Source organism: Eretmochelys imbricata, chromosome 20 (genome assembly GCF_965152235.1).
Source record: "Eretmochelys imbricata isolate rEreImb1 chromosome 20, rEreImb1.hap1, whole genome shotgun sequence".
Taxonomy (NCBI): Eukaryota; Metazoa; Chordata; order Testudines; family Cheloniidae; genus Eretmochelys; species Eretmochelys imbricata.
Window position 1 is genome coordinate 5,614,817 of NC_135591.1, and position 63,226 is coordinate 5,678,042.

Consider the following 63,226-nt stretch of genomic DNA (forward strand, 5'->3'; position numbering starts at 1 on the left):
GAGCGGTTTGGTTTGGTTTTTAAATGTCTGGTCAGAGCAGCAAACCTGGCACTGGGAGGGGGCTGGTCCTTTGATCCCGGGAGTCATTGCACCATCTGGACCCAGGCCCCACGGGAGCTCCTTCTCCCTCCCTCCCTTCCCGCTTGCTGGCTGAGTTCTCCCTTGCTGCTCCGATCCGACAAGGAGCTGGGTCTCTCACTCCCCTCAGCCCGTTTCCCAAATTCCAGGCTCGGCTCGGCCCGGTAGGCGCAAAGATGGGCCTGGAGGCAGCTTGCCCAGAGCAGTGAGCTGGGCTACACAGCGGGGCAGACGCCTGGCGCCAGCTGGGAGGCACTGGGGGGGGGGGGGGGCGTATTTTCCCCCGGCAGGTTGTTCTAGGGCAGTTACAAGTGGGATCCGAGAGCTTCCGTCGAAATTTGTACAAAGGAGAAAAAAAGACGCGGCTGGCTAAGGCCCCACGTTCCACTCCCCCCAGTAGACGGCAGAGAGACGCCTCTGCCTGGAGGTCATATAAATTCTTTATTAGATAAAAATAGATCTCTTCTCTTAATTAAATCGCCCCCCCCCCACGGAGCGAGGCCTTCGGCAGCGGCCGGCTGCAGCCCTTCCTCCGCACTGGAGACAGATGACGAAGCAGCAGCTGTGGGGCGTTGGCTGGGCCCCAGCTGCCTCTCCCCCCAAGGCGCTGGTGCTCTCGGGCAGCAGGGCCAGAGTCGGCCCTGCCTGCGCTGGTGGGGTCTCGGCTGTGGGAGCAGCCCGCCCCTGTAGGCAGCTGGCCCGCCGCGAAACAACCGCCCCCTCGCATTGGGGCTGACGTTGCACTTGCTAAGGACCCCGCCCAGCAGCGGGAGAGTTGGGGCTAGAACCCAGGAGTCCTAGCACCCAGCCCCGCCCCCGCTCTAGGTCCCACACCCCTCCATGAGCTGGGAATAGAACCCAGGAGTCCTAGCACCCAGCCCTCTCTGCTCTAGCATGCTAGATCCCACACCTGGCCATGAGCAGGGACTAGAACCCAGGAGTCCTGAGCGCCAGCCCCCTCCTCCTTTAACCCCCTAGACCACGCTGGCTCTGCTCTTGAATCCTGTCAAAGCCAAGTGCCCGCACCGATCAGGCCGGGAGCATGAACTTGTCCCTCCCACTCCCTCGGCGCCCGGCAACCCCAGGCAGGGCTGGGCACCCTGGGGTGGGCCCTGGCCTTGCTAAACGCTGCACGCTCCTGTCCCCTGCTCCTTCAGCACTTACAGCTTCTCAGACACTTCCCCCTCCAGGATCCCTCGTCCCCTTGACAACGGCCCAGCCCCTGGCTGCCCACCTCTTCCATGCCCCCCACTGTCTCCAGTGACCCTGCACCCCCCGAGGCCACCCCCTTCCACAGCCCTGAGCATTAACCCCTGCTATGCCACCACAGGGTGTGAGACCGAACCGGGCCCCCCCGTTAGGAAGGTGCCTTTGGTTTTTGGTGGCTCTGAGAGGGTTAAAGCTTTGAGCTGGGGGGGGGGGGAGGGCTAGATGAGAAACCCCCCCTCCCCATCCCGACTGACGGGAGAGAGGGATCAGGCCTGTGTGAGGGTCAGCAGATGGGTGGGCCGCACCCGCAGGCCAGCCCCTGCCCCCGCTGGGAGCCGCTGCCCCCTGCGTGGCTGGGTGCTGGCCGGGGAGGGCGGGGGGGGGGGGAAGGGGCAGGGCTGGCATCTCTCTGCGGGCTGTGGGCGAAGGCCAGCGCCCACGTCTCTCTCCCCCGGCCTCGCTCATTTCCGGTGCGTCCCCAGCATGACCTTGGTGATGAAGTTGACGATGGCCAAGGCCGGCTGCTCAGGGTCGAGCTCGGCGAAGAGGTGGCAGACGTTCTCGCAGGGGCTGCCCTGCTTCTTAGCCACAAAGCCGAAGAGCCTGCGAGGGAGGAGACGAAACTGGAGCGAGCCGGCCGGCAAGCCAGCTTCCCCGGCGCTGACCTGGCCCCCCGCACGGCGCTGACCTGACCCCGTGGCGCTGACCTTGCCCCACTGGGTCAAACCTGACCCCATGGTGCCACTCCAGCCCCACTGCAGCCACCCCAGCCCTGCTGTGCCCACCCTGGCCCCACTGATCCCAGCCCCATTGCACCCACCGTGGCCCTGCTGACCCCAGCCCTGCTGCGCCCACCCCAGACCTGCGATGTCCACCCTGGGGGAAACAGGGTGAAATCATAAGGATGCTACAAGCAAGCGCATCCATGGGACAAACAGAAGGGCCAGCCCCAGAGCAGAGCCCTGCAGGTTACTGGACAGGGTGGAGGAGTTCTCTGGGGAAGGGTTTTTAATCTCAGCTGTGCTGGGGTCCCTGTGGGAGGGTCTGTCTGTCCTGGCCGTGCAGGGGTCCCTGGGGGAGGGTCTGTCAGCCCCGGCCGTGCAGGGGTCCCTGGGGGAAGGCTCTGTCCTGGCCATGCAGGGGTCCCTGGGGGAGGGTCTATCTGTCCTGGCCATGCAGGGGTCCCTGGGGGAGGGTCTATCTGTCCCGGCAGTGCAGGGGTCCCTGGGGGAGGCTCTGTAGGTCCCGGCCGTGCAGGGGTCCCTGGGGGAGGGTCTGTCCTGGCCATGCAGGGGTCCCTGGGGGAGGGTCTATCTGTCCCGGCCGTGCAGGGGTCCCTGGGGGAGGCTCTGTAGGTCCCGGCCGTGCAGGGGTCCCTGGGGGAGGGTCTATCTGTCCCGGCCGTGCAGGGGTCCCTGGGGGAGGGTCTGTCTGTCCCGGCCGTGCAGGGGTCCCTGGGGGAGGGTCTGTCTGTCCTGGCCGTGCAGGGGTCCCTGGGGGAGGGTCTGTCTGTCCTGGCCGTGCAGGGGTCCCTGGGGGAGGGCTGTGCAGGTCACAGGGTCTCTGATTCTACACCAGGGCAGCCCCGTGGCTGGGCCAGGTGCGCGAGTGGGCTTTGGCTGCAGCGCTGGCCCAGCCCCTCCCTGCACTCACTTGGACGTGGTGCCGTCCGGATTCGTCCACCTGCAGTTAAACAAACAAACAGCCCTTGTCGCTCAGCAGGGAAAATGATATTTGCTCCAAGTGACACCGATGCTAGGGAGAGCACCCGTTGACGCCAGACTCCCAGCATGGGGCTCTGTGGGGAGCGGGGCAGGAGGGCTGGCCATGGGGGGGGAACTCCTGGCTACTGTAGTCCCAGTGACCCCCAGCAGGGGGTGCTGTGGGGAGCGGGGCAGGAGCGCAGGCCATTGGAGGAGCACCCGGCTACTCCAGTCCCGGCCTCTCCGCAGGGGACGCTGTGGGGAGCGGGGCAGGAGCGCAGGCTGTAAGGGAGCGCCCGGCTACTCCAGTCCCAGCCTCTCCCAGCAGGAGCGCAGGCTGTGGGGGAGCGCCCGGCTACTCCAGTCCCGGCCTCTCCTAGCAGGGGGTGCTGTGGGGAGCGGGGCAGGAGGGCTGGCCGTGGGAGGGAATTCCCGGCTACTCCAGTCCCGGCCTCTCCCAGCAGGGGGCGCTGTGGGGAGCGGGGCAGGAGGGCTGACCATGGGGGGGGAACTCCTGGCTACTGTAGTCCCAGTGACCCCCAGCAGGGGGTGCTGTGGGGAGCGGGGCAGGAGCGCAGGCCATCGGGGGAGCACCCGGCTACTCCAGTCCCGGCCTCTCCGCAGGGGACGCTGTGGGGAGCGGGGCAGGAGTGCAGGCTGTAAGGGAGTGCCCGGCTACTCCAGTTCCGGCCTCTCCCAGCAGGGGGTGCTGTGGGGAGCGGGGCAGGAGTGCAGGCCATTGGGGGAGCGCCTGGCTACTCCAGTTCCGGCCTCTCCCAGCAGAGGGCGCTGTGGGGAGCGGGGCAGGAGTGCAGGCCATCGGGGGAGCGCCTGGCTACTCCAGTTCCGGCCTCTCCCAGCAGGGGGCGCTGTGGGGCGCGGGGCAGGAGCGCAGGCCATCGGGGGAGCGCCTGGCTACTCCAGTCCTGGCCTCTCCCAGCAGGGGGCGCTGTGGGGAGCGGGGCAGGAGCGCAGGCTGTGGGGGAGCTCCTGGCACCCACTGTTTGGGTGTGGACGTGTCCGTTACCTCCTGTCCTGTGGGTCCGTGCTGCAGAAGGTGATGCTGGTCACAGGGTAATGGCGCCGGAAGAACAGCCTGTTGGATCAAGCCAATGGCTGGGTGTCAGTGCAGGGTGCTGGGCAGGTGGCCCGGGGCAGGGTCAGCCCCCCAGCATGAGGACGGGAGAAGGGGCAGCGAGGGGATGGGGAGGGGTATTTGCAGCACAGGGCGGAGCCTGGACAGGTGATGCCCGCCGTAGGTGGGGGGTGGGGCCTGGGATGCTCCACGGTAGGCAGAGGGTGGAAGGGATGCCCCAGAGAGGGCAGGGTTGGGGCCTGGGCAGAGCCTGGGGGTCTCCCCTTACAGATCAGGGCAGGAGGGGGACAGCGTGTGCCTGCCCAATGGGACTGCCCCCTAGGAGGGGGGCACGGTGCCTGCCCACGTGGCAGGGGAGACACTTACTTCCTCTGATTGTCTGTCAGGGTGATGCCCTGGGTCGAGACCTTGAAGTGCACGAGGCAGGCGGGCGGGCGGGGGCTGCAACTCAGGGTGCTGGCGGCCGCCTTGGCCACGGCCTGGGGGCCCGTCAGCGACTCCGTCTCCACCGAGCTGAGGTAGAGCACGCTGCAGGCTGGACAAGGGACGAGCCGTCAGCACTGGGGGGCAGCCCCCAGGGGCCTCGTTCCCCCCAACCCCTGGCCTCAGCACCATGCCCCAGCCGGGGGGAGCCGGGCTGGGGCCCCCCACAGGTCTGACTGGGGAGTCAGCTGGCCCCAAACCCCACCCCCAACTCTCTGTGACCCACCAGACCCCCCTCTGCAGACCCCAACGGAGAGACCCTCCCACCCCAGTCCAGGTCTCCCGGCCAGGCCGCCCTGCGCTGCGAGGGAGGGTGGCCATGAAGCTGGGCCTGGCCTGGGCTGGCTCTGTGCTGAGTGGCCAGTGGGCGTGGGTGGGCATCTCCCAAGACCCCCCAACTTTACCCATGTGATCCCTACTGCCCCCATGCCACCGCAGCCGGCTCCCAGCCCCAAGGGGGTGCTGGGACCGCCCACCCTGCTCGGCCCGCCTGACCTACCCGCACCCTGCTTCAACAAATCAGCCGCCGTGCTCACGTTGGTGGGAATGGCCAAGTCCGGGGTCTCCTCCATGGGATCTGAGCGAGAGAGGGATGCAGAGGCAGTGCGGGCTAGTGGCTGCAGCAAGCAACCAGGACTCCTGGGTTCCATTCCCAGCTCTGGGAGGGGCATGGGGGGGCTAGTGGTTAGAGCAGGAGGCGGGGCTAGTGCTGGGAGTCAGGACTCCTGGATTCCATTCCCAGCTCTGCCAGGGGCCACGCCCTGGGGACAAGGACTCCTGGGTTCACCTGTCTGTGCGGCCTGAGTTCGTGTCAGTGTGGGTGGTGGGGATCTGGCCTGCTAACAGCAAAGCAAGCCCTTGTTTCGGGGGGGATCTGGGTGCTGCCCTCATGGAGCAGAGGGGCCCTGGGCTTGTGGCCTTGTCCAAGCAGCCAGGAACTGCCTCGGCCAGGGCTGAGGGTTGCAGGCGGGATTCAAACCTGTGGGTAGCGCCCCCTTGTGGGAGAACGCAGTCAGGGCAGGGCCTCCCTCTCTGCTGACAGAGGGGTGCAGGGCGGGAGGTGCGGGGTAGGGTGCTGCCCCCTCCCTGGGTGCCCGAGTGGGTGTGTGCAGAGCATGTTCTGCAGCAGTGTCAGATGGGACCATCGCCACGGGCCCCTGGGGCTGAGAGGTCTCCAGAGCCGGGGCTGGGGGTGCCCCCTCCCTGGGTACCCACCTCTGCTGGGGATCCGGAGCTTGCAGGGCAGAGAGATGGGGGTGATGGAGTGCTGCGAGACCAGGGCGGGCAGGCTTCCTGAAGGGCACACGCACAATCAGCTTCCCCTGCCCCAGCCCCTTCCCCGGGCCCACAATCAGCGGCTCCTCTGGCACCTGCCCCCACCCAGCCCTCTTCCCCATGCACCCACCCTGGCCCCCTTCCTCGATGCCCTTTGCTACCCAACGCCCGAGCTCTGATGTCCTTCTGCTTTCACCCCCTCCAAGACCCCGAAGCAGGTCCAGCCTGCTGCCCCTCCCCTCTCCCCGCCACTGCACCCCAGACTCCCCCCTGCAGGCAGCGAAGGGGTGGGGGGCAGAAGCCCCAAGCGGCGGCTGGGGTGAGGGACAAGCTGGCGTCTTTGCAGGAGACCCAAGGCCAAGCTCCGTGCCTGGAATGGGCTGGGGTGGCAAGATGCCCCCTGCTGCGGGTGCCGATCGCTCAGTGGTCGACATGCCAAGGGCTGGCAGCCAAGGGCCGGGGAGTTGAAGGACATGAGTGGGGGTCCCCCACCCGCATCACTCACCGAAATAGGGTTCATTCTGGCAGCCCTTGATCTTCACCCCCTTGGGGCCTGTCTCAATCAGGAAGTGACGCACCAGCTGCTCCATGGGGGTCACCTGGGCAGGGACCCAGCCAGGTGAGAGACCCTCGCTGCAGACCCGCCGCCCCTCCCCAAGCCCCACGCCCTGCCTCCTCCTTGGTGCCGGTGGGGCTGGGAGTACCCTGGCAATGGGGTGGGCACCAGCTCCCAAAGGGCAATGGAAGGGCTAGTAGGGTAGGGGAGGGGGTTGGCAGTCAGGACTCCAGGGTTCTGTTCCTGGCTCTGGGAAGGGAACGGGCTCTAGTAGTTTGAGCAGGAACGAGCCCAGGAGCCAGGACTCCTGGGTTCTCTTCCCAGCTTCCTGCCCCAGAGTCTGTGCCTCAGTTTCCCCACCTACAACCTGGGGGTAATGGTCATCGGTTCCTGCTGTGGGGCTCAGCCGGGGGTGTCTGTGCCTTACCTTTGGAAGGGAGGGTGAGGCAGTTGGCCGGGGGCGTCGCCACTTTCAGAGCCAGCCCGTAGGCACCTTGGAAGGAGTTGCTGTCGCGGATGAGGAAGCAGCCGGGCTCCTTGTCCTTCAGCAGGGCGATGGCTGCTCGAGGGGGATGACAAGGGGAAGAGCCTGTTTGAGCTTCCTGTGTCAGCCGTCACCCTGCCCGCTCCTCTGCCAGCTGTCGCCTTGCCTACATTGCCCACGAGGGAGGATCTGTGGAGAGAACCACGGCTCCCTCCCACGAGTCCCCTAGCCCTGTAGCAGCCAAGCCCCGTGGTGCAGGTGGGGTGCCATTCAGGGGGGAAGCTGCCTCCTGCCCCACAGGGGTTCATGCCCAGACGGTGCCCGCTGCATGGCCCTGGCCGGGATGGAATTCGGGCTGCATGTCCCAGCCTGCCCCTCCATACAGACTGACTGGGGTGACCGGACAGCCGAGCTCTGAGGATGCCCCTGGTGTCCTGGATGGTTCTATATGGGAGGGGTGTGCGGCCTTCTAGTTAGGTTTGGGGGGCGGGAGGGGCGAGGCTGAGAGCCAGGACTACTGGGTTCTATCCCCAACTGTAGGGTTCTGATGGGAGTGGGGTCTAGTAGTTAGAGCAGGGTGGCAGCTGTCAGGACGCCTGGGTTCTGATGGGAGTGGGGTCTAGTGGTTAGAGCAGGTGGGATTTGGCCCTCTGGGTTCTAGTCCCAGCTCTGGAAGCTGAGTGCAGCCTGGAGCAGGAGTGCAGGTCTAGGGAAAGATTTTTCCTACTTAAAAATATATCACATGGCTGCTGCTAAATTCTAACCAACCCGTGTGTGAACTGAATCAAGGTAAGCCCCGCTCCCCCCGCCCCCCCACCAGCACACTGTACCTTGGTCCCGGGACAGGTTGGGTTTATACCAAAACTTGGACGTATCCTGGACAAATTTGACGTTGCTGTGGCTCTCCGGCTGCATGTCTGAAAGGGAACAGCAGCCCCCGGTGAGCCGGATGGGGATGCCGGTGAAAGAAACCCTTGCTCACGTTTCAAGGGGGAACCTACTAAACTGGGGGGGGGGGAGTATCTCACCTTCCGTCATTGCTTCCAGCTCAGCCTCTCCCAGCGGGGAGCGCTGTAGGGAGTGGGGCAGGAGCGCTGGCCGTGGTGGGAGTTCCCAGCTACTCTGCCTGGCCTCTCCCAGCAGGGGCTTTGTAGGGATCGGGGCAGGACCACTGGCCATAGCAGGAGTTCCCAGATACACTGCCCGGCCTCTCCCAGCAGGGGGCGCTGTAGGGATCGGGGCAGGAGTGCTGGCCGTAGCGGGAGTTCCCAGATATTCTGCCCGGCCGCTCCCAGCAGGGGGCGCTGTAGGGATCGGGGCAGGAATGCTGGCCGTAGCGGGAGTTCCCAGATACTCTGCCCGGCCTCTCCCAGCAGGGGCTTTGTAGGGATCGGGGCAGGAGTGCTGGCCATAGCAGGAGTTCCCAGATACACTGCCCGGCCTCTCCCAGCAGGGGGCGCTGTAGGGAGCGGGGCAGGAATGCTGGCCGTAGCGGGAGTTCCCAGATACTCTGCCTGGCTGCTCCCAGCAGGGGGCGCTGTAGGGATCGGGGCAGAAATGCTGGCTGTGGGGCAGCTCAGACCCTCACTGCCTGGGCTGGCGGATTATGAAAGGACCCTGGTGCCGTCCTCCCATCCCCGCAGCGGAGCCTGTCTCCCACCTGGGTCTGGCCTGGCGGTGTCGGGCGCGAAGGTGACGTGGTGGCCTGTCCCGGTGCCCCGTCCTGGGGGCGAGCTCCTCTCCCAGCTGCCAGCCGCTGGTGTGTGGCGCTTCTCGGGCAACGGCGGCTGCTGCAGTGAATCACAGGCGTGGCCCTGGCTGGGGGAGCCCGGGGGCAGCGGGCTCCTCTCCCCGCCCGAGTAGTAGGCTGTGGTGATGGGGAAGGCAGGGGTCGGGGAGCACTGCAGGTCGGAGGGGCAGTAGGGGGCTGGGACCTGCACGCTGATGGGGCTCGGGAGGGGGCTGCCGTTGGGGCAGCGGGCCAGGGTGCCCGGGGCCAGCTCGGCTCTGTCACTATGCAGGTGCCCGTTGTAGGGGGCTGGGTTCCTGAGCGTAGCTGTCGCTCTGCAGCTGGCACAGGCCGGGCTGTGGATGGGCGCGGTCGGGGGGCTGCGTTGGTCCAGCCTGTCCATGCCAGGAGGCAGCGGATGCGCTGGGGTCCCATTGCTGGGGGATGAATCAGAGGAGACAGCTGGGTAGCTGGGGCCATTCAGGTGACGCGGGCTGTCTCCCGGGTTCACCCTGGATAGGCCGGTGCCCTGGGGCGGGCTGGCGGGACTGTGGGCTCGGAGACAGGGCTGCCTTGGGGCCGGCCCATTGGACTGGGCCCTGGAGGTGGCTCCGTGGGCACAGGCCTGTGTTGGAGAAGGGGGCTGTGTGGGGCTGGGCGTGGCCCCTGGCAGGACTAAGCTCATCTCTGGGGTTCTCTTGTCGCTGGGTGGGGCTGTGTCCTCGGGGCTGGAGCATGCCGAGCTCTCCTGCAGGCTGGCAGCCGGGGTGCTGCCTTTGAGCATCGCCGGGCTGTGGAATCACAGAGGGGGCACACTCAGTATCACCCTAGGCACTAGCCAGCACATGAGGGGCAGGGCACAGTACAACCCGCAACACTGGGGCCAAGGGCCCACAAAGGGCAGACAGAAGCTTGTGCCAGGGCAGCAGGGCACAAGCTGGTGCTTCCCCGGGGGACCCCAAGAGGCTGTTCCTAGTGGGGACGACTGTCCCCTGGCCAGGGGCAGGGAGCTTCGACCCTGGGACAGCTGGTGCAGGGGGAGCAGTGCCCTGGCACCGGGGGCATCAACCTATCACTCCCAAGGGGTGTTGGGGGCCTGGCAACTGACAGGGGAGCTGGTCTCCTTTGAGTGTGTGTGTGTGGGGAGACTGCTTCTGGCCCTAGGACCCCTCTGCCACTGGGCCTCGCTGCGCCCACCCTGGGATCTCTGGGTCTCTGCCGCATGGGTGACTCCATAACCACCCCCCGCCCTGTGCAGTGGGTGACACGCACCTGTCTTTGCTCTGCACCGGGCTGCTGGTGTGCAGAGGAGTTGGCGGGCCTGACAGCTCGGGGGGCACGGGGCAGGCGGCGTGAGCCTCCCACGGGGGCTGGCGCAGGGAGCCAGGGGCGTCTCGCCAGGGTGCCTCGTCCCCAGGGCCCTGCATCTCTGGGGGGAGAGCAGCCAGCATGAAAGGCAGGCCATGCCCCCCACCCTCCTGGCTGTCAGCCAGATTTCCCCCCTCCCCATCAGCCACATACCAGCCCGCTCCCCCCACAGCTATAAGCCACCCACCACCCCCTTTTAGCCACCATCAGTCCTCTCCCCTGCGTGGCTGTTGGCAAGATTACCCATCCCTCCATTAGTCACACACCAGCCCTCTCGCCCCAGGGCCACTAGCCGGTCCCCAGGCCTGGTAGCCAGTGCCATGCCATATTAGGGACTCACCGGCAGGCGTCCGGTCCTGGTGCCCCGGGCGTGGATAGCCCTGGCCTGTCTCCAGGGACTGGGGCTCGTAGCTTTGCTTCCTGGAGGCCGGGTAGGCTGAGCTGACAGGGGACGCCGAGCTGGATGGGGGCGAGTGGTAGCCCGGCGTGTCCGGGGGGGAGGCGCAGGGCCTGGCTGGGGACCGGCCGTAGAAGGGTGGCTGGGGGCAATGGGTGGGGGGGCCACAGGCGTAGGCGCCGTGGGGCAGCAGGGCGGGGTAGGGTGGGCCATAGCGATAGTGGAAGGGCTCCAGGCTCTGCTCCATGCCCTTGTGGCCCTTCTGATGGGCGCCGGGCATGGGCTGTGCCGGGTAGCTGTGGCCGAAGTGCGCCGGCATCTTGGCATGGGCGGGCTCGAACTCAAAGACCTCGTGATGCCCCCGGGTACGCTGGCTGTAGGCGGCCGGCATCAGCAGGGGCAGGGACTGGCCGGGGTGCCCTGACCGGGACAGGGGGGACTTGGCACGCTCATGGGCCCACTCCTCGGGCTCGCGGCTGCCCAGGTGCAGGCCGTAGAAGGCGGTGGTGGGGGGCAGGCCGGCTTCCTCGTGAACCTTCTCCTGGCAGTCCTGGCACGGGCACAGCTCCAAGCCGCACGCGGGCTCCTCCTCCAGGATCAGCACCTCCCGGTAGCTGGGCGGCTTGTAGGCCAGGTCCTCCCGCTTACCGGGGCTGTGGGGCAGCTCGTAGGCGTAGGGGTGGGCGAGGGGCTGCAGGCCCTCGGAGAGGGAGCGATACACCCGCCGTTTCTCCCCCGGCCCGGTCTCCTGCGGCAGGCAGGGGTAGCCCTCGGCGGGGTGCAAGTGGACCCCGTTGGTGCTGTAGACCAGGCGCCGGCGCTCCAAGGTGCCCTCTGGCCTGTAGTAGGCGCCATTGGGCAGCCTCTCGGGGCTGTGGGCGCCCGGGCAGCTCTGCGAGCGGTAGCCCAGGCGGCAGGAGCAGTGGCGGGTCAGGCCGGGGCGCCGGCTGGGGTACGCCAGAGGCCCGAAGGGGCTCATTTCCACCAGCTCGTCTTCCAAGATGGCCGTCTCCCTGTCCCTGGCCCCGTTGCTGGGCGGGCATCCCCCCAGCTCCCGGTGCGGGGATGCCCCGCTCTGTTGTTTGGGGGTCTCCGGCCTGGCCTTGACCCCGAAGCCCCCGAGCAGCCTGTCCAGCTCCTCCCTCTCGGCCGGCGTGGGCAGCGGCTTGGCGGGAGGGGAGGGTTCGGCCAGCATGGAGGAGTGGCCCGAGTCGCTGCTGACGGAGAGGAAGCGGCTGCCCTGCTGGGTGGAGTCGGCACTGGCCGGGCTCCCGCTGCCGCCGCCGGAGAAGCCGCTCAGGTTCCGCTTCTTCTTGATCTTGGCGTAGAGGCTGCCGTCGATGGGGCCGCGGGTGTGGGACATGTCTGTGGGGGAGCAGACAGCAGGGCCCAGTCGGGGCTGTCCTCGGGCACCGACCGCACAGGGATGCCAGGACGTGTGATCGGCCAGCAGGGTGGGGTTCGTCCCTGCCAGCAGGGGGCAGCACACACGCACACGTACACGGGAGGGCTCATCCTCGCCAGCAGGGGGCAGCAGAGACACACTCACACACACAGAGCAGGTCTCATCCCCTCCAGCAGGGGGCAGCAGAGACACACTCACACACACAGAGCAGGTCTCATCCTCGCCAGCAGGGGGCAGCAGAGACACACTCACACACACAGAGCAGGTCTCATCCCCGCCAGCAGGGGGCAGCAGAGACACACTCACACACACAGAGCAGGTCTCATCCCCGCCAGCAGGGGGCAGCAGAGACACACTCACACACACAGAGCAGGTCTCATCCTCGCCAGCAGGGGGCAGCAGAGACACACTCACACACACAGAGCAGGTCTCATCCCCGCCAGCAGAGGGCAGCAGGGACCCACACACACACTATGCAGGGCTCATCTCCGCTGACAGGGGCAGCAGGGACACACTCACACACACAGAGCAGGTCTCATCCCCTCCAGCAGGGGGCAGCAGAGACACACTCACACACACAGAGCAGGTCTCATCCTCGCCAGCAGGGGGCAGCAGAGACACACTCACACACACAGAGCAGGTCTCATCCCCTCCAGCAGAGGGCAGCAGGGACCCACACACACACTATGCAGGGCTCATCTCCGCTGACAGGGGCAGCAGGGACACACACACACACACACACACACACACCCTAACTTCCATTCATACCTTTGAAAATCTCACTGACAACCACAAAACGAAACCCACAACAACTTCATGAACACAGAGACCCTCCCCCACAAAAAAGTTACACACGCGTAAAGTTACACACACACACACACACATACAGAGACGCAACCCGAAGAGGCACATACAGACATGAACACACACGTGTCCTCACAGACACACATGCACGACTTCAGAAATTCACTTAGACTCGTTCCACCAGGGGGTGCTAGACCCCAGGAACAACCCTTCCTGCCAATGACCAAATATCCCGGAACCATTACTTTCCCACAAATCCCCTGGTGGTTTAAGACATTCATTTTCTGCCCCCGCCCCAGCCCCCCAAGCCCTCCCCCAATCAGAGAAGCCATCACAGATCCTCATGTCAATCCCTTTGTCAATTCACTCCCCTTGGTTTGGAATCTCTCTCTACAAAACTGTAGGTCCTACACAAACACTGGCTCTTGCTTCAGGGGTGGGTTTTGCTGCTGCCCCTTCTCTCCCTGAGGTAGGCGCTGTACATATGTCACAAGCAGCTGGCCCCAAAGCGATCACCATTAGAGCCAGTCGTGCATTTACTGACAAACCGGCGTGGGGGGGGGGAAATTCGTGAAGACAAATGCTGATTTAGCAGAAATGGTTTGTGAAGCCAGGGCAGGGGCGGCAAGTCCCCCAGTTCGAGCTGTGTCTGGAAAAAAGTTTTGACAATTTCAAAAGAAAACGTTCCAGTTTCCCAGTTCGTAATGACTTTTTGTGCTGCAATTTTGGCTCATTAGAGTGAAAAAACATTGCGGGGGGGGGGGAGAGGAAGAAAGGTCAAAATTGAACCAAAACGGTTCCAAGTGATCAAAACAAAACATTGACCCAGTGACCCAAACTGACATATTTTCCCCAGTTTTTTGGGTCACATTTTTGGAGGTTTTGACTTTTCGTCCTGATTTGGGAGAGGAACATTTTTGAAACTCTGGAAAATATTCGTGGGACAGGAAAACCATCTCCCTCCTCACAGTCTGAAGAGACAAAGGGCAGGAGGGGAAACTGAGGCAGAGAGAGGGGCAGCAGCTTGGCCAAGGCCCCAGGGCAGCGGCTGAGCTGAGAAGAGAAGCCAGGTGTCCTGACTTCCAACCAGCCCCGTAGTCACATTGTTCTCTATGGGTGGCCCCACTGCCCTGGCCAGTCACCCCTGTGGCATACGGGAGCGGGTGGCTGGGGGTGGCTGTGCCCAGGCCCTGCCGGTGCCCGGACGTACCTTCCAGGCTGTCCTCGTGGTGCAGGTTGAAGTTCTCGTAGGAGTCCCAGCGCACCATGGGATCAGAGATGTTATAATCCACTGTGATGGATGGGCTGTTCCGTAAGGTCTCCAGGCCTGAGGGGAGAGAACTGGTGAGGGCCACGGGCTGGGGCAGCCCTCCGGCTGGGAAATGGGCCCTTTGTGGGCTGCTCCCTCAGTGAGGGACTGGGCTGAGAGCAGCCTAGCTGGGGGGGTGGGGGGGTCTCCTGGCTGTTGGGGGGCTCCCACCAGCTGGGGGGGATCTCCTGGCTCGGGGGGTCCTCCCAGCCTGGCTCAGGGCAATGGGACTTCTGGCTTGGAGGTGTCAATCCTGGCTCGCTGTGGGGGTGGGGGGTGTCCTACTGGCTTGGCCCAGGGGGCAGGGGATTCCTGGGCGAGCTTGGCTCAGCGCAGCAGGGTGGGGGAGGCTTAGGGGGTGCTACCACTGTGCGGGGGAACTTTCCCCCCTCCCTGCCAGCCAGCCCCTCACCTTTCATCTTCTCAGGGCCGGAAGAGAAGACGAACTCCACGCTGGCTTCAAAGGGGAAGCGCTCGTCTGGGGAGAAGAAAGGAGAGCGTAGCACACGGTGAACAGAGGAGCTTTCGGCTGAGGGTACAGCAAGAGGGGGTGGGAGGTCCCAGGCATGAGGGGGCAGGGGGAGCAGAGGGGTCCCAGGCACGAGGGGGCAAAAGGGAGCCAGGGGTCCTGGGTATGAGGGGGCAGGGGAAGAAGAGGGGTCCTAGGTACAAGGGGGCAGGGGGGATCCCGGGGTCCCAGGTACGAGGGGGCAGGGGAAGCACAGGGGTCCCAGGTACGAGGGGGCCAAGGAGAGCAGAGGTTCCTGGGTATGAGGGGGCCAGGGGGAGCAAAGGGGTCCCAGGTATTGGGGCAGGGCAGGTCACTGCCACGAGGTGCGTACAGGGTTCTGAGCTGCATGCTGGTGCCCTGTTGGGAGCCTGCCCATGGTACCGCCCCCTGCCCTGCTCACCTTGCCAGGCCTCGTCCAGCTCATCCTTCCCGAACCAGAGCTGGGTGCCGTGGACGGTGCACGTGTGGAATTGGATGCGGAAAACCACGTCCCGGTCAGAGCTGCAAGTCTGCTTGTGGTAGCACTTCACCTGGGGGGGGTGAAGGTGGAATCAGCCCTGCCGTGGGGGGCCCCCCCCCGGGCACATGCAAACCCACGGACACGCCCACAGCCCCCCATGCACACCCACGTCTGTGCACACACACACACGTGGATCGCCCCATCTGCAAACAGAGGCACACTCATACACACCCATCGTGCACGCGGACACCCCCACGCTCGCACACACACACACGGGCACACTCACCCCCCATTTGTGCACACTGGCACCCCCCCATCCTGGGTGTGCACAGCCCCATGCTCACACCTGTTGCCTGCCTTGCAGAGCTGTCTGGCAGGCAACCGAGCCTCAGCCCCCCAGTTCCTCCTGCTCTGTTGCTAGCAGCCCGCTGAGCCCGGGCTCAGAGCTGGTGCTGGTGGGCTCTGGACTTTGTGCCCACTCCTTACCCGGCAGAGCCTCCCCCCTTCCTGGAGCTGGCCGTACTCACCATCACGTCCCCTTTCAGCAGCAGGGCTGGCTCCAGGGTGACACACAGCTTCTGGGGGCCGTGGCCCGGGACGCTGCTGCAAGGGAGGGCAGAGAAACACGGGGCTGGGGTCAGAGTGTTGGGGGACGGGCCCAGCAGCTCCCAAGCAGCAGGTGCCTCATACTCACTAGATCCCCGAGGTGTAGACAAGCTGCATGGACTGGTAGATCTTCAGGAAGGGCTGGTAGCCTAGGGCAGGATGGGGAGAGGGGGCAGAGGGTAAGGGGGCAGGCTGCTTCAGCCAAGGGCTGAGCCAGTCTGGCAGGGAGCCCTCGTAACTGGCTCAGGACACAGGGGCATGAGCTCCCTGGCGAGGGTGCAATGCCACACCCATGCGTGCAGGCCCGAACAGCTGGTTCACACGCGTCTGTGCCCCGGGACTCCTGGGAGTGCACGACGCAACGCGGGCCCACTTTGCACACGCCTGCAGGTTTGGGCATGTGAGCGTGCCCGTTTTGCACACCCCAGCACCTGTGCACCCGCGTGAGCGTGCCCATCGTGCACATGCCGATGGGCGAGTGTGTGTGCACGTGTGCCCATTTTGCACACATCAGCAAGTTGACGAGTGCTCATTTGCACGCACCCGTTGGGTTGGCGTGCAGGCAGGCATACACGCTGTGCACGGGTCTGCAGGTTCACACGTGCGTACTCACTTGTGCGTGCGAGTGTGAGTGTGCACATTCTGCACACGATGGCAGGCTCACCCACGTGGGTGCGCTTGCTTTGCGCACGGTGGCTGGTTCCACCTGCTTGGGTGCCCACCTGTTGCACGCACCCGGGGCCGGAGTCTGCGTGTGCCCCGTGGCACTCACCTCCGCTGGCCTCGAAGCTGGGGATGGCGGGAATGAGGACGTGGTGCAGGAACAGGGTGTTGCTATTCATCTTGATGGTGCCCGACAGCAGCCCGCTGAAGTACTTGATGTACCTGGGGGGTTCAGGGGGGACAGCTCAGCCCCAGGGTCCTGGCCCTCCCCGCACTGGAGCGGGCGGGGGGGGAGGGGCCAGCCAGTGGGGACCCTCCCCTGTCCCTTAATGGTCACCACTTCCCCCTCCTCCGCCTCTCGCCCCCACCTCACCTTTTCTGGGATGGCTGCAGGGACGCGGCCACTTTGTCCTCGCAGAATTTCCGCATGGTCAGAGTGCCAAGGGCCTGGTCCGCGCTGCGGGGGAGAGCACAGGGCTCAGCGCGGGAGCCCCCGGCCGCCAGAGCGACCCCTGGGCTCGGGGCCTGACTCTGCTCCAGGGGAGGGGAGAGAGGGGAGCAGAGGAGTGTGAGGGAAGGAAGAAAGGTGTGGGGAACTGCCCTGGGGGGTGGGGGGAACAGCCAGGGCCGGGGGGGGGGGTATTGGTGGAGGGGGTGGGAGTGGGGAGGGGAAGAGCCCTGGGGGGTGGGGGGAACAGCCAGGCTTGGGGGGAGGCTGGGTGGGAGTGGCGGGGGGGTGCGGGGAAGAGCCAGGGTGGGGAGGCGGGGGAGGCTGGGTGGAGGGGGTGGGAGTGGGGAGAGGAAGAGCCCTGGGGGGTGGGGGGAACAGTCAGGGCAGGGGGGGAAGGCTGGGGGGAGTGGGGAGTGGGGAGGGGAACAGCTCTGGGGGTTGGGGGGAACAGTTGGGGGTGGGAGGTAACTGCCCTGGGGCAGTGGGGCTGGGCCAAGGGGAAGCAGCCAGGGCGGGGCCGGAAATAGGGGAAGGGGACGAGCACACGCCAAGGGATGGGGGGTCAGCTGGGAGGGAAGCTCACCACCCCCCCACTCCATACCTAGCAGAAATCTTGCTGTAGTGCATATAGGCGGCCACGATGACGCCCGTCTTGCCCTTGTTCCCCTGCAGCGGAGCGAGAGCGTCAGGGCCGGCGTCCCCCCCAACCCCCCCAGCACTGCCAGGGCCCTGCAGGGTGGGGTCCCTGCTGCAGCCCAACCCCCAAGGCAGCATGACCCCGCCACGGGTCAGGGGCACTGCCCGCCCCAACCTCCCCCCATTCCTCGCTGTGCCCCTCCCCAGCCCCCCGCCTGCCCCCCAGCTCCACCCTGCCCCCTCACCTTGCAATGCAGCACCACGACGTGCTGGGGGTCCGAGTTCAGCCAGGTCTCCATGGCTTTGCAGATGGAGCAGATCTTGTCCAGGGGGGGCGCGTGCATGTCCGGCCAGCCGAAATCCTGAACCTGCGCCACGTTGGGGTGCAAGCAGTTAGATTCCTCCTCCCACCCCCAACACAGCCAGCTGGGAAGGGCCAGCTCAGAGCTAGAGAGTGGGGTCCCGCTGCCCCCTCCCTGGAAATGGTGCCCTTCCCTGGGAGAACCCAGGGATCTCCCGGAGGACGTGGGGTGCCCCTCCCCTCTCACCTTGGGGTTCAGCCTGCTGATATCATGGCGCTTCTCGGACAGGTTGAAAAGCTGCAAGGCAGAGAGCGAGCTCATTGGCTGCCGGACCGCGACTGTAGCCCAGGGGCCCCCGGCCGGCCCTGCCCCGTCCCGCGGCCCCAAACCCTCCAGCCCCGACGGGCCTTGGTGTGAGACCCACGCCCAGGGCTGAGTCTCCAACACACAGCCCCTCAGATACAAATGCCCAAATCCCTCCCCTGGCTGTAGCACTCCAGCCCTGCCGCCCAGCTGGGAGGGCCCCGGGGCCTGGCTGGAGTACAGACCTGACGTGAACACCGAGGAAACCTCGCAGCCTCGCCAGGGGCAGGGCGATTGACATGGTTATCCCTGTGTGGCCATGCGGGGGGGAAACTGAGGCACATATAGGGGCTTGAGACTCACTCAAGGTCACAGGACAAGTCCGTGGCAGAAACCTGACTCCCAGTCCCCCACGTGCTAACCGCTAGACTCCCCTCCCCAGAGCTGGGGATAGAACCCAGGAGTCCTGGCTCCCATCCTCCCCTGCTCTAACCACTAGAGCCCACTCCCCGTCCAGAACTGGGATAGAACCCAGGAGTCCTGGCTCCCATCCTCCCCTGCTCTAACCACTAGAGCCCACTCCCCGCCCAGAGCTGGGATAGAACCCAGGAATCCTGGCTCCCAACCCCCTCGCTCTAACCACTAGAGCCCACTCCCCGTCCAGAACTGGGATAGAACCCAGGAGTCCTGGCTCCCATCCTCCCCTGCTCTAACCACTAGAGCCCACTCCCCGCCCAGAGCTGGGATAGAACCCAGGAATCCTGGCTCCCAACCCCCTCGCTCTAACCACTAGCCCCAGCTGCCTTTCCCTGTCCCCTACCGTGTACTTATCCTCGTGCTTGGACTTGAGCATCTGCGCCACCTCGCGCAGGTTGCCGCGGTAGCGCTGCTCCTCCAGGGCAGGGGGGAAGAAGACGGAGATGATGCGCTCAGTGATGTAGGTCAGGTCGAAGTCATACTTGCGCTCCATCACGTGGTCCAGGCTGAAGCTCCTGGGGTGGGGGGTGAGTGAGGGGTGTACCAGCTCCTGGGGGTATCCCACCCCTGCAGGGCGGGCAGCTCCCTGGGGTATCGCACCCAACTAGCAGGGTGCCTGGCTTTACCCCACCTCGTGCAGCCCATTGATGTACCCCCGGATCAGCAGTGGATCCCCCCACTCGGTGTCTGAGCCAACCCCCCCCCCCCATGGCAGGGGCAGCGGGCAAGGAGCAGGCTACGAGCCGTACCCTCCCTGGCCTCACCCACTCACCTGGGCAGCGTGCTCCGTTGCTTCGAGGTGTGGAGGGATTTGGTGGAGCCCTGGGGGACGAGAGGGGAGGGGGAATGCCGGTCAGCGTGGGGAAATCTGGGGTCCCCGTGGCCCCGTGTTAACTCCTTGGCACCGAACCACAGCCCCGGGCCCAGGCTGCTGGGGGGTCGGGGACGGGAAGCAGGGTGGGAACGGCCCGGGAGAGCGGGGAGGGCCTGCGACAGGTCCCGCCCGGGCCCAGCCTGCAACTCGCGATCCCCCGGGGGGATGTCAGAGGCCAGGATCCAAGCTGCCCTCGCTCTGTTCCCAGAGTCCCGCTGACCTAATGGAATTGGCTGTGGGCGGGGGCCCCGGCTCCCAGCCCAGAGGACGGGCGGAGTTCTCCACTCGCCTCCCCCCACTTGTAAGATCTGCACCGGCAGGCTAACTCCTCGCCCCCCGGCTGCACCTCTTCTGCCACAGGCTGCACAGCGACACCTGCTGGGGGCAGCCAGGGTGCAAACAGAGCAGGGGGAGGGGGCGGGGCGGGGCATGTGGGGGGGCACTGGGCCTCAGAGGGCGTGGATGAGACAGGTCAGCACACTGGGCTCCCACCAGCCGGCACAATGGGGCTTTGGCCCAACCCCGTGTGTCCTACGGCAACACCCCACAGGGCCTAATGAATGGGCAGGGCCGGAGATGGGCAAACAACCCCCTCCCCACCATCACCCCATCCACCCCCCTCCCCGTATCTCATGGCCCAGTTCCCTTCCACACCTGGCCGGTGTGGGAATAACCATGCAGGGTCCTGGAAGGGAAATCCAGATCCCTTCGCAAGCTCCCCGCATCAGGCGTCGGGGACGTCTCAAGGGGAGGGTTTCGGAGGCTGGCCCCCGATCACACAGAATGCCCCCTGCAGCGTCACTCCTCTGCCATCACAGGCCAGCCTGCCCCCAGCCCTGCACTGAAATGGACGGGGCAGAGTCCACGGGGCAATGCACCCCTGCAGGAAGAGGGCTCCCCCGGGCTGAATTCCCCAGGTGCTATGGGTCAGCAACCCCCCTGGCTGCTTCCCAGATCTGCCTTCTCCCCAAGGAAAGGGTCATTTCTGTAGCCCACCCAATAAAAAATCCCAGCATCCAGCTGTCCCCCAAGCTCTGGGGGGAGGGGGCTGGGATCTCTCCCCATTTCCCCTGGGGTGGAGGGAAGGTCCCATGGCGGCTTATGCCAGGAGTGGGGCATGGATTTGGGGTGGGGTGGTGGCTGGATAAATGGAGGCAGGGACTCACCAAGTGCTCGATGCGCCGGGCCGGAGCAGTGTTTCGCCTCTGGAGTAGGGGGAAAAGGGAAAAGAGAGCGCGAGTGGAGTTGACAGGAGGAGATGGAGATTGATAGCGACGCATCAGCCCTTTCCCTGAGACGCCAGGCCTGGGCGCCGAGCCAGCTGGCCCCGAGGTCAGCAGCTAGAGTTTGTAAACCTCCCCCGATTGCGTGATGTGGCCCGGAGCTGGGGGTGGAGGAGTCAGGAACCGGGAAGGAGCAGCAGGAGGCCTTGCTGGCGGTTCAGGGAGGTCAGAGGTGCTCTTTTGACAGCTTCAGCAAGTGGAACTCCCTGTTTGCTAGCAAAGGTGGCCCAGTGATGCCGGAGACCTCGCTTCTAGTCCCAGCTCTGCCCCTGAGCTGCTGTGTGACCTGGGGTGAGCCTGTGTGCCTCAGTTTCCCCTCCAACTCCTTGTTAGATAGTGCATGCCTTCTGTGTGTTATGTAAGCCCTTGAGTCATTCACAGCTTTGGAGCCTGGCACTTTAGCAGCTCATGCTTCCAGTTCCACAGCGCACTCCCTATGTTGGCCAATGAGGCAGCTGTCACATGTACAGCACCCAGCGCAATGGGTCCTGATCTCAGCTGAGCCCTTTAAGGCAGGTAATAAGGAGGGATGAGCCCCAGCTCCGCCTTGGGGACCAGTTCAGTGTCTGTGGGTTCCTCAGCCTCTCTGCTGAGATTTTTCAGGGGAAGCCAGCAGGTGCCCCCTTCCCCCTCCCCCACCCCCGCTCCCAGCTGTTGGGAAGTGAATTGTGGACCTGTTTCCTTCCCAAGTGACCTGGAGCCCAGCTGGCACAACCGGTGGGCAGCAGGGGAAGTGAAATTGACATCGGGCTGAGGCGGTCTGCCAGCGAATCAACTTGGGAAAGGATACACCTGCTCTTCCCAGGATCAAAGGGAGCAGGTGGGGAAAGCTAACGCTGGCCAGAGGTTTCTTAGTTCCAGGAGCTTCTCGACCTCCTGCTCACGAGCTAGGGCACAGAGCAGGGTGGGGTGCTGGAGTCACCCAAATGCTGACACTGGCCATGGGCACAAAGGGCTAAGATTGACTCCAGGGATGGAAAGGGCAACGCAGGACTCAGCCGAGGGGAACAGACCGGTGGCCCGTTCAGTCCAGAAGACACCAGTGGCCCATCCTCCCAGAGGAGACTGAGACTCGTGGTCCATCTGGCCCAGAAGAGATCCAGGGTCCATCCAGCCCTGTAGCCCGTCTCCCACAGTGGCCAAGCTTGGATGTGGCCATGGAAGATGAAGCATGGAGGAGGAGTGCCTAGCAGGCTGCAATCGTCGTATGTTTCATGGCCATTAAGGGCAAAGCTGTTGAGGTCCATGAGGGCTGTTGGTGGAAATCCAGCCAGTTATTCAGGTGCCCAAGATTGGATCTAGGGGCCTCCTAGGCTCCCAAATGGACTATGTGTCAGCCTGACTGCATCAAGAAAGCAAATCTGTGTGGTCAGGCTCCATGCTCCAGGCCCGACATCAGCTGTGGGGGTCAGGAAGCTGCCTGCGGGGCTTAGTATTGCATTGGCAGCTTCCTTGGGAGCATCAGGCTACAGGGACCATGGGCTGGCAGCTCGGAAATTCTGGGCTGGGGCTGCCCCAACTTCTAGCTATAAGGTACCTAGATGAGCTCCCTCACCACAGGATCAGAGCACATCACGTGAGGCACCCCCATGAGGCAGGGCAGGGCTATTATCCCTGTTGTATATGTGGGGAAACTGAGGCACAAAGCGACAAAGCCATTTCCCCAAGGTCACCTGAAGCCTGTGGCAGAGCAGGGATTTGAACCCAGGCCCTCTGAGTCTTACTTTAGCCCCCTATGACTCTGAACATCATCAGAACTCTCCTCACCTGACTGTCCTTCACACGCTGGTGTCATTTGCCCCCACTATGCCCTGGTGTAAGGGCAACCCGAGGTGTGGCATGATGGAGAATCAGGCCCTGGCGAGTTTCCCAGGGGACTTTCCTGTCTCAGGCCAGAGAGGAACCCTCCTGCCAAAGCCACTGGCTGGGAGATGATACATCTGGAACTTCTCTGACAGGGCGGGGTGGGACGATTTTTCACTGCCAAGGACTGAGCTCACCAGGCAGCAGGTCCCAGGGCTGACGTCCACACCAGCTGTTTGTGCACCAGGCAGAGACAGCAGCATCGAGCTTCCTCCACGCTGCTGCGTTGCTGACGTACCCCGGTGTAGCACCCGGGCGCGGGTGCACTGCAGGCAGCCACAGGGTGACTACTCCCTCTGGAGATGGGTTCTATTCCCTCCCACCCAGCCTGCCAGGGGACACTTGCTCACTGAGACACCAAAGGCAAAGGCCACCAACCAACCATCAGCTGGTGACAAATAGTCATTGCTGTCCTGACCCAGCTTTGAACCAGTGAGATACTCACGAGCCTGAGCCTGCTCCCACTTATTCTCCACTGCACCCCCTATCCCTGGCCTGGATGACTAGGGGACTGGAATACATGACTTATGAGGAGAGGCTGAGGGAACTGGGATTGTTTAGTCTGCAGAAGAGAAGAGTGAGGGGGGATTTGATAGCAGCCTTCAACTACCTGAAAGGGGGCTCCAAAGAGGAAGGATTTAGACTGTTCTCAGTGTTAGCAGATGACAGAACGAGGAGTAATGGTCTCAAGTTGCAGTGGGGGAGGTTTAGGTTGGATATTAGGAAAAACTATTTCACTAGGAGGGTGGTGAAGCACTGGAATGGGTTACCTAGGGAGGTGATGGAGTCTCCTTCCTTTGAGGTTTTTAAGGTCAGGCTTGATAAAGCCCTGGCTGGGATGATTTAGTTGGGGTTGGTCCTGCTTTGAGCAGGGGGTGGGACTAGATGACCTCCTGAGGTCCCTTCCAACCCTGATATTCTATGATTCTATGATAAGGCCGGCCACCAGGAAACGCTTCATCCGGTGGGGTTATCCCAGCTTTTCACATCAGGATATACCCCGGCATTGAGGCCCGGATGCCACCCGACTCCCAGGCTCACTCGCAACATGGGTATCTGCACCACTTCCCGCTGGTTTAGAAGAACCCCCTGGAATTTACCCGGCCTCGCTACGGACTCCGATCAGGAGCTCTCTGGCTGCTGAAAATCAGGCCTCCAGCTGGGCACCCGAAAGTCGAAGCGCCCAATGGAAAGGGCAAATGGCTCACCCAGCGCTGAAATGCAGCCAGCTCTGGGGTGGGACATGGCCACTGGTTAGCAGCTACGCTGCATCCCATTTAGGACAGGAAGTGAATCCGAGTGTATTCCATGCCAGTGGCGCTGTGCATCTCCAGCAGCCCGGTGCCCTCTGGAGGGATCTAGGCCAGAGCGGTTGATGAGCCTGCTACGGGGTCAGCTGGGTGAGGTGGATCTGTTCGCTCACGCACTAGATCCTGTGCATTAAGATCCTGAAGGCCCAGGTTTAATTTCTGCTGCCAGCGTCCCAGCCTGGAGCTCGGCATTACCCAATCCAGCGGAGGCCAGTTGGAATGACCCAGGTTGGAATTTGGCCAGGACCGGGTGGAGGCGGCTCCCACTCTCGAAAAAAGTTCCAGGGGAAGGAGCAGGAGTCACCAGGTGCTTGGTTCTCCCTTTGGCCTGAAAGATAGCATCTCGAGCGGCACCGGGGTCGGCACCGGGGCCAAGGGACGAGGGCTCCTTTCTGAGCATCCCACGCGGCGGCCCGTCACTCTGGGACTTTCCTGAGCTGTCTCCCACCCACGCCCCGACCCAGGCCTCTGGCGAGATCGACCAGGGACCCAGCGCTGGGAGATATGGACTCAGGGGGAGCAAGGCTGGCGGCTGCCAGGGCCGGCACATGGAAACCGCCCGTCTCCCCCACCCCTACCCATTCTAGCAGCCGGTGGCTCAGTGAGAGATCGCCGGAGGGGTGCCAATGGGGACAGACCGATCTTGGCACTTACCAATTCAGGCGGGGGAAGGGGCTGGCAGGATGACGCCACCTGAAACAAGAAGCCAGAGTGGGGGGTCAGGGCGGTGCGGGGACCCCGGCTGGGCAGCGTCTCCTGCAAATCAGTGCCGTGGCAGCCACCGGGATGCTTCTTCCACCCCCCTCCAGACAGGACGTCTCCTGCCCTGGGTTGGGGGCGGGGGGAGGAAGGGGAGGAGACTGTGGCTGGCCCGTGAGGTGGGCTCTGTGCAGTGTGGGGGCTGGACCCCCCTTGGCCGTGGGGCAGGGGTGTTTTTCTTGGCCCCGGCCGGCCCTTTCCAGCTTGGGCATACACAGAGGCCGCGATTCATGGCAGGGCCTGGGAGGCGGTGAGGCCGGAATCGCTGGGTGGGGGTGGGGTGGGGGGAGGCTATATATAGAGAAACATAAACAGGGTGCGCCCCACCCCGGGCTTGGGGTGCACAGGGAGCCCATTCAGCCCGGACCCTACCACACCTGCCCCCGGCCCCACCCCGCCCCCATTGCCTGGCTCCGGCCAGAGAGAAGGAAACGGGCTCGGAGGGGGCCGGTGAGCCCTCCCCTGCCCCACCCCCCCACCTCAGGGGGGCACCTGGCTGTGCCAAGATTGCCTTTCCCATAATGCCTCAGTGGCTTTGACTCAGGGACGAGCCGAGGCCGCTAAACTCAGTGCAGCAGTGGGTGGCTGGGGGGCGGAGGGTCTGTGCCGGAGTTTTGGGGGCAGAGCTGGTCTCTCCGCGGTATTAAGGGGAGTACAATTCCGCACCCCTGCCCTCCGCCCTAGCCCTGTGTGGGGCGAGGAGCAGCTACAGCTGCGTGTCCTGCAATGGGTACGTCTGTCCCCCACGCTAAGCCGGGGGCTGCGGGTCCTGGGCTTGTGGCCTCCGTGTTCCCAAGCCCGTGCTTGAGCGTCCACCCTGCACTGTACATCCCTCTCCTCCACTGCCCCCCCAGTGCCAGCCTGCCCCCGCCGGAGTCAGCTCCTGCATGCCCAAACCTCTCTGCCCTTCGCCCACTCCCTCCTGCCTGGCTCCCTTGTGGCCCAGCTCCACGCCCCGAGCCCTTCTAGCATCCAGGAGAGTTTATTTATCTCCTGGCAGCCAGGAAACGGGAAGCGCCGGAGATCTTTATCACGCTCACGTGGTCCTTACAGCCAGGGGCGCTGCTGCATATCCAAGGGCTGTGGGGCACGAGCAGGCCTGGCTTGGGGAGCAGGGCCTGGCAATCCACCCAGGCCGTGTCATGCCACCCCTCCCTCCCCGCCTGCCCTGCCTCCTGGCACGTCTCTGTCCAAGCCACCTTGACACCCTGGGCACCGTCCTGGGAGCTGGCCAGACACGGGGCTCCTTGCCAGGGCTCAGGGTTGGGTTGGGAACTGGTGGAGGAGGAGGTTGGGGGTTGGATCAGTGTGGGACTCGGGGGGAGGTGGCGTGAGGAGTGCAGGCCAGGGGTGCTAACAGGAGATTGTGGGGAGGTGGGATGGGGCACGCAGGCCGGGGCAGGGCATGTTGGATCACAGAGGGGATCGGGGGGAGGTGGGATGGGGACATGGGCTGGGGGGCACATGTTGGATCAATGACGGGCTCGGGAGGGAGAGGTGGGATGGGGAGCGCAGGCCAAGAACCAGATCCGGGGCGTCTTTGCAGCGGCAGGGACGCACTGTAAGAACCTAAAGGGAGCCGAACGGGGACCCCCAAGCTCCATCCCCGCACCTCTGCCCCTCACCCTCTGGGAGACAGGGCATGGCTACAGGATGAACCCTGCCCCTCTGGGTTTGCAGCCAGAGCCCCAGACCTCCCCCTCTCGCTCCCCATGCCAGCCGGGTGCACATCAGCCAAGGGAGGCCCTGGCCCTGGCGCAGGGAGAGGACAAGCCACGGCTGGCTGGGTGCTAGCTAGTGGGACCGGAGCCGGGCAGAGCCCCAAGCATCCCAGCCTTGGCAGCACCACAGCCCCGCATGCCAACACCGAGTAACAACAAGCCCCTAATTACAGGGCACGCAGAGGTCCTGCCAGGCAGGGAAGGTAGAATTAGGCAGGTGGGTTCTGCCAAGCCAGGGTCTCCCTGGGGCGACGTCCTGTGGCCAACACCAGATGTGTCACTGCTTGCCCCTCAGCCCCATAAAACACCTGGCGCACCGTGCGGAGGGGATTCCTTCCTGACCTCCCCGCACCCTGGAGAATGAGACTGAATCAGCCAGGGGCCATAAATCTCTGTTAACAATGGTCATAAAATTAGATGGGCCTTTTAACGAGCCAGCTGAGGGACTGAACTGAGTGCCACCCCGTGGCCCGCCCTCCCCGTGCAGCTGTGGGGCTGAGTGGGCAGGTACTTCCTCCCTCCTGCCCACCCCGGGCTGGGTCTATACGCTCCCCCCAGAGCCATGGAGTTGGGGGCACTTCCCTTAGGAAGGAACGGGCAGGAGAAAGGCTATACGTTGCCTCTTGCATAAGGAGAAATGAGACCACATTCCCCCACCCCCACCCCAACAGCTCTCCCCATCCTCCAGGCTTTGAAATCCCTCCAGCCCTCAGAGCAGCCTGCCATCCCCCTGCCCGAGCCCCTCACTGAGCCGACCCTCTGGACTGCACTCCCCCCAAGCCTCCCATTGATCAGACCCCTCTCCTGGCCTACACTCCCCATCCCTGAGCCCCGCACTGATCAGACACCCCACCCCTGGCCTGCGCTCCCCATCTCCCCGAGTCACACATTGATCTGACCCCTCCACCCTGTGCTCCCCATCACCACCCTCCAAATCCCACACTGATCTGACACCCCCCCCCCGCCGGCCTGTGCTTCCCACTGCCCCCCAAATCCCTCACTGATTTGCCCCCACCCCTGGTCTGCAATCCCCATCCCACCCCAGGAGCCCCTCACATATCCAATCTCCTTTCCTTTCCCTTCTTCCTCCTCCTGGCTAGGCAATTGGTGGGCATCCCACCTTGGTGCAAGAGCCATCTCCTCCGCAGCTCTTGCTAGCCACCTTGCATCCCTTCTGCAAGCCTCTCCCACATCTCCCGGCCTGTTAACTCCCCTCCCCTCCCCTCCCGCAGTTTCTGTCTGATCAACATTTGCTGTCCAGAGCAACGTGTGTCGCACAAATCATCCCCAGCGCAAACTTCCTGCCCACTCTCCCCGCTCTGCCTCTTAGCTTCAGCCTGGGAAAAGTTCTGGCTCAGCCTGCGGGACGGAGAGGGGGCTGGGATGTGGGAAAAGCACCGTGACCAGAAACTCTGGGAGAGAGGCAAATGGGCTTGAAAGCTACAGGGGCCATGTGGAAAGGAGTCCCCCCCATCGCTGCCCCCACTTGGGGCCACTTTCCACAAACAGGATCAGTGTTTGAAGAGCATGTTGCTTCTACCAACCACCACACATCACCCCTGCTCCCCAAAAGTCATCTTGTAGGTGGGGAAACTGAGGCACAGAGCGGGGAAGGTACTTGCTCACAGTAATGCTGTGTCGGTAGCAGAGCGAGTGACAGAACCCAGGAATCTGGGCTCCCTATTCTACGCCCCCCGCCCCGCTTCTCCAACCATTAGAGTACACTCCCTCCCAGAGCTTGGGATAGAACCCAGGAGTCCTGGGCCCCAGCCCCCTTAATCTAACCACTAGACCCCACTCCCTCTCAGAGCAAGGAACATAGGAATCCTGCTGTCAGTCCTCTAAACACTGGATGATGCCTCGGTCTATAAACCCCCCTCTTGCAAAGTTTCATCTCAGGGTAACATCACCTCTAAGGGACCCTGATAGCACCTCTGGGCAGGGTACTTGCTGGGGCACGGTGCCCAGCCCTGCCCACCCTTCCCAGTAGCAGGCTCCTGACCCCCAGGGACCTCCTGCCAGCTGCTATTCGAGCACTGTGGCTGGTCTGCCCCCTTTTACAATCACCCTCCCATGCCCCCTGCTACCCCCACAGCTCACCCCGACTCAGCCCCCTCCCCGACACTGAGCATCGGTCCAAGCCCATCCCCATCCTCGGCTGGCCTGGAGTCCTCTTAGCTCTGCCCTAGGCTGCCCCCTGGTGGAGGGGGCAGAGAGGGCCGATCAGAGGGGCATCCTGTCCTGTCCCAGGCTCGCCCACAGGTCCCCCTGGCTGTCAACAATGGAGCTATACCTGGGGGGTCAGCAGGGCAGGGTGGCGCTCGTCTTTAGGATGCCGGGTTTCTCCATCCAGCTGTTCCCCGCATGGAGGGGAGCCCCCCAATTCTCCCTCCGGTGCAGGATCTTCTCCGCTCCCTCTATCCTCTCCTCCCTCGCTCAGCCACTTCTCCCTTCGTCCCCCGCCTTCCCCTCATCTGACTCCCATGCAGCCCTCCGCTCCTTGGATGGATGGACGGACGGAGGGGTCTGCACCGAGCAAAGAGCCCCGGAAAATCCCGGAGGAGAACTAGCAGCCTCCAGCTGCAGACGCTGGCCCGGGGCCAAGAAAAACTCCCTGCTCCGCACAACCATAATTACACAACCAAGGCTTAAAGGGCCAGCGACGCCAACTTCGGGGACTCCGGCACAGTGAGCCAGCTCCGAGGGCTGCAGGTAGCCGTGGGGCTCAGCATGGGGCCACCTGCATCCGGCCGAGAGGGCTCAAAGCCCGGACTGTGCCTAGTGCTGGGCCATGAGGAACTGTCCCTGGCAATGGGTCTCAAGCCAAGTGTGTTAGGAGGGGATGAGAGTAAAGCTCGGAGCAGTGTTCCAGCGCTGTGAGCTTCCTCACAGCAGTGCCCTGCTGGGATCCCAGCTCTGTGAGCTTCCCCACAGCAGTGCCCTGCCAGGGCCCCAGTTCTGTGAGCTTCCTTAAAGCAGTGCCCTGCCGGGACCCCAGAGCTGTGAGCTTCCCTAAAGCTGTACCCTGCTGGGACCCCAGGGCTGTGAGCTTCCCTAATGCAATGCCCTGCCAGGACCCCGGTGCTGTGAGCTTCCTCACAGCAGTGCCCTGCCAGGACCCCAGCACTGTGAACTTCCTCACAGCAGTGCTCTGCCAGGACCCCAGTGCTGTGAGCTTCCTCACAGCAATGCCCTGCCAGGACCCCGGTAAATCTGAGTTTTCCCAGCGCAGCTCCCACAAAGCCCCAGAAACCCGCTCTGGCATTAGCAGCCGCAGTCCGTCTCTCAGAGAGGGAAGGACTCCACATCTCATGCCAGAGCCCCAGGGAATGTTTGCTCGGCCACGCTGCCAGCCCCCCACTCTTCCCTCCCTCGGTGCAGCACATTTCCCACGGCCCCATGTTCCTGCTGCTCTTCAAACGGGCTCCCTTCGGCTCTTATCTTGCTCTGTGCTGGCCTGGATAAGGGCCTGGATCTCCCAGTAAACAGGGCTGAAGCCCGGGTCACTGAGGCTGTGTTTCATCCCTCCCTCCCCTAAACCCCTGACTCTGTGGGGCCGCAGTGACCTGTCCCTGCAGTCCTGCAGCTTCCACCCACAGCCGGCCGAGCTCCCCCATCTCCCTGCCGCCAGGAGCCTCTTCCTGCCCTCTGGGGGGCTTGTCCCCATCCTCCTTTTGCCCCACAGGGGTAAGCAACCCTGCCCATTCCTGAGAGCTGGCAATGGGCATGGCCACCGTCCCCAAGGCTGGCATGCATCTCCTCTGGCTGCAGCCATGGTGGGGTCCCTCGCTGGGCCCCCAGCACCCGCCGAGCATGGCCTGGGAGCTAGAGGGGTGGGAGCGCTCCAAGCTGGACTGTGCAGGGTGGAATTGGGATAGCTGAACCTGGGTAAGTGGGGCCCCAGCCCTCTATGGACAGACACCCCTGCCTGCTGCATTGGGCGCCCGTCAGCTGGCTTTGCCCATCACACATGGCCAGGAAGGGACATGGTCCCAAAGGCTGGGCTCCAGCCATCTCCCCCCACCCCCCGATTCGGCATCATGCCTTCGCCTACCTTCGCTTCGCATTTCTTGTGGCTGGCGATCTTGCAGGCTGTAGGGGAGAGAAAAGGGGGTGTGAAGGGGAGATCCCTGTGCAGCCCAGGGTTAGTGTGCTGCAGCCTGGCTCCTGGTGAGCCCAGGGGCTGGGAGTGTGAATCCTGGTGCTCATGCACTGGGGCCTGGCACCCAGTGTGCACGGGGGCTGGGAGTGTGAGTCCTGGTGCTCATGCACTGGGGCCTGGCTCCCAGTGTGCACGGGGGCTGGGAGTGTGAGTCCTGGTGCTTGTGCACTGGGGCCTGGCTCCCAGTGTGCACGGGGACTGGGAGTGTGAATCCTGGTGCTCATGCACTGGGGCCTGGCACCCAGTGTGCACGGGGGCTGGGAGTGTGAGTCCTGGTGCTCGTGCACTGGGGCCTGGCTCCCAGTGTGCACGGGGGCTGGGAGTGTGAGTCCTGGTGCTCGTGCACTGGGGCCTGGCTCCCAGTGTGCACGGGGGCTGGGAGTGTGAGTCCTGGTGCTCGTGCACTGGGGCCTGGCTCCCAGTGTGCACGGGGACTGGGAGTGTGAATCCTGGTGCTCATGCACTGGGGCCTGGCACCCAGTGTGCACGGGGGCTGGGAGTGTGAGTCCTGGTGCTCGTGCACTGGGGCCTGGCTCCCAGTGTGCACGGGGGCTGGGAGTGTGAGTCCTGGTGCTTGTGCACTGGGGCCTGGCTCCCAGTGTGCACAGGGGCTGGGAGTGCGAGTCCTGGAGCTAGTGCCCTGGGTACTGTGCTGCTGAGGCTGCGGGTTGCCAGGCTGGGATCTCTCGGACGACCCGCCCCCGCCCCGGCTTTGAGGAGGGTAAAGGTGGTGGGGGCTGGTACCTTGGCAGACGAGGCCCAGCGCCTCGATGGATTCCTTACACACCACACACGCTCTCTTCTTCTTCTTAAAGGCCTTCTCCTTGAAGCTGTGGGGCTCGGGCACCTTTTCTGGCTACGGAGGCAAACACAGGGCAGATCTGGTACAGGGGTCTCTAAAGAATGGGAGAGCAGTGTGTAGTGCCCATGGGTATGGAGCCACGCACAGTGCCCGTGGGTACAGAGCCACGTCTAGCGCCCTTGGGTACGGAGCCACGTCTAGTGCCCGTGGGTACAGAGCCATGCATAGCACCCGTGGGTACAGAGCCATGCGGAGCGCCCGTGGGTACAGAGCCATGCGGAGCGCCCGTGGGTACGGAGCCAGGCATAGCGCCCATGGGTATGGAGCCATGCGGAGCGCCCGTGGGTACGGAGCCAGGCATAGCGCCCATGGGTACGGAACCACGCACCACGCCCATGGGTATGGAGCCACATGGCGCACCTGTGGGTATGGAGCCATGTCTAGCGCCCATGGGAACGGAGCCATGTCTAGCGCCCATGGGTACGGAGCCAGGCATAGTGCCCGTGGGTATGGAGCCATGTCTAGCATCCGTGGGTACAGAGCCATGCGGAGCGCCCGTGGGTACGGAGCCATGTCTAGCATCCGTGGGTACAGAGCCATGCGGAGCGCCCGTGGGTACGGAGCCACGTCTAGCGCCCGTGGGTACAGAGCCAGGCATAGCGCCCGTGGGTACGGAGCCAGGCATAGTGCCCGTGGGTACGGAGCCATGTCTAGCGCCCGTGGGTACAGAGCCAGGCATAGCGCCCATGGGTACGGAGCCATGTCTAGCGCCTGTGGGTACGGAGCCATGCATAGCGCCCGTGGGTACAGAGCCATGCGGAGCGCCCGTGGGTACGGAGCCAGGCATAGCGCCCATGGGTACGGAACCACGCACCACGCCCATGGGTATGGAGCCACATGGCGCACCTGTGGGTATGGAGCCATGTCTAGCGCCCATGGGAACGGAGCCATGTCTAGCGCCCATGGGTACGGAGCCAGGCATAGTGCCCGTGGGTATGGAGCCATGTCTAGCATCCGTGGGTACAGAGCCATGCGGAGCGCCCGTGGGTACGGAGCCACGTCTAGCGCCCGTGGGTACAGAGCCAGGCATAGCGCCCGTGGGTACGGAGCCAGGCATAGTGCCCGTGGGTACGGAGCCAGGCATAGCGCCCGTGGGTACGGAGCCACGTCTAGCGCCCGTGGGTACGGAGCCAGGCATAGCGTCCGTGGGTACGGAGCCAGGCATAGTGCCCGTGGGTACGGAGCCACGTCTAGCGCCCGTGGGTACGGAGCCACGTCTAGCACCCGTGTGTACGGAGCCACGTCTAGCGCCCATGGGTACAGAGCCACGTCTAGCGCCCGTGGGTACAGAGCCACGTCTAGCGCCCGTGGGTACAGAGCCATGTCTAGCGCCCATGGGTACAGAGCCATGCATAGCGCCTGTGGGTATGGAGACAGGCATAGCGCCCGTGTGTACGGAGCCACGTCTAGCGCCCGTGGGTACAGAGCCCCTATGGCAACCGTGCCCAGAGAGCCCAGGATACAGCCCCACTCGTGGGCACAGCGCCACGTCCGGCACAGCCGGATACAGTGCCATGCTTAGCACCCACAGCTGCAATGCCTTGAGCCCCGCATGGCACCACAGTCACACCGGGGCCAGCATCGGGGCCTATGGCACCACGGATAATGGCCTCACGTGTCAGCCGCATTGCCGGGGGGAGCCTCTGTCACAGCAGGTAGCCAGCAGGGCCACCTCACCACTCGCCACTTCTTATTGCTACAGTGACATGAGCTGAAGATTTGGATTACAGAAGCGCCTGGTGTCCCCAGCCAGGATCAGGGCCTCATTATGCCAGGTGCTGCACAGACCCCAGCTGAGATTAGGGTACCTTTGTGTCAGGCGCTGTACAGACCCCACTGAGATCAGGACCCCATTGTTTGTGCCAGGCGCTGTACAGACCCCACTGAGATCAGGGCCCCATTGTTTGTGCCAGGCGCTGTACAGACCCCACTGAGATCAGGGCCCCATTGTTTGTGCCAGGCGCTGTACAGACCCCACTGAGATCAGGGCCCCATTGTTTGTGCCAGGCGCTGTACAGACCCCACTGAGATCAGGGCCCCATTGTTTGTGCCAGGCGCTGTACAGACCCCACTGAGATCAGGGCCCCATTGTTTGTGTCAGGCGCTGCACAGACCCCACTGAGATCAGGACCCCATTGTTTCCGTCAGGCGCTGCACAGACCCCACTGAGATCAGGGCCCCATTGTTTGTGCCAGGCGCTGTACAGACCCCACTGAGATCAGGGCCCCATTGTTTGTGCCAGGCGCTGTACAGACCCCACTGAGATCAGGACCCCATTGTTTGTGCCAGGCGCTGTACAGACCCCACTGAGATCAGGGCCCCATTGTTTGTGCCAGGCGCTGTACAGACCCCACTGAGATCAGGGCCCCATTGTTTCCATCAGGCGCTGCACAGACCCCACTGAGATCAGGGCTGCACTGTGCTGGGTGCTATAGAGACACATAGGGAAACAGCTCTCCAACCTTAATAGACAAAGGGGTGGGAGGGGAAACTGAGGCACGGAGCAAGGAAATGACTTGCCCAGGGTCACCCAGCAGGGCAGTGACGGGCCCAGGGAGAGAAACTAGGTCTCTTGAGCGCTAGGTCAGTGCTTCAACCACTAGATCATGCTGTCTTTCTGGAGGAGCCTTAAAGGAGAGAGCGACAGGGCACTGGACACCCACCTGCAGAGGGTGCTCGGTCTCTACAGCCCACTCCATGCCCCAGTCCCCGGGCACAGCAGGCCCTACGCCCTGGGGCACTACTGCCAGATTTCACTCTCCCAGCCCCCCCAACCCGAGCGCCAGTTAGGGCCAATGACTGTCAGCTCTGCACAGAGGTCATCATGAGAGGGGCGGGAAATGTGTCCTGCAAGCTGCGGGGGTGGTGGCCCTTTCCCAACCGCCTCCCCCACGCCGCGGGTTCCTCGCTGACCCCCATCCCCCTCCTGGCTTCCCAGCCCCACAGCGCAGCACCAATTAGCCAGAAACGCAACAGCTGGCCGGCCGGAAACGCAGCCTCTCGAGGGGCCGGATTCCAGCCATGCGGCCGGGGGGGCACGTGAAATGCCATGGATTCCCCGCAGAGCCTCCTTCCCTGCCCCCACGCACCGGCCCGCTGCTGGGGTGGGCTCAGTTACACAGGGCCAAATTCCACTGGCCTGAGCCCACCACCGTGCCCAGTGAATGAGCAGGCTGCAGCCCAGTGGGACAGGCACAGGGCTAGGAATCCTTTCTGCTAGTGCTAGACTGAGAACCAGGACGCCTGGGTTCTACCCCCAGCTCTACCTTGGGCAAGTCCCTTCCCCACTCCGTGCCTCAGTTTCCCCTCCCACCCTTGGTCTCTTTGGCCCAAGAGCTTTTTGGGAGCAGGACGGCCTTGATTTATGTACATACGTACAGCGCCTGGCGCAACGGGGCCCTAGTTCTCAGGGCCTGCGGCAGTAACAGCAGCAACGCCCCCACCTTTGCAGCAGGGGGTGGGTGGGTTCAGAAGGCAGGCCGAGTTAACTGGCCTCGTTGGGGTTAGCCCTGAAAGCACTCAACACTGAGACAGCCACAGCCCTGCCTGTGCCCCAGTGCTGCCCCCTAAGGGCAGGGGCTGTTTATTGCTGCTTCCAAAGCCCTGTCTCCCCTCCGCCCCATTGCATGGTCTGGCCACGCTCCCCTTTGGGTTTTGTGTATGAAGGTGATGGGGCAGTGTGGGAGGGGTCTGAGACCCTCACCCCACCTTTAACCCAGCCCCGGAGGTGGCCACCAGTTCAGGACAGACACGGGATGCCCCAAAAGGCCCCCCCCATTTTTCTCTTCTCTCACACCCACTCAGCGGACACTGGAGCCAACTACCCCGCTGCACCCCGGTAGCCAAGCCACCCAATCCAGTGGCCATGCTCACTGAGCTGGGGACATGGGAACTGCAGCCGCCGTCCCGGGCCACTGGCACCAGCTGCCCAGGCTGGCAGGAGCCGCGCCCAATTGGTTCCAGCCAGGTTTCCCCCCCATCTGGTTAATGACGCCTGAAATCAACCAGGCAGCCTCCTCCCCCTGCCCCCCCGGTCCCCCCAGCAGGGCAAGAGGCTCCTGGGACATGTAGTTCGTCCCTGGGGAGGAAGGGAAGGGAAGGGGTGACTGAATGAGGCCCTTTGCCTGCGCCTATATAAACCCCGCTGAATGGGCCATTCACACCGGCTGGGGCATGGCCGCCCGCGCTATAAATAGCCATGAATCGCCAGCTTTGTTGCCCGGTGCGAAAACAAGGATCTTTCTTAAAGGGCAGGATCGGGGGTGGGCCCAGTGAGATGGGGGTGGGGCAAGGGCCATGGCCCAGTGAGATGTGGAGAAAGCAGGCAGGGCCCAGTGAGATGGTGGGGGGGAGCGGTGGGGGGTAAACCCCTCTGTGCTAATAAGCCCCCTCCTCACTGTGAGCTGCATGCATGGCACAGGACCCGCCAGTCACCCCTGGGCAGGTACCCAACAGAGAGTGCCCAGCCAAGCCTCTGGCTCCAGACAGGTGCTCGGAGGGGCTCAGATACGCTGGGGATGGGCACGGTACAAAACCAGGCCGCGCGCTAGACGGGCACCGCTGGTGTGCATCCGGCTCGGCTCTAGCTTGGGCTGAGGGACACCCGTGTAGACAGGTTGCTTAGCTGGAGTAGCCTGTCCCCCGTTCTCGCTGCCCGGCCCCTCGTGCCATCAGCCGGGCAGCGTCTCACACACCCTTTGCACAGCGGTGGGCACTGGGCGGGGCAGGATCAGAAACACCTGCCGGCCTGCACATGACGCAGCCCTCACCCATGCCCCCCCCCCCATCCTTGAGCCCCACCAGCCTCCCTCCCCGACCCCGGGCAGCGTAGGCTGTGGGCAGTGCCACCCAGCCAGGCTGACCCTCAGCGCAGCAGCACCGCTTACCGGCATCCTGTTCAAGACGCGTGGGGGCGGGCAGAGGGCAGTCCCACCCTGCGTCCTTTCCCTTCAGGGCGGGCTGCTCTCTGCCCAGGCTGGCGGTGAAATACAGCAGGGATCTGGCTTAGCTGTGGCTGCCTTTCGCAATCCTTGCCCGTGGGGAGCTGCGACACAGTCAGCCCCCTCCCTCCCCCCCCGCCAGCCCTTCCCCGCTCCCAGCCGAGTCCAGGAACCGGGCGGGAGAACATGTTTACTCACTGGCTTGGGTCACGATGCTGCCTGCTGAGTGCCCATGCCTCGGGCCGCGTACCAGCATCTCTGGGTCATACCCGCGGCTGGGCCCTCCTCCCCGGGCCTGCAGGCCTCTGGGCGTCACCCAGGGCATGGGAATACCCCATCCCATCCACGTGCCCCCAGCTGGCCCCCACTTGCAGGCAGAGTTCAGTGCCCAGGGCCCATTCACTGTGGTTTGGGAAGGGGTGTTGTGAGCAGGGAGAGAGGGAGGAGAAATGCAGAGGGAGGAATGGAGACAGGATGGAGCCAGGACCCAGATCCAGCCCCCACTCAACTCGGGAAAGGAGAGATTCAGGCCTCCACAGGCTCGGCCCTCCCTGCCGGGCAGCTGGCAGAGCAGTGCGGGAGGAGGGTTCCCTATAACATGAGAGGCACTTGCCCAAGCTGGCATCACTCCCTGGCCCATCCCTGCTGTACCCCCCTCGCCCTGCCCTCGGCGGGGGGACAAGACACATAGCCAGCTGTGCCCAGCGCCTCCTCCGAGGCAACGCCCCTGTTAGTGCCACCCTAAGGGTGGATCAAGGGCAAAGGAGCCATGCTATGACCCTTGGGGTGGGGGGAGTGTGTGTTCCCCCCTCCCTCTAGAGATTCACCCTCCCCCCTAGGGAGCTGGCAGAGAATGGCTGCTCCTGATGCCCCATAGACAGTCTCTGCCCTGCCGCCCCTCTCTGGTTGCTCCTGGTGTCCGGTGGACGAGCAGGGGATGCCCTGCTGCACCCCTTAAGAGTGGGTGCCAATGCCCCCGGGCACCCACACCAGGCCACAGCAGAGACACCAGCCCTTGCATTTCAGTCTAGATATACACGGGATGGGAGGTTCCCCTTAAGCTGAGCTCCCTGTTCCCTGCTCAGGAAACACGCCCGTGCTCAGAGAATGGCTGGCAGGGAACGGGTAGGGAGGGTGCCTGGCCTTAAAATAGGCCCTGTCAAACTATCAATGTTAGAACTAGCCTCTCTGCCCTTGGGCCACGGATCAGGCCAGAACTAAACGGTCCAGAGAGACCTCCCTCCCAGTCAATCTCTTTGCCCTGGAGCCCAAAACCACACTGGTCAGTTTCACTCCCCTCCCAGCAGCATAGTCAGTTTCACTTCTTGGTTCCCATGTGGGGTCAGGTCCGGAGGAGGGAGGGAACCTGGGAACCTCTTGCCCGGAATCCGGGGATCTCGCTTCTCGTTTGGAAACCAATTCCACGAAAATTACCGGGTTGGTAAAACCGTCTGTGTGCACCAAGCCACAGCCACGGCCCCCGGCAAGCCGGAGAATGTCCCTATAATTCCCATCCCCTGATGCCCGCGCCACCATCACCCGATCGCAGTCGCCCACGCTGGTGCCGGCACTGCTCGTGAGAGTGTTTTATAATCCCCAAAGCGCCCAGTCTGGGAGGGTATAAACGGTGGGTCTGTCTACACAGCAAAAGAGGGGCCTGAGGCTAGCCTGCCCAAGCGTGCTGGAATCCAGCTGGCATGGGGAATCACAGCAGTGAAGCGAGCACAGCACCATGGGGGGAGGAAAGGGGGCAAACCTGGCACAGACCCTGGCTAGGGGCTCAGCTTGCTAGCCCTCTGTGCAGCCTGGCAACACCTCCTGGCTAGGCTCTGGGCTGAGACCCAGCAAACTCGTTTCACGCAGGGGCCCGCTGGATGGGGACGGCCGGCGGGGGAAAGAGGCTTGAGGTTCCCCCAGTGAAGCTGGTCAGAAAATGCAGCCCCAGGAGGGGGCACATTGTCTCCAGATCAGCCCCCCAAATATTCACTGAGAGGCAGGCGGGTGGATGTGGGAGTGCCATGGGCATCGCCCAACAAGGTGGCAGAGGGGAGGCCAGTGTGTTGTGATCTGTGTATAGTAGAGAGATGTGCAGGGCTGGGCCCCAGGAGCAGCACCCAGACCCTGGCTTTGGACCCACCAGCATGCAGAGGGGATCGGAGAAGCAGCCAAAGGGTCAGTGGTAGCTGCCAAGCTCCTCCCAAGCACCCTGACCACTTGCCTTTGCCACGCTTGGCTTGGAGGGGTCAGCACAGGGACTTCGAGCTCTACAAGTCACTGAATGGGCCAGGAGAAACCTTCCCTCCCAGTGCCACCCAATGCCGGGCCCTGCCTGGTTAACCCTTCCCTCCCAGTGCCAGCCGGTGCCAATGCCGGGCCCTGCCTGGTTAACCCTTCCCTCCCAGTGCCAGCCGGTGCCAATGCCGGGCCCTGCCTGGTTAACCCTTCCCTCCCAGTGCCAGCCGGTGCCAATGCCGGGCCCTGCCTGGTTAACCCTTCCCTCCCAGTGCCAGCCGGTGCCAATGCCGGGCCCTGCCTGGTTAACCCTTCCCTCCCAGTGCCACCCAGTGCCAATGCCGGGCCCTGCCTGGTTAACCCTTCCCGCCCAATGTCCCTGCTGTACACACACCATCATCTCTGCTCATCACCTCCCGTTACTGAAGGGCTGCGATCTGGCCCCAGGGACTAGCTGGAGCCTCCGGGCCGTGCTGGGCCCAGGGAAGCAGGGGCCCCACAGTCCAGCCTTTCCTCCTGCTGCTCCAAGCCCGGAATGGCTCTGGCTGGGCCATGCTCGAGGGCCCCGGCGATTAGCAGAGGCCTGGCGCCCTGACAGCCCCGTCACAAGGCCGGGCTCTCCCAGAAGCTATTTCTGAGTCAGCCGGACGTGGGACCTTCGGATGGCCCCTGGACCTGCCCGTGGCCCCCCCCCAACATCCTTCCCGCTGCATGGGCTGCAGACAGCGCCTCCCACTGGCTGGGGCTTGGCCCCCTCCATCTCCACGTTACCTTGGTTACCAATGGAGGGTCCGACCCACAGGTGCACCCCATGGCTGACTGCCCTAGATCCTATGAGAGGGGCTAGACCCCCCCACTCCAGAACCCCATGTCTAATCCCCCCGAGCCTATGAGAGGGGCTTGACCCCCCCAAGTAAGCCCCATGTCTAACCCCCCTAGGTCCTCTGAGAGGGGCTAGACCCCCCCACACACACATGCACCCCATGTCTAATTCCCACATATCCTACGAGAGGGGCTTTATCCCCAAGTGCACCTCATGTCTAATCCCCCCATATCCTATGAGAGGGGCTTTATTCCCAAGTGAGCCCCATGTCTAACCCCCCTAGATCCTATGAGAGGGGCTTGATCCCCAAGTGCACCCCATGTCTAACCCCCCTAGATCCTATGAGAGGGGCTTGATCCCCAAGTGCACCCCATGTCTAACCCCCCTAGATCCTATGACAGGGGCTTGACCCCCAAGTGCACCCCATGTCTAACCCCCCTAGATCCTATGAGAGGGGCTTGACCCCCAAGTGCACCCCATGTCTAACCCCCCTAGATCCTATGAGAGGGGCTTGACCCCCAAATGCACCCCATGTCTAAGCCCCTAGATCCTATGAGAGGAGCTTGACCCCCAAGTGAGCCCTATGTTGCTGACACGCCCCCCCCAACCCCCCACTGCAGAGGAGTTGATCCTTCTTTCCCACTCCATCCCACCCCCACCTTCCCTGGACTGGTGGGGCTGTCAGCTGAGTTGGGGGGTGGGAGGGTAAGGAGGGTGGGGGTGGTCCTCTCCTACCCTGCTGGAGCCTGGCACCCGGGTGCTTTCTTGCCTTCCTAGTGCCCTCAGCAGCATCTCCACCGTGTTCCTAGGCTTCATAGCAGCCGGCGTGGTGCAGGGCTGGCCGGAGAGGCTGAGCCCCGGTCCCCCTCTTGGCTCAGAGCCCCGGGCCGGCCGGAGAGAGCGCCCGCCCGTGCCGATGCAGCCCCCTCCAGGGTGGCACCAAACGGCACGGTGGGCTCAGCCCGTCCCAGCAGAGGTCTTGCTCCCCCGGCAGCCCAGCCCGGTCAGAGGCGGAGGGGGCCAGGGCACGGGGGATAGGATGTGAGACTGGAAACAATGAGCCAGAAGCTGGCCCAGGGGCTGGGATCAGGACGAAGGGACGAGCTGGTGTTTCCTGACTCACAATAGCTGCTTCCCTTCGCGCTGAGGTCACGGCGAAGGCCGCCACAGGCGGGGCCCTGCCTGCCGGGACAAGGCTGGGCCTGGCTCTGGCCTGGCGATCCTGCGCACCTCGGAGCATGTCATCGGCGAGGCTTGGACGCGACTCCATGGGCCAGGCAGGGCTGAGTGCCGACGCACTTGTGACACCCATGAGGCTGCTGGCCCCTCCCCAGAGGCAGCCAGGAAATGCCTCGGGCGGCTCTTCTGGCCCTGGCTCCGGGCTTATCTCCAGCAGCGCAGGGTGTTCAGTGTCAGGCCTAGAGGGGTCGGCAACCCTCTGTCCGCCGGGGCAGGCAGGCCCCAAGCATGGACGGGAGCCCCCAGCCCTGAGCGGAGGTGATGGGCTCTGGGACAGAGGGATTGATGTACACACACAGGCATCAGACGTACAGGCATTGCCCCTCCCTCACCTCACCCCCCCACCCCGTGCATGCCAGCAGGACTTTGCCTGGGACAGCCCCCTCCCCACCTTCTCTCACTCCCGCTCAAGGCAGCAGAGAGAGCCTGAGAGTCAAGACCTGACCCCTTCTCCCTCCCCACGCATAGGAATAATTCATTCCTGGCCCCCCCGCCCCAACAGATCCCCACCCTCCCATGCCAAGAGCTCCCAGCCTCACTAAGAGACCCCCTGGCATGAGATTCCCACTGGGAGGCCTTCGCTGGAAGATGCCAGCTCAGCTTTCACTTCTCCCTTCCACCCGAGAGAGGAACTCAGCCTCCTGGAAGGACACACCCGTGGGTGGATCATGGCGGGGCTCGAACCCGGGGCTGCTGGGTGTAAAAGTAGCCCGTCCTACCGCCTGAGCTCACGGGACAGGTCTCCTAGCACTGCGGCTTGGCCCACTTCAGGAGCACGGCGCAGCCCTGCGAGAGTGGGGGGGCAAATCCCGAACACCCAGTTTTGTTTTCTTGCCCATTCTGTTGCCCCTCCAGGGATGCCTCCCTGGAGACAGTCCCCAATTGCCCTTCGCCATCCTCCCTCTTCCCTGCTCCACGCTTGTCCCCCCTCCTCCGTCTCTCCACTGTCTCTGCTCTTGGCCGGGGCCTCAGGCACCTTGGGAGGGTGCCAAGGGGCTGCCACTGGAGTCTTCTGACCCGCTAATTAAGTGGCCCCTGGCAAATTCCCGCTGCAATTCCCTGCCACCCTGGCCCTGGGTTAACTGCTCTGCGGGGGAGTGGAGCTCTCGTGCAGACCCAGGCTTCCCCCTCCCTGAGTTTCTCCAATGCTCCCTGTTCCCCAGCACCTCAGGTCAGTCCTGCGGCCCATCCCGCGGAGATGCCCCTGCACATGCCCCGCAAAGGGCTCCGGGGCCTGCGGGACCCACCTGCGCTTTGAGACCGGCCTGCTCTAGAGGTCAGGGGACTGGCCTGGGGCTCAGGACAGCTGGGTTCCAGGCCCGGCTCCGCCTCTCCAGCTGGGTGACCTGGGGCAAGTCATGGCCCCTTTCTGTGCCTCAGTTTCCCCTCCCATCCTCAGGCTAGACTGTGAGCTCTCTGGGGCACCACTCTGGCTCCAACCAGGGGCCCATCTAATCTGCTCTGCTGCCTTTAACAGTGGCCCTGGCCACAGAGGAGGAAGGGGTGCGACACCCTGCAGTAGGTTATGCAATAACCTGCCTGCAGAAGAGCCAGGAATAGAACCCAGGAGTCCTGCTGGCAATTTCCTGCTCTGATTACCTGGCATGCTAGATCGAAGCAGCCTTGACTCCTCCCACGGTACCAACCCGGCACAAGTCACCTCGTTCCTCCCTGGGCTGCTGGCATCCCTTATGCAGGCAGGCTCCTTGCTCCCCATGGCCCAGGGGGCAGGACAGCATCGAAACATACACCTGTTAAGCTTCGCCCTGAGGCCAAGAATGCACAGAGCCCAGGTGCAGGGGAGCACCATGATTTTGGGGTGCAGCAGCCATCCGGAGCACCCCACAAAACCATCCCACTCCTCTTGTGTCTGCACAGCTGAACTGGCTTTGCCAGGGTGAGAGGCCTTCCGGGGGGAAGGCTCTTTCCACTTGCAGTCTCCCACTGAAGCCTGGAGAGGGTGCAGTTTTCAGTATGGACCCCTGTAGCGTCATCCCCCACCCGCCCAGCCTAGCTTCCAGCTCCTCCCAGCCCAGGGAAGTGATCTGCGGCCCCAGTGCAGCTGCCCCTTTAAGATGCACCCACGTGGTTTCCAGACCTGGAAAACAGTTCTCTTTGCCTGCTTGTTCCTACTGGGAACAGCCGTGGGGGGAATGACTCAGCCCGGGGCTGGCTGGAGAACCAGCTGTCAAGTAGAGCAAAAGGAGGCAAATAGTGAGATCTGGCAAATCTTGAGTGCACATAAGAACGGCCACACTGGGATCCAGCTAGCCCGGGATCCTGTCTTCCGACAGTGGCTGGGGCCAGATGCTTCAGAGGGAATGAACAGAATGGGCAACCATCGAGCGACCCTCCCCTGGTGTCCAGGAGGAGGTTTAGGGGCACCCAGAGCATGGGGGTTGTGTCCCTGAGCATCTTGGCTAATAACCATTGGTGGACCTATCCTCCATCCGCATATCTCATTCTTTTGGGGCCCCACTCTTGGCCTTCATGACATCACCCTGGCAATGAGTTCCACAGGTGGACGGTGCGTGGGGTGAAGACCTAGGGAGGCGAAAGCCGGGCCTAAAGGTGTTTCCCCCGCTGGGTGTTTTCACGTGCGCGGAGCTGCACACCCTGGTGCAGAGGCCTGGCACGAGTGCTCATGCAGGACATTCACACTAGGGGTTGCCACTGGGGGGGGGCGGCTTTCGTGCAAAACCACGCCGACCGATCCACCCGCCAGCGCCTCCTCGCACACTCTCACACACACGCCCCGGGCATGCGGTGCCACGGCCCAGCTGTTCCGCGCCCTCAAACCCAGCAAGCCGTGGTGACGGAACGAACCACTCCGGACTAGATTTTCACACGCCCTCAGCTCCAGGCACCAAAACAAGCCGCCAGCTCTACAGAGAGGCGCAGCGTGCGGGGCACCGGCAAATCCAGCCCGGCCGCTGGCAAACCCGGCCCATGCTGGTCTGGGAGAGAGATGTCTGGGATCAAAGGCCTCCCTGGTGTAACAATGGAGTTGCATATGCTTATGCCAGCGGTGAATTTGGACCGTTCCCTTTTCGGACGAAGGGGCAGATTAGGCTGCACCAATAAAATAAACACAGAGGCCAGCTGGTTGGAGAGAGAGCGGAAGTGGCCGCAAACCCCGACGCCACGGCCGGCAGGGTTCAACCGCTAAATGACGCTGCTTTCTAATAAAACGGGAGCTCAGTTCTCCTCCTTGGCCCACATTCCAGTCTCAAACCAGTATCAATCTGGAGTCACTCCATTCACATTGCTTTGCATTTACACTGGGGATAACAATGATCAGAATCTGGCAGTACGACAGGGAAGCAGTGTGGCCTCGTGAATACAGCACAGGGGCTCAGAAGAAAGAAAGAAAGAAAGAAAGAAAGAAAGAAAGAAAGAAAGAAAGAAAGAAAGAAAGAAAGAAAAGTAACAATGGTTGCCCCAATCTCCAGCTCTCTAATGACGAGTCTGGGATCCATTTCTCCCCCAGGAATCCCAGCGCCCTGCAGATCTTCCATTGATTTAAACTGTACACTAAGGACCAGCTGCTCGCATTGGACACACCCCTCCTCCCCCAGCAGAGAGGGCCAGGGGCTCCCCCCTGCGCTGCCGCTCACCCAGGGAATGTCTGCAATCAGCTGTGGGGTGTGGCTTGCAGGGAGGAGAAGGTTTGCAGGGTCAGATCCAATGACCTGGTGGTCCCATCCGGCCTTAAATCCTGTGTCCCGTTCCCAGGACCCGCACAGCGGCCTAGAGAACCAGCATCGCTCCATCCTCCCCAACTCATCGCCCTGTGACAGGGCTGACAGCTGCCCCGCTGGCCCAGGGCTCTGCCCGGTCCCTACCTTCATTCTGATCTTGCTGACCAGCAGCTGGCTCGTCCCCCCTTGGCCGGACACAGTGGCGTCTCTGTCTTATTCCAGCTGCCCCCGGCCACGATCTGGCTTAGGGGAAACTCCTGGGTCAGAGCGAGTCCTCTGGAATGCAGCCCCGGCTTCCCTTAACCCAGAGCAGCGGTGAGGAAAACACACCCTCTCCTCCCTCAGCCGCTTTTCCCAGCCCCCTTTCCCACCCTCCTTGCAGGGAGGCTGAGCGTACTGGCTTCCTGCCACAGAAATGATATCATCTAACGGGGGGGGGGGGATTAGCCCCTGGACACAGACAGCCCAGCAGCCGCAGGGAGCATTAATATAACGGCTGACACAGCTCAGCCCTGGGACCCCCCTTGCAAGGAGCAGAAAGCGTTAATATCAAGGGATCAATAGCTTGGCCTCTCAGCCCTAAGGAATCCTGGTGGCCCCCGGATTCGTGGGGGTCAGAGGTTGGGCAGACTTGCCCCCTCGTGCTCGGCACATGGCCTGTATACCTGAGCTGGGCCGGGTCCAAACATGGCCTAGGTCCCGTCCCGACCCTCACGGCTGGCCCCAAACAGCTCCTGAAGTCCCCTTGAAACCTGGCCGCTCCCCGGAGAGTCCGAGAATCGGGAACGTTTCTGACGCTCCCCCCGGCCTTGCGTTTTCCTTTCATTCCTCAGCAGGGCTAGCCAGGGAGCAGGGGCAATGGGGCGTCTTCGCTGGACCAAGGGGCTAACAGTGGCTTGTTCCCTGCAGGGGAGATTTCATGAAATCTCTGTTCCAATGGGGAGGCAAGGACCCTGTCCCTCTCGTGGCCCCAGCTAGGGGGCAGTACAGTAACGAAGGATGCGGGGGCCAGGCCATATAACAGATTTAGGACCTCTCTCCTTTACCCATTGTCACCTGCACAACAGGCTGAGGCCAGGGGCCCCTTGCGCTGGGTTTTGCATAGACAGCCCCTGCCCCAAAGAGCTCACTGTCCAAATGAGATGGGAGAGGAAACTCATAGACTCACAGATATTAAGGTCAGAAGGGACCATTATGATCAACTAGTCTGACCTGCACAATGCAGGCCACAGAATCTCATCCACCCACTCCTGCAATAAACCTCTCACCTATGTCTGAGCTATTGAAGTCCTCAAATCGTGGTTTAAAGACTTCAAGGTGCAGAGAATCCTCCAGCAAGTGACCCGTGCCCCATGCTACAGAGGAAGGCGAAAAACCCGCAGGGCCTCTGCCAATCTGCCCTGGAGGAAAATTCCTTCCCGACCCCAATATGGCGATCAGCTGAACCCTGATGCATGTGGGCAAGATTCACCAGCCGGATACCCAGGAAAGAATTCTCTGTAGTAACTCAGATCCCACCCCCTCTAACATCCCATCGGGCCTATTTACCATGAATAGTTAAAGATCAATTAATTGCCAAAATCATGTTATCTCATCATACCTTCTCCTCCATAAATTTATCGAGTTTAATCTTGAAGCCAGATAGGTCTTTTGCCCCCACTGCTTCCCTTGGAAGGCTGTTCCAAAACTTCACTCCTCTGATGGTTAGAAACCTTCGTCTAATTTCAAGTCTAAACTTCCCGATGGCCAGTTTCTATCCATTTGTTCTTGTGTCCACATTGGTACTGAGCTTAAATAATTCCTCTCCCTCTCCGGTATTTATCCCTCTCATATATTTATAGAGAGCAATCGTATCTCCCCTCAACCTTCTTTTGGTTAGCCTAAACAAGCCAAGCTCCTTGAGTCTCCTTTCATAAGACAGGTTTTCCATTCCTCAGATCACCCTAGTAGCCCTTCTCTGTACCTGTTCCAGTTTGAATTCATCCTTCTTAAACATGCGAGACCAGAACTGCACACAGTATTCATCCGATGAAGTGAGCTGTAGCTCACAAAAGCTTATGCTCTAATAAATTTGTGAGTCTCTAAGGTGCCACCAGTCCTCCTGTTCTTTTTGGGGGTACAGACTAACAGGGCTGCTCCTCTGAAGCAGTATTCCAGATGAGGTCTCACCAGTGCCTTGTATAACAGTACTAACACCTCCTGATCTCGACTGGAAACACCTCGCCTGATGCATCCCAAGACCGCATTAGCTTTTGTCACGGCCACATCACATTGGTGGCTCATAGTCATCCTGTGGTCAACCAATACTCCAAGGTCCTTCTCCTCGTCTGTTACTTCTAATTGATGCCTCCCCAGCTTATAACTAAAATTCTTGTTATTAATTCCTAAATGCGTGACCTGACACTTCTCACTATTAAATTTCATCCTATTACGATAACTCCACTTTACAAGGTCATCCAGATCCTCCTGTAGGATATCCCGGTCCTTCTCTGTATTGGCAATTCCTCCCAGCTTTGTATCATCCGCAGACTTTATTAGCACACTCCCGCTTTTTGTGCTGCGGTCAGTAATAAAAAGATTACTGAGGCACAGAGCGGCGGGAGGGATTTGCCCAAATCACCGACCGAGCCAGAAATAGAACCCAGTGCTCTGCCCGCTAGACCACACTGCTGCTTGGTCTAATATAGTTCTTAGCAAGGATGTCGCTGTGGTTGCCAGGGCACCCAGGTGCTCCGTGCTGTCTTCCCACCCCCTTTGAACACCCCCCAAGTTGGCATTCGAGATGCGCCCAGGCCCCGCTCTGCCTGCTGACTCCCAAATCTCGCCCTCCCCTCCCCAGAGACGCCGTCCCATCCCCACGCCCGGCGTGGCCCTGACTCGCTCTCCCAGGCGAAGGCAGGGCCCACAGCACTCAGGAGCCGGGCTTGGGAGGAACTCTGCCGGCTTCCTGCGATCTCCACGGCTTGGAGCCAGCGGGCCCCAGCTCAGCCAAGTGGGACGGGAAGCCCAAGGGGTGGCCGCGAGTGGCTGGAGCAACAAAGGCTGAGCCACGCTCACCAGGGCATCACCAAACAGTGGGTGCTCCCTGCAGCCCCCCTCATCCCTTTGCTCCAGGTCTGTATAACCACGGGGCCGCGGCGAGCAGGCTGCATCACGCCTCTTCCAAGGTGGAATGGGGGGGTGTCAGGGGTGTGGGGGGGCGGATCTGGCCCCATTGCTCCCTCGGTGGGGCAGGACGCCCCAGTGAAAGTCCAAAGGGAAGCAAATTCGGTGCCGTCATCAGCCCCTGGGCTCTGTGCGCAGGTCACGGGGTGCCACCTTGTGGGCAGGCACCAAACTGCAGCGGGGTGAGACGCAGCGGGAAAAGGGGCTCCAATTTTATTATTATTTGGATTATCGGCGCCCCACCCAATCTCAGCTCAAGACCCCAGTGCGCCAGGGGCTGAATAAACACAGCCCCTGCCCCAAAGAGCTGCCAGTCTACGTACCGGCCCTTCTAACCGGGGGCTGCTACCTGGGAGAGGGCGTGAAACAAACCCCGTCTGGTTCTGCCGCGCTGAACCCAGCCAAAGGCTAAAGGCGAATGAACAGCATCAGAGCACAGCAGCTGTTTGTGTCTCACAAGGTTTGGTGATTAGAGCAGCGAGTGGGGGATCAGGACGCCTGGGTTCTATTCCTGGCTCTGAGAGGGCAGCGGGGTCTAGTGATTGGAGCTGGGAGTCAGGACTCCTGGGTTCTCATCCCAGCTCGAGGAGGGGAGCAGGGTCTAGTGATTGGAGCAGGGGGCTGGGAGTCAGGACTCCTGGGTTCTCTTCCCATCTCTAGGAGGGCAGAGAGGTCTAGTGATTAGAGCAGGGGGCTGGGAGTCTGGACTCCTGGGTTCTCGTCCGATCTCTAGGAGGGCAGAGAGGTCTAGTGATTAGAGCAGGGGGCTGGGAGTCAGGACTCCTGAGTTCTCTTCCCAGCTCTAGGAGGGCAGAGAGGTCTAGTGATTAGAGCAGGGGGCTGGGAGTCAGGACTCCTGGGTTCTCGTCCCAGCTCTAGGAGGGCAGAGTGGTCTAGTGATTAGAGCAGGGGGCTGGGAGTCAGGACTCCTGGGTTCTCTTCCCAGCTCTAGGAGGGCAGAGAGGTCTAGTGATTGGAGCAGGGGGCTGGGAGTCAGGACTCCTGGGTTCTCTTCCCATCTCTAGGAGGGCAGAGAAGTCTAGTGATTGGAGCAGGGGGCTGGGAGTCAGGACTCCTGGGTTCTCTTCCCATCTCTAGGAGGGCAGAGAAGTCTAGTGATTGGAGCAGGGGGCTGGGAGTCAGGACTCCTGGGTTCTCTTCCCATCTCTAGGAGGGCAGAGAGGTCTAGTGTTTAGAGCAGGGGGCTGGGAGTCAGGACTCCTGGGTTCTCTTCCCATCTCTAGGAGGGCAGAGTGGTCTAGTGATTAGAGCAGGGGGCTGGAAGTCAGGACTCCTGGGTTCTCTTCCCATCTCTAGGAGGGCAGAGAGGTCTAGTGTTTAGAGCAGGGGGCTGGGAGTCAGGACTCCTGGGTTCTCTTCCCAGCTCTCGTTGGGCAGAGAGGTCTAGTGATTAGAGTAGGGGGCTGGAAGTCAGGACTCCTGGGTTCTCATCCCAGGTCGAGGAGGGGAGTTGGGCCTAGTGATTGGCGTGGGGGACGTTGGAAGCTCAGGATTCTGAAGCTCTGCAAGTGCCTCACTGTGTGACCCTGGCCAGGTCCTTTCCCAGCTTGAGCCTTGGCGTCCACCCCTCCCTAAGGCGTGGTGGGACTTCCCATCGGCAAAGCGCTTGGAGATCGGTGGCGGGACCCAGGGGCTGCCCGCCTGCGGTTCAGGATGCCACGTCTTCGGAAGGTGCCCGGCGCACAGAGATGTGTGCAACAGCTGAGCAGAGGGGAAGACAGTGTGGTGCAGTGGGCAGGGCGCTGGAGTAGAAAGGAGGAGACTTGGGCGCTGGGCTCGGGTCTGCCACAGCCCCAGACTGGCCCTGCCTCGCTTTGTGCCTCAGTTTCCCCGCTTGCCAGCTGAGGCTTGCAGCCTCCAGCACACCAGGGCCCCGGTCTCTGTTGTGCTGCTGTGATCGAGCAGGGCCTGTTGCCAGTTCAGGGGGATTTTTGAACATATTTATTATCTTGGCAGCAGCTCCCTTGGGGCTGAATATCAGAGGAAAGGAAATGTGGGGGAGGGAATTGGCTGCCTAGCCAGCCTCCTTCATGGGCTCATCACGGGCAATTAGCCCTGCCATGGCCAACCCCCTCTCCGAGCAGGGCCTGGCTGAGCCGTTTGCATCCGGTGTCCTGGCCACTGTCACTCCATCATGCCAGGGTAACGCTCCTGCTCCGAGGAGGGGAAGGCTGTTATCAGAGCTGGAGCGGGGCCAGTCTTTCTGTGCTGGCTGCTGGGATTCTGGCCTGGATCCAGCTTCCCCAGGGCCTGGGAGGGGCAGGGGGGGAGTTAGGAGCCATGCCCAGGGGGCTGCAGGGCCCGAGAGCATGGCATGGGCTCCTGGGATTGAGGCTGGCTTAGGAGGAGGTTTCCCCCCAATCTCCCCATTCATGTTCCCAGCTGACGGAGTGCAGACAGAGACAGATCCATGCCTGGGGCATAGCTCCCTGGCAGCCCAGTGCCCTGAGTCTGTTCTGCAGCCTGGGAACACTGGAGCGGGGGGGACATCATGAGATGAGTTTGCTGGGTCTCAGTTGGGCCCTAACTGGCCCACTGGGGCTTAGGGGTATGTTGGTGGGTACGGGCTGGGGACCCCGCCCCATTCTCCAGCTGGGGGGAGGGTCTCTGCTCTTCCTTGGGCCTAGACGCTGTCCTTTATGCCAGCTGGGCACACAGGGGGCAGGGCTGGATGAGGGGCTTGTGGCGAGAGAAAGGAGGTTTCGCGGCAGCTTGGCTGGCTGGGGTCAGAACAGTCCTGGGCTGATCCCAGGGTGAAACGCTGCAGGGGAAAAGCTCTAACCCCGCCCGCCCCGACCACTGTAACTGGCCCCAGGCCCCTCGGTGAAGGGGCCAGCCAGGCCCACTGGTCCCAGTAGCCGCAATAGGTGCGACCTGCCCCAGAGGCTGGGCTAGCACGATGCCCCTGGATCTGCCTGCTGGGCCCTTGACCCCGGGAACCAGTTGCTAGCCAGGCTCCTCTCTGCTCTCTTATGGAGAGCCTGTGGGCAGCTGGGCGGCTGGGACCAGTAACCTGAGCAGGGGGGTCCTGGCTTTGCCAGGCGCGTGGCCCGGCTCCAGGATGTTCTGGCAGCGCCAGGCTGGAGCAACGGGGTTGTCAGAGCAGCCACTGTGCCCGGTCTGGCTCACTGCAGGGTGGGCACCGGTGCCTGGCTGGGTTTACCCCCAGGCACATGCTTCCATGTGGGCCTGGCAGGAGCTGGGAATGGAGCAGGGGGGCTGTGGGTGGAAATGGGGCAGGGGCTGGGGCATTGGGAGCCATGGGGAAATTATAGGGGCCAGGGTGATGCTTGGGAACAAGCTGGGGCTGGGAGGGGAAGGGTTGGGAAGGGAGCGGGAGGGCCTGGGGGTGGGCAGGACAGGGCCTGGGATGGAGAGTGGAGTGGGGTCTAGGGGTAGGGGGTGGGCATGGGCTGGGGACCCCCCCTGTTCTTCAGCTGTGAGGGGTCTCTGCTCTCCCTGGGGCCCAGACTCTGTCTGTCCCCCTTCAGAGGCTGCCTCGCCCACCCCGGGGTCCGTACGGGGGAGCCCCCACGGCCTCCAGCCTGTCACCCTTTTGTCAGCACAGCCTCTGCCCCCCACCCACACTCTGTCTTTCTCCTCCTCCATGGCAACTTCTGGGGTGGAAAATCCCGACTCCCTCCCAAAAAACTCCCTGGTTGCCTCGCAGCCTTGGGGGCCTGGCTGGGCTGGGGGCGGGGAGGAGGGGGGTGCAGCTGAGCTTGTGTCCAGCCCACTGTGTAAGCTCCCCTCACAGCCCCTCAGCTCCCACGGGAGCACCCAGAGGTTAAGTCTCTGGGTTGGAACCAACTTGGGCTCAGCATTAACCCTTCGACAGACACAGCTCCCCACCACGGCCCGACAGAGACCCTGGTTGTAGGCAAGGGACAGGGGCTCGGCTGGGCTCGATAATTCGTGATGGACGCTGCTGGGCCTAGCTGCCTTGTGCGAAGTCCTGGCTTGGACTTAGTGCATATGCCACTGCACACAGGAGCTGGGCCTATAAGGCCCTCTACCCCCCAAGCACTTTCTTCCCTCAAGCCTCCTTCCGCCCTCCGGCCGGACACGCTGGCTCCGAGAGACATGACGCCAGCAGCTCGTTCGCAGAAGACACGGGGGATGCTGCTTTGCATGGAGAGCCTCTTGCAGCTGAAAAAAGAAAAGGAGGACTTGTGGCACCTTAGAGACTAACCAATTTATTTGAGCATGAGCTTTCGTGAGCTACAGCTCACTTCATCGGACGCATACCGTGGAAACTGCAGCAGACTTTATATACACACAGAGAACATGAAACAATACCCCCTCCCACCCCACTGTCCTGCTGGTAATAGCTTATCTAAAGTGATCATCAAGTTGGGCCATTTCCAGCACAAATCCAGGTTTTCTCACCCTCCACCCCCACCACACACAAACTCACTCTCCTGCTGGTAATAGCCCATGCAAAGTGACAACTCTCTACACAATGTGCATGATAATCAAGGTGGGCCATTTCCTGCACAAATCCAGGTTCTCTCACCCCCTCACCCCCCTTCAAAAACCACACTTGATGATCACTTTAGATAAGCTATTACCAGCAGGACAGTGGGGTGGGAGGAGGTATTGTTTCATGATCTCTGTGTGTATATAAAGTCTGCTGCAGTTTCCACGGTATGCATCCGATGAAGTGAGCTGTAGCTCACGAAAGCTCATGCTCAAATAAATTGGTTAGTCTCTAAGGTGCCACAAGTCCTCCTTTTCTTTTTGCGAATACAGACTAACACGGCTGTTACTCTGAAATCTTGCAGCTGAGGGTCTCTATGTCTTTGCGGGGGGTGAGAGGGAGGGAGCGCAAAGAGAATTACAGTCCATTTTTTCAGAGGGGGAAACTGAGGCACGGAGCGGCAAAGTGACTTGCCCACAGTCACTGGCAGAGCCAGGCGGAGAACCCGGGTCTCCTGAGTCCCAGCCCAGGGCTCTATCCACTAGGCATCTGAAAAATCTCAAAATCTCTCTTTTCCCCTGTCTGGGCCTCAGTTTCACCCTCTCTAAATGGGGTAATAGATTGTGAAGATAAAATCCATTCATGATTGTAAAACGCCCAGATGCTGAGCTGATGGGCCCATGGAAAGCACCTAGCCAGCCAGCCTTACCCTATGACTGCTGCAACATCCATGAGATCTTTTTCCCTGGCAGCTCCCGCCTCGTGCTCCTGCCTGTCAGATAGACAAAGTCTGCAGGGCGATGAAATCAAATGACCAGGGGCTACGCCACGGTAACAGGGCTTTGGGAGACCATGCCTGGGTTTGACGCACACACCCCAGGCTGCTCCCGAAATCCATGTCTAGACCGGGGGTTAGCCCCAATTCAGACAATGGCCAGCAGCCAGCATGGGCAGGCGGTATGGCTGGGCACCAGGTTCCATTCCCTGCTCTGCTGCAGATGTCTTGTGTGCCCTTGGGCAAGCCACTTTGCCCTGCCGTGCCTCAGTTTCCCCCTTGGGGCAACGGGGCTAATAGTACTGCCCCACATTATGGCATGTGGAGGGCTCTGCTGCAGGAAGTGCTGAGTCAGGGACAGGGTGTGACAGATCCCCACGCAGACCAAGCTGCGGCTTGCCCTGGTGCAGCTAACCCCGGGCAGCTGGTGCGATCCATTGTCTGCTGCGTAGGTTCCTGGCCTCTGAGCGCTGAGTCCCAAGTATAAACAAGGCCTTTGAAATTCTCCTGCAAATTTTGACTCTGCAAAGCCACTCCCTGCTGATCGGGTCGGCCTCTCCCTGGGTACCTGAGCCGCTGCTTGTACTCCCACACGCCCCACTGCCCTGCCCTCCAGCTCCCCGTGATGGGAGAACAAGCTGCTCGTAGTGATTTGTATGGCAGTAGCCCCTTTGAGGCCCCAGGGATTAGATCAGGGCCCCACAGACACAGTCCTTGCCCCACAGGGTAGCAAAGGGGAAGACACCGCAAGCGACTCGTCTGACATCACCCAGCGGGCCAGAGGCAGCTCTGGGAACAGGTCTCCCCAGACTTCTGCCCCACATCACAGAGCTCACGTCAAGGACTCAAGAGGGTGGGTGCAGAGTAGGCAGGGAAGGGCTGTTTCCCCTTGTGCGTCCATTTCTGCCCAGTCATTAAAGGGTTGTGACTTCATTAAAACCCCAGGCAGCTGCTGTTTCTATTGGCTGAGAAGAGATGAAATGACACATTGTTGCAACTCGTGTTCCACCCAGCAGCCCTGCTCAAGCTAGTGACATTTTTAGCTCTACTGAGGGATCTCCTGTCCTTATACCCAAGGCTCTGTGATCCGTTTGCAGACTGCATATCCAGTCAATAACTTTCTGACTAAAACAAAACAACAATCGCTCGCGATTTGCATTACACTCAACAGAGATTACAGCCCCCTTGCCCACGAGGCAGCGCCTGCCCCAAAGAGCTTACCATCCACGCAGACAGAGAGTGGGGGAGGGGAAACTGAGGCAATCAGAGCAGGGAAGCGACTCATCTAACATCAGGGGTGAAGCTCGGAAGACAACCCAGAGGGTTTTGACTCCCAGAGCAAGGCTCTAGCCAATATATCACACCGCCTTTGCTAGACCATGCTGCTTCCCCATCATCTCCAGGGGCAGTTCTGGCCTGTTGGTTCCATCAGCTGGTCCTGCTGAATTCCAGTAGCTTCCTGCCAGCAGAGTAGATTCCTAGTAGCTACTTGTTCCACCAGCCCTGGAGTCCCCACTTCTCTCCACGCTCCGTCTCCTAGCCCCTCCATCAGCGATACCTGACACATCCCCCCCCACATCATGAATTAGACGTCTGTGAGGATCCCCGACCGGATCTCCCCCACGTGCCCTCCGCTCCTCTTGCTCCGGCCAAACACACACACACACATGCAAAATCCCCTTAAATCAGGTTTTAACCTCAAAAAATGCAAAGAACGCCCTCCGAATCAGAGGGTGCCAAGAAGGCCGGAGAGAGAGGCTTGGAGAAAGGGAAAGCGAGAGCTCCCAGCCTGGGGAGGAATTAAAATATGCAGGCAGGGGGAACACAAACCCTGGGTAGGCCCCGTGCCTGGGGAGCATGCAAACAGCACAGAGAGGGGCTTTATTTTCCCAGCTGGAAAAGTTCATCAGCGCTCTCAACTCCCTGACGCAGCTTGGTGCTTAAACCCATCATGTCGGGTGCAAGGGGGAGCCCCGACACAGCTGCCTCCTTGCTATGGCAGCCCGCCCGCCCCCATCGCACGGTCCGGGGGAGGGGTGGCTCAAACCCCTCTGGCAGCCCCGGAGGCTGGAGGAAAGCAAGGTCCTCTCCTCTTGAAACACACTCAGCACTTCTTGTCCTCCGAACATTTGCCAGCGCATCCTTCCATCCTAATCTGCCTGCGGAACTCACCGCCTCATGATACGGCTGGGAATTTAGGGTTTAAACAAACGGATTGGCTGTTTGTGGGGGAACATGCGCTGGTCCTAGTTGGTATTTGTTATTAGCCAGGATGTAAATCCAGGGATTTAATTCAGGGCATATGCCAGTCCCAGGGGGTCAGGAAGGCTCTTCCCTGGTGCAATGTTTATAGCATAATTGTCCATACTGGGGAGTGCTGCCCCTGCTTTTGAACCAGCCGGTGCTGGCCACAGAACTGGCTGGGCCCTGCTCCACTCCATTACAACAGTCCCTGTGTCCCCTCTCCTCAGGAGCTGTTGGACGGGGGTTTCTGAGCTGGGACCCTCACTGTGCAGATGGGGGGCCAGGCACCGCGAGGGGAAGTGACTCATGTTGGGAATCGGAGGCCCATCCGGGGAGTTCCCGGCTCCTGTTTCCCCTGTTTAACCCCCTAGATCTCGTCGCCTTTTGCAAAACAACGGCTCCCACCGCCTGACGGCGAACCCCTCGCAGCCACGCACACTTCTGCGCCCCCCTCCCCCCGCAGCGCTTCCTCCCTCCCAAAAGCTGTTCGTCACATGATCTGACCCTTCCCCCCCTCCCCCTTGATGCGCAGATTTCGGTAACTCACCTTGGTCAGTTGCATTCTTGTTCTGCTGCCTTTGCTCCCCCGGGTTGGCTGACAGCAGTTGTGTCCCCAGCACTCGGAGCCACTACCCCAGCCCATGAGGTCCCTACCGCTCCCTCCGGCTTTTCCTCGGTCTACGCTGCTGTTTTCTTCCTCTGGCTCTTTGAAACTGCCTTGAAAACTCCACCTCCTGCCCTGCTCCCCCCCGCTCTGACACACAGTCTCTTAATAATATTCCGCCTGGTGCCAAAGCAAAGTCAGCCGTGCCAGGGTGAGCTGCGATCTGACGCCGCTGGGGCCCGTCAACAGGTGGAGACGGAAGATCTCCGGGATGCAACCAGGCCAGGAGCTGATGGGGAAGGGGACTTAACCTTTGGGGCTAATGATGTGGATGCAGGAGGGCAGGAGGGGGTAGATTTTAAGGGTGAAGGGATCCTTGTTCCACTGCATGATTCCAAGCGGTGGAAATAGCTAATTGGAAACAGATTCCTACTCTGAAACCCCTCCAGAGCAAATAGATATACGTGCTGTATATATATGTGTGACTATGTGTGTGTCTATTTCCTTCCAGCCTTCCGGCTCTGGGGCTGCAGACCCTCGGCCCGGCTCACAAGAGGAGGGATGACTTTGCTTCCCACTCACCCACCTTTTCCCATCTCTCCCAGGCCCTCCGCATGGCCAGGAATTAGATCAGATAAGGAGAGAAATGGAGGAAGGAGGCATCTGCCCCCCTCCCCCCCTGTGGCACCACACAAGCTGCACGGATGGCGGTCTGGGAGAGCCGGCAGGAGGGGGGCTAGAGGCAGTCCCCTGTTTTAGACCCCCCCACACAAGGTTGTGGGGGTGGGTAGTGGCCTCTGCTGGCCATAGTGCTCATTAATTAACTGATAATGATGCCAAGGGCTTGATGGAGCTTTCCACCCCCAGGGGTCAGCGGAGGGGAAGGGACTTGTCGGGCGCCTCCTGGCGACAGAGCCTGGGCTAGAACCCAGGAGTCCTAGGAGAACGGTGGAAGTGCCCCTCCGTGCTGTGCCTGGAGGGTGGGGCACTGGAGCAGCTCTACAGGGATGGAGCCAGGGCTGGGATGAAGGTGGATTTCGTCTCTTGCATGCGGAAGGCGTGAGCTGGGGTCGGGGGGCTTCCCCGCCCCATCCCTAGGGGTCAGTGGGTCAGAACCGTTGCCCCGCTGTGAGGAACCAGTGTCGACACGGAGCACCCCAGAGCAGGCGGGCGACAAATTCCTTCCTGCTGCCGGGAGGAAGCCGAGTCCCACTAGGTAGCGCAGCTGTAATGGGGCTGGGTTACGGCCAGGAAGCAGAGGAGCCGGGGGACGGGCTGGAGGGGACGTGCGCGGCTCTAGGCAGTGGCCTCATGGCTGAGGCTCTAGATCAGCGATCAGGAGATGTGTGAGCTACTCCTTGCCCTGATGGGGCAAGTCACTCACTTCCCTCTGGGCCCCGCTCCCACCCTGCATCTGTCTTGCCTGGTTGGACTGCGAGCCCTCTGTGTCTGTGCAGCGCCGGACACAAGACAGCCCTGATCTCGGTGCCTCTGGGTGCTCCCATGATCAAAGAGCTTCCACTGGCAATGGACAGAGGATGGGGGTCCAGCGATCGTTCCCAGGACTGAACTGGGAGCACTGGCCGGGGAGCAGACTGCTGGCATGGCAGAGCCCTCTGGAAAAGATATTCCAGGGCAAGATGGGCCTGTTTTGCAACCAGATCCTTTGCGGTAAGATCTGCCGGTGTTTTCAGCCGCTCTGCTTGGGGCCATGCCTGTTTGCAAGCCCAGCCGTGGCAGCTCCTGTGTGTAGCAGGGTCCATGCCCTGGCCAGGAGCCTGATGCCTGGCTTTGGAGTACTGCAGGATCATCATCTCAATTGGGAGGGCGGTGGGGTGTTACGCTCCCAGCGCCAAGCCCCCTCTGGCTCCAGGGCGTGCCACTCCAGATGGAATCAATGGGCGAGCCTAGGCAGGCACAGTGGCAATGAGTCACTGCAGCAACATCTGCTGACAGCAGCAGCTGGCCCTAGACATCTGGCCCTAGACCCTACGTTCACTCTGATCCCCTGAGCTCCCAGCCCAGGCACCCGCTGGCCTCAGCTACCTCTCAGCGACTTCTTTGGGACCCGTTTTCCCTGGGTTTCCTTTCCCAGCTGATCCCTAACTCTGAAGCCATCACCGCTGGGTTGCAAATCCATGGTTAACCCGCCTCCCCAAACCTGCCCAAGGGGGAAATAAACAGATGGCACTTAGTGCCGGAGGAGTGCCCGCCCCTGGGGTATGAGGCAGAGGCGTTTCTGTCTATCATCTCTGCCTTCACAAGATGGGTCTTCTGCAGTGGGGGGCAGCACTGGCTAGTGGCTCAGGTACTGGCCTAGGGGACAGGACACCTGGGTTCTAATCGCTGCTCTGCTTGCAACCTGCTGTGTGATCTTGAGCACTTCTAGGCCCCTTCAGGGCTCAGGGGCTGCTTCTCGCTCGGGCCTTGTCTGGGGAAATGGACCGTCAGTTAATATCCCAGGTACATGGGTGTGAATTTCCCTGATGCACACAAATCCCCCGGGCTCTGTGCAACACCCTGGCCCCTGATCTCCGTCAGGCATCCTCAGTGCTAGCCTCTGGGTTTCATTTCCAAGGCTGTGGGGAGAGAAGATCTCAATGGAGCTCAGCTCCAGGGAATGGGAGAGCGGCACTGTCCGAAGCTGAGTGTTGCCAGGGGGCGGAAGTGTCTCCCGATTCGACGACTGGGATTAATGGGTGGCTGGGCAGAGCCTGCTAATACGGATGGGAAACCATCACCGAATTCCAGGTTCCAGCTGCTTCGTTTCATTGAAGCGGGGGGGCGGGGGGGGGAATCTGGGGATATTGGTCCCAGCAAAACAAGAAGACACAGCGTGCCCCTTAGGGGCCTGCTGAAATTACCCTGAGCCCGGTGCTGTGGCAGGCAGGGAGGGGCTGGGAGCTTGTGTGGTTGGGTGGAAGAGGTCACGTTCAAGGTTATCCAGAGTTCAGCCTTAAAAATAGCACTTTTCTTGGCTGCTGAATATGGAGGTTGTTTCAAAACAAACCGCTTACATATTTATCTGCCTGATTCTTCCCTGCCAGTCCCTGAGGCTTTAAACCCCCCGGCCAACATCAGACCCTTCATTAACCCCCCCTGTGCATTGCTGGGGTGGGGCGGCAGCTTGGCCTGGTCTTGGGGCTGGCCTGGCACTCAGGGGACCAGGGCTCCTGCAGCCATGGGGGCAGGGGCCGGGGGGGGGGCAGGGCACGCTCGGGGCTTCGGTGCATGGGCTGGCTAGCCTCCCCAAATGGGGGTTCACCTGCCACCCAGGGAACCTAGTGATTTCTTCCTTCACTTCCAACGCTGCGGCTGACTCTTCCCAGCTGGAATCGGCCTCGTCAATTTGCTCTGGACCCACCCTGGGAACGCTCGGCTCTTCTGTGCGGTCTAGTGGCTGGGCCAACGGGCCATTAATGCCCATTAATGCCCATTAGTGGCCCAGCCTTCTAGCTCCTGCCAAAACGCCTCGTGCCTTGCGTAACGTAGGCTGGGGGCTTGAGCCCAGCTCCCAGCCCGTGGGGGGCCTGGCCCAACGTCAGAGCTGGAATGATGGGAGCTTATCTTCGGCAGCCAGAGAGCACTGCGGGAATGCTTTTTGCGTCATTGTACCTGGGTTCCGTCGGCCGTTCCCTCTTCTTGGCCAGGCCGGGATTAATTCATTAGGAACAAGGGCAAAGGAGCGGCTGAAATCAGTCAGCAAAAGCCCTTTTAAGCCCTCCATGGCATCCTCTAACCCCCCACCCCCGCAATGTCCCTTTCATGGCCCTTGATCACATTAGCTGGTGCCATAAAGAGGGAGAATTAACAAAGGGTTGGGGTTTAATGTCTCTGTGGGAGAAGCTCTGAACCAGCCAACCGCCCCCTGCCAACCCTCTGACTAACTCCTTCCTTCTTTCTAAGGAGTCTCAGAAGAACGGCCAGACTGGGTCAGACCAAAGGTCCATCTAGGCCAGTGTCCTGGCTTCTGACAGTGGCCAGTGCCAGGTGCCCCGGAGGGAATGAACAGAACAGGGAATCATCAAGTGATCCACCCCCTGTCACCCATTCCCAGCTCCTGGCAAACAGAGGCTAGGGACACCATCCCTGCCCATCCTGGCGAAGAGCCATTGATGGACCCATCCTCCATGAACTTATCAAACTCCGTCTCTCTCTGGAGATTTGACTTTTCCCATGACTGGGAAAGGGGAGATGCAGGGGAGGAGACCATGGGTCTGAACTACAGGCAGAGCAGCCCCTGGGGATTTCCCAGGGGAATAAGACACCCCTGAGAGGGAGGTGCTGGAAGCAGGGCTGGAGAGAGAAATCGGAACAGTCAACACCTTCCCTCAACAGCTCTCAAAGCACGTTGCCATGGGTAATGGATTTACCCTCACAACCCCTCTGAGAGACAGGGCAGGGCTATTATTCCCCTCATATTGATGGGAAACTGAGGCACAGAGTGGCTAACTGACTTGAAGATAAAGCACGGAATTGAACCCAGGTGAATCAAGGCGCTAACCCCTGAGGGACTCTTCCCCATAAAGCTAAGATGAGCTCAGCTCGGCCCCTACCATCGCTGCTGGCTTGGGAGACCCCCTCTATGGGCCACTGGCCGGGGCCCCTGGTTTAGATTTCTGCTGTGGGGATAGAGGGTGGGGGGGAAGGGACACGGCTAATAGGACAAACCTGGCAGACATGCAATTACACCTAGTCAAAGCGCTGACTTGAGAGCAGGCTCCAGCCCTGCTTGTTATGAGTCACCGGGGGTCTGACGTCTCCCATCTCAGCACATAGGCTGGCTATGAAGCAGAGTCCCTAGCTAACCCACTCATCTCTCCGGATCTCCCTACCTGCAGCTAACCTCACTCCGTCTTTACAAAGGGCCCAGCCCCCCTGTATCTGGGCAGTGACAAAATTCACCGAGGCCCACGCATTGGGCGCCCACCCCTGCCTTGCGTTCCAGCTGGGGGCTCTAGGGAGCTATGCGCGGTTAGTGGCGAATGGATCCCGGGGCATTTTAATAACAGAGACAGAAACTCAATATCCCGCAGGCCCTGAAGCAGCTCAGGACTGCCACGGTGTCAGGATAAAAATCAACCCTCAGCATCTAGCTCCCTGCGCTGGCTCCCACCCTGCTTCTGCTGGCAGGTCATGGGGTTTGGTCCTGATCTGCAAAGCCAGGAACAGGCCAGGGATCAGCTACTTTAGCGATTGGGTCTTCCTCCAGAGTAGCGGATCATGATCTTCCAAAGAGCTCCCGCCCCCTGGCTCCAAGGCTGTCGGTTGACTGCAGGATGGCTTCATGGTTAGGGGTTCGTTTCGGATTTAGGAGACCCAGATTGCTCTGCTCCAGGTGTCCCGGATGATGTGCAATATATCCACACCGCTGTCACAGGATGTGAATCTAGCTAGCGTGAGTACTAAAGAGGTGAAGCTGCAGTATTGGGAGCTGCACATGCCCACCGGGAACCCTGGGGTGATGACTTGTGTGGCTGGAGGCATGGCTGCTGGTAGCGAGATTAAAGCTAAGCGAGCTCTGGTATGTCTACACTTCCCCTCTGAATACAATGTAGATAGACCCTGTGCCTCGGTTCTCCAGGGATAACAGCACTGCCCTACCTTGCAGCAGGAGCGTGAGAACAACAGTATTAAGGATTGTGAGCTGCTTGGGTGCTACTGGGGCCACTGAAGTGCAGCAGTAGCAGTGAACAGGAGGTTAGGAACTATTAGGGAAAAGGGACAGAAAATATCACTATGTAAATCCCTGGTGCACCCACGCTTTGAATCCTGTGCCCAGTTCGGGTCACTCCATCACAAACAGGAGACAGTGGAACTGGGAAAGGGACAGAGAATTGCAGCCGAGATAATCAAGGGCCTGGAATGGCTTTGGTACAAGGAGAGACTAAAAAGATTCAAATGGTTCAGCTTAGAAAGGAGATGCCTACGGCGGGATATGATAGGGGTCTATCAAATCAAGAACGGTGTGGAAAAAGTGAACAGAGAAGTGTTATTTACCCTTTCCCACAATGTGAAAGCCAGGATCTCCTCCTGAAATTAATAGGCAGCAGGTTTTAGTTGTTTTAGTACAAACAAGAGGAAATACTTTTCTGCCCAACACAGTTAACTTGTGGAACTCATTGCTGCGGGATGTTGGGATGGCCAAAAGCATAACTGGGTTTTAAAAAAGTTAGCTAAGTTCATGGAGGGCAAGTCCATCAGTGGCTATCTGCCAAGATGATCAGGGATGTAATCCCTCATCCTAATAAGGGGGATCCTAATCCTCTGATTGCCAAAAGAGGAAGACAGGGGTGGATCTCTGCCAAATTGCCCTGTGCTGTACACTCTCCGTGATGCTCTGGTACTGGCCACTGTCAGTGACAGGTTACTGGGCTAGATGGACCATTGGTCTGACCCAGCATGGTAGATCTTATATACTTAACATAGATAGAAGATTCCCCTGGGGCATCACCCTCCCTTGCTAGATGGCCTGGGTGGAACTGCCCATTTTGCAATCTGTTGGGTCTGGATTGTTCATCCCACCAGCCTCGGGCAGCTGCAGGAGTGAACTTTATGAGCACCAGATCAAACTGGGGTGCGTATCACATGTTTGAATCATGTTGATGCTTCTTCCATGAGCCCCAGGGCTTTGTGCCAGGAGTCAGACGTGATCAACCCGGCCCGAGGATTGCACTGGCAAGAGGATGCTTCACATGGATATGCCTGGAATGTGCTTTCTCCAGGGTCTGTCCTGCCTCATTGACAGGGTCACCCGCCCTCGGCACCCTCCAGCTTGCACTGCAGCTAAATCAAGCTGCTAGCGCTGGATGAAAAAACATTTCCTTGCTCCTAACAGCAAAGTTGCAATGAAAACCAACCATTTGTTGCTTCTGTGGGCATTTGCAGAAGACAGGTTTCCATTTTTTGTATTGGAAAAACAGACAATTTCTGACCGAACTCGAAACAAAGTTTGGGCTTCAGCCAAAACTTTTCAGGTTTTGGCCCGAAGGAGACAGTTTTTGAGGCAAGCAGCCACTTCCCGTGAAAAGTGGCATTAACTCGGAAACCCAGTTTCCCATTTTTGATGGAAGTTTTCGATCGGCTCTAAAAATTTTAGGTTTCAGAGTAGCAGCTGTGTTAGTCTGTATTCGCAAAAAGAAAAGGAGGACTTGTGGCACCTTAGAGACTAACCAATTTATTTGAGCATAAGTTTTCGTGAGCTACATCCGATGAAGTGAGCTGTAGCTCACGAAAGCTTATGCTCAAATAAATTGGTTAGTCTCTAAGGTGCCACTAGTCCTCCTTTTCTTTTTTCTAAAAATTTTGACTTCCTGCTTCTAACCATGCGACTCCCAGCCTTGCCAACCCTTCACTGATTACCATCCCCATGCCGACTGATTCTACCCTAGAACATCATAACCCCACCCCCCACGCTTTTTCATGCCCTTCCTCTTTCATCAGCGATATGCTCTGTTCATTCCAGTGCAAGAGGGGGATTTAGAATTGCCCTTGATCAGCTCAGAGGGGTCAAAACTAAAGCTGTAGGAGGAATGGGGATTTTTGGTTCACTGCTGGTGCTGAGAAAGCGGAGAGAAAAAATATTGTTTCGGATCAACCTGAAACAAAAAGGGCCCTGGAAATATTTGGCCAACTGGAAAGTCAAAAAAATTTTCCACTTCATTTTGGATGTTGATGCTTTTTAAAATGTTTGTAGTTTTCCAAAAATAAAACGGAAGGAAAGTTTGAAAGGGCAAGGCGTTTCAAACAGACACGTTTGGATCCTTTGCGGATTTTGTGAGGGGATTGGTTTGGGGGTTTGTTTGGTTTTTTTTTTTTTGACTGAAATAATATGCTGAAACAGACACAAATTTGTGAAACGTTTCGGTGGACCCAAATCTGCATTTTTTCAGAAAAAAAAAAGAAAGGGTTTAGCTGAAAAAT

General features: G+C 61.2%; 1 protein-coding gene across 1 annotated transcript; it reads right to left on the reverse strand.

Moving 5' to 3' along the window:
- Positions 1–1,748: 1,748 nt before the first annotated feature.
- TNS2 (tensin 2) lies at positions 1,749–18,813 on the reverse strand. The gene is made up of 23 exons (XM_077838414.1): positions 18,649–18,813; positions 17,772–17,822; positions 17,469–17,591; positions 17,189–17,253; positions 16,510–16,593; positions 16,180–16,358; positions 15,562–15,622; positions 15,395–15,470; positions 14,808–14,937; positions 14,309–14,374; positions 13,798–13,914; positions 10,322–11,743; positions 9,886–10,042; positions 8,545–9,404; positions 7,715–7,801; positions 6,823–6,959; positions 6,350–6,443; positions 5,785–5,862; positions 5,069–5,146; positions 4,453–4,621; positions 4,018–4,086; positions 2,941–2,970; positions 1,749–1,890 (listed from the first exon to the last, which is right to left on the reverse strand). The coding sequence occupies exons 1-23, from the start codon at positions 18,796–18,798 to the stop codon at positions 1,749–1,751; spliced, it is 4,425 nt and encodes a 1,474-aa protein (XP_077694540.1). The 5' UTR covers positions 18,799–18,813.
- Between the last annotated feature and the right edge of the window lie 44,413 nt (positions 18,814–63,226).

Excerpts from the sequence above, each read along its gene's own strand:
- TNS2 (XM_077838414.1), bottom strand. The coding sequence starts at position 18,798 with ATGGAGCGCAAGTATGACTTCGACCTGACCTACATCACTGAGCGCATC. Across the intron at positions 11,744-13,797 it reads CCACGAGGACAGCCTGGAAG|ACATGTCCCACACCCGCGGC; the intron begins GTACGTCCGGGC and ends GCTCCCCCACAG. Across the intron at positions 6,960-7,714 it reads CAACCTGTCCCGGGACCAAG|CCATCGCCCTGCTGAAGGAC; the intron begins GTACAGTGTGCT and ends CCCCTCGAGCAG.